At 37.5% G+C, this 72,089-nt stretch overlaps 10 non-coding genes across 10 annotated transcripts; all 10 read left to right on the plus strand.

Annotated features, from left to right (window-relative positions):
• The first annotated feature begins 18,907 nt into the window (after positions 1-18,907).
• Positions 18,908-18,990, plus strand: trnal-uaa (transfer RNA leucine (anticodon UAA)). The gene has a single exon. It is a non-coding gene; the product is annotated as a tRNA-Leu (tRNA).
• A 3,171-nt stretch (positions 18,991-22,161) lies between these two features.
• trnal-uaa (transfer RNA leucine (anticodon UAA)) lies at positions 22,162-22,244 on the plus strand. The gene has a single exon. It is a non-coding gene; the product is annotated as a tRNA-Leu (tRNA).
• A 2,153-nt stretch (positions 22,245-24,397) lies between these two features.
• On the plus strand, positions 24,398-24,480 carry trnal-uaa (transfer RNA leucine (anticodon UAA)). Its single transcript has one exon. It is a non-coding gene; the product is annotated as a tRNA-Leu (tRNA).
• Positions 24,481-26,932: 2,452 nt separating this feature from the next.
• Positions 26,933-27,015, plus strand: trnal-uaa (transfer RNA leucine (anticodon UAA)). Its single transcript has one exon. It is a non-coding gene; the product is annotated as a tRNA-Leu (tRNA).
• A 2,491-nt stretch (positions 27,016-29,506) lies between these two features.
• trnal-uaa (transfer RNA leucine (anticodon UAA)) lies at positions 29,507-29,589 on the plus strand. The gene has a single exon. It is a non-coding gene; the product is annotated as a tRNA-Leu (tRNA).
• A 1,048-nt stretch (positions 29,590-30,637) lies between these two features.
• On the plus strand, positions 30,638-30,720 carry trnal-uaa (transfer RNA leucine (anticodon UAA)). The gene has a single exon. It is a non-coding gene; the product is annotated as a tRNA-Leu (tRNA).
• Positions 30,721-31,260: 540 nt separating this feature from the next.
• trnal-uaa (transfer RNA leucine (anticodon UAA)) lies at positions 31,261-31,343 on the plus strand. Its single transcript has one exon. It is a non-coding gene; the product is annotated as a tRNA-Leu (tRNA).
• A 6,000-nt stretch (positions 31,344-37,343) lies between these two features.
• trnal-uaa (transfer RNA leucine (anticodon UAA)) lies at positions 37,344-37,426 on the plus strand. Its single transcript has one exon. It is a non-coding gene; the product is annotated as a tRNA-Leu (tRNA).
• A 3,166-nt stretch (positions 37,427-40,592) lies between these two features.
• Positions 40,593-40,675, plus strand: trnal-uaa (transfer RNA leucine (anticodon UAA)). The gene has a single exon. It is a non-coding gene; the product is annotated as a tRNA-Leu (tRNA).
• A 1,535-nt stretch (positions 40,676-42,210) lies between these two features.
• On the plus strand, positions 42,211-42,293 carry trnal-uaa (transfer RNA leucine (anticodon UAA)). Its single transcript has one exon. It is a non-coding gene; the product is annotated as a tRNA-Leu (tRNA).
• Positions 42,294-72,089: the final 29,796 nt, after the last annotated feature.

The raw sequence follows: 72,089 nt of genomic DNA on the forward strand, positions 1-72,089 counted from the left end.
TCTTAACCGCAGTCGCCTCTGATTGGCTAGGACTGTCTTTAAAACTTTCTTTAAATTGTCTTTAAACTTTAATTTAACAAAAAAAGCAGTTTAATTGAAGCAAGGTTATTACAACCTTTTACAAAAGCGAACGAAAAAACGAAAACTAAAAAAAAAACTAAAACTAACTGAAACTATATTGTGTACAAAACTAGCTAAAACTAACTACAATTATTATAGCAAAAACATCCTTCCTTTTCGTCTTTGTAAATGTAAATACATAAGCCTACAGTAAGCCTTTTGGAAGTAAACCTATTTACTTTGCGCTGCTTGGTTTTTGACCTGAACGGCACCTCAGCATCTGTAGTCCTGCTGCCATTGTCAAGATCAAGCCGGTTATACTCCAGTCATCCTTCCTTTTGCTCCCACGACAAAAACAACTATTGGATATGACAGAAACACTGTGACAATATTAAATATGGCCTGCACTGAGACTTAAAAGTATTAATTTAACCCATTTGTGCCCAATATTGGGTTTTATTTCTGTATTAGTAATCGCAATCGCCAACGAACCGTTCTTTTTAACCGGATCTTCTAAGTGAATCTTTTGAACCAGTTCACCAAATCAAACTGAATCATTTGAAACGATTTGCGACAAGCACTCATCCACAAACAACTTAGTTTTAACATGCCTGATACCACCTCTGACACGAAATAAACCAATTTCCGAGTTATTCAGTTATTAGAACAGTACAAAGAGATTGGATTTGAGAACCGGTGAACTGATAATACTGCACATGCATGATTCAGCAGATGGTGAACCGAACACAAACAGTAACTAACTTTGATTAAAATTTTTAGCAAATAAACACCCTTAATGTGTTTATGCCTTTATAAAGATTTTCATGTTAATATTTTCTTTTATTATCTCATTTAAGGAAATTCCTGAGATAAATAAGTTATATCTCTGAACTTTAATAATAAACCTATATAAAATGCTGCACTTCCCACCTCTTTTACTCAGCCGCAATAACTTCTGGAGCAAGTTCGGTGCTCAAGTCTGCATTGACTCATCCTCAATGTCAAGAACACATACTGGAACTTTCATGCGTCCTCCGTTCTTGAGTTTTGGAACTGAACTTTGCCGTTTGATAAAGATGTTATTTGAGAATGCAAGATTGCTGAAGAACGCATATTGAGAAACCTTCGATAGCTGACCACATATTTCTGGTATGTTCCGGTTCCGGTTCCCATTAAAGATTCAGATTTCCCATCACTACTTTATATCTAAGCTAAGAAACAGCCTTGCACACATATTTAACTTAAGGCAGCTATCTTGTGGGCTGTTGTATTTGAGTTTGAGATGATAATAGCGGTAGATGGCACTGTTCATGTGTTCTCTGAGTTTTTCATTCATTCATTTCAAGAGTTCACACTTAGCTGATGATTAATTATAAGCTTGTTTGGCATGCTGTCCCGGGAGAGAGCCCTGAGCTCATGAGATCCTCGAGCCCAGGACTCCCTCCCGTTGCAAAGCGGGAGGGGAGTTTGAGCTCAGGTAGATCTCGGGAACTCCCCTGCTGTAGCAAGTGAATGCTCTTGAAACTAATTACTAACTAGGAGCGTGTCTATGTTGACAATTTGGCTTGTTCAATTGGCTTAATTGCATGTTTTTGGGTGGTGGGAGGAAACCGGGGAACCCGGGGGAAACCCACGTGAGCACGGGGAGAAGTGCAAAACTCCGCACAGAAATGTCTGCTAGTTTTGGTAGAGCCAGGAACCAGAGACATTCTTGCTGTGAGGCGACAGTGCTAGGCACTGGGCCACCGTGTCACCCGTCTAAGAAGGAGGCGTAGGGGAGGAAGGGGGGACTCTTCAAAACGAAGATAGCAATGGAATAAACCCCAGGGTATTTATAGTAGTTTAGGAGTCATCTGATTGGATAGTAGTGAATTGGATAATGCGGGTCAGCTGCTAGCAATCATAAGCACGTGATCCTCTCGAAATTTGTTTATACATAAACTTCACTTCAAGAGTTCACACTTAGCTGATGATTAATTATAAGCTTGTTTGGCATGCTGTCCCGGGAGAGAGCCCTGAGCTCATGAGATCCTCGAGCCCAGGACTCCCTCCCGTTGCAAAGCGGGAGGGGAGTTTGAGCTCAGGTAGATCTCGGGAACTCCCCAAAAATGCCTTTGAATAGCTCGGGACAGCAGCCGCGTATTGAAGAGCCCCCCAAAAAGCAGGTGTAACAAGCCATATCCGGCTGCTGGATATAGCGTTGATAGCTTAGGAAGAGAAGCTTCTAAGGGAGCAGAGCAAAGTAGGCTGCTAGAGCTTAGGCGGGGTGGGGGCAGGGCTGGATAGACTCCGCGGGAGTCAAGGCTCAAATATATACACCCCTGCGGGGGTGGGAGCTGGGGTTAGTTTGCTCAAGCAAGAGTCGGGAAGATTTGGGCGGTGGAGACTCTTGCATGAGAGGGTGGGAGGTGGCCAGGGCCTGAACTCCGGCGGGAGTTGAAGCTCGTTTTAGTCGCCCCTGCGGGGGCTAGAGCTGAGGATTGAGGGCCTATGCGTAAGGAAGAACATAGCGAAAGAGTGACGCTGAAAGAAAGACAGTTAGCGGAGGACTCAACGCTGGAAAAGAATTGAGGAAATAGGAGGGTAAGGAGATAAGGGGGAAGATCAGAGAAGGGTAAAAGTAGCGGAAGCACTCACGCTGTAAGGAAGAAAGAAGGGGCAAATAATTGCCAGGCGGAGAATCTCAACGCCAGAAAGAAGAAAAGGAGAATATAGAAGTATATATGCATATATAAATATATATGAATATATATGGTTATTACATGGTAAGGGCCGGGCGTGGGTGGTGATTGACTCTTGCGAGAGTCGAAGCTCGGAGCGACCCCTGCGGGGGTCAGAGCTGCTGTGGGCATTTCCCCTGCTGAAGTCTGGGAAAGGGAGGGGGCGGTGGAGACTGCAGCAGGGGGTGGCCGGGGCGGGACTCTTGCGAGAGTCGAAGCTCGTTTTAGTCACTCCTGCGGGAGTTAGAGCTGAGGATTGATGGCCTATGAGAAAGGAAGAAAAGAGAGGGCGGAGGAACTCGACGCCAAAGGAAGAAAAGGAGAGAGGGGATAACCTGCGTGCGTGAGCATGCACGTGCGTCTATTCCTGTTTCGGCATGTGCATGCACATGCATCGGAACAGGTATACATCGGATGTATGCGTATAACATGCGCATACATACCATTTCTAATGGCCTGGGTGGGGCGGCGCAAATGGTGACTCTTGCGAGAGTCGAAGCTCAGCGCGACCCCTGCGGGGGTCAGAGCTATGGGGGGGGGGGGGGGGGCAGTAAGAGTCGGGAAGAGGGAGGGGGTAGTGCAGGCTCTTACTGGGGGTGGTAGTGAAGGGGTGGCCGGGGATGGGCTAGGGGTGACTCGCGAGAGTCGAATTCGGATTGGACCCCTGCGGGGGTCAGAGCATGGTGAGGGAAGGAGCATGGTAGGTTTGAAAGGAAAGTTAAGAGCATACATGCAACCTGCACAACATGTAATGCCCCTAGGCTCACATACTCATTGCTTGCACGTACATATGTATACTTAGACGTACGCCTGTACCCATATACATATCTGCGTGCAACATGCATGTATACGTGTGCAAACGCACGCTGTCTTTGCGCGAGCAATCACACACATTCCATGCGCACCCATACGCAAGCACACACACACACGTACTCCAGCCTACTTAGGGTCGAGCTCGTACCCCTAGTTGGAGTTTAGAATTTAGCTGATTAGGGCTAGCTGGGCTGTCTTGAGGTGGGATCGGCTGAGGCGAATGTAAGCTTTGAGGGCATCGGAGGACCAGCGGCCTAGGGTCTGGATTTGGTGTGGGGATAGACCTTTGTGAGCTGCTGTGGTGGCTGCGCCAATTCTAAATGAATGGCTGGAATACAATTCGGGGGAAAAGCCCGAAAGGCGAAGGACTTCTTTCAGATGTTTTTGAAACCAAAAACGGGTTACTGGACGGTTAGCGTCATCAGTAAAAAGTGGGGCATGTGGGTCGGACTCTTTTGCTCTCCTTGAATGGAGAAAGCTAGGAGAGTTTGGAATGGCTGAGTGGGGGAAAATATGTTAAATATGTAAATAAAATGCCCTTTGCTTATCTGATCTGTTTTGCTTTGCTTAATGAAAAAGGCGAGTGTTTCAGCATTCAGCAGTGTTAGATCAGATATAGTGGGGTGTATTGCGGGATTGAAATTGGATGTGACAGCCATTTCTGAATATGACTCAAGGGTCCTTGGTGCGACAGCGTAAAGGATCAGAGATATGGAAGTTTTATGGCAATATCATTTGTGAATAGAGTGGAACAGGTGTTGGATGCTGGTCTGCTTCCGGTACCAAGAGCCGAAATTTCTGGAAAAGAAAGTGAGAGAGAGAATCAGCAATTTGATTTTTGCAAACTGGAACATGTCTAGCAGTCATAATGAATTGCTTTTGGCTGCCGTCCAAACGAGGCGTCTTAGTAAGGGCATAATTGGAAGTGCGTGCAAGTGTCCTTTATTAATGCAATAAACGGTGGCTTTGTTGTCGCAATGAACGAGAATGCTAGAGGCGGACCATTCATCTCCCCATAAAAGCGCTGCTGCGACTATGGGGTAGAGTTCGAAAGCGCAGATGATTGCTGATTTCTGGGTAGACTGAGCATCTGCGGGCCACGTTGAAGTAAACCAGTGACCTTGGTAAAAGCCGCCGAACCCGACTGAGGGGGCAGGGTCAGTGAATAAATTAATATCCACCGGGGAAGAAATTAGGTCGCTATAGAAAAAGGAACAGCCGTTCCATTGCTTAAGGAAGGAGATCCATAGGCTGAGTTCATTGCGACTGGGTTTAGAAAGATATATGGCATCTTCTAAACCGGGGACCGAGGTGGAGAGCTGAAGGAGGTGAGTAATAAACGGGCGGCCTTGGGGAATTATGCGCATCGCGAAATTGAAATGCGCGAGAATAGATAGCAGTTCGCGTTTGGTGCATGATGGTTTCTCGAGGAAAATTTGAGATAAAGAGATTATACGGTCAATCTTTTCTTTGGGAAGGGATGCTTGAAATTTATTCAAATCTAAGTTGATGCCCAGAAATTCTATGGAAGTGCTGGGACCGGCTGTTTCTCCTCTGCGAGGGGGATGTCTAGATTTTCGAAAACCTTTGGGTGATCGATAGGTGTTTAGCTGGGGGTGAGAAGGTAGGGAAATAAGGAGAAAATCATTGAGGAGATGGATGATATGCGGGATTTCGTAGTTATTAGATAAAATCCAGCATAATGCTTCTTAAGCATATCAAAAATTTTAGGACTACTTTTGCAGCCGAAAGTTTATCGAACTGCAAAGTAAAATTGTGAGCGCCAATGAATGCCAAAAAGGTGCCAGAAGTCTGGGTGAATTGGCATGATTTTAAAGGCGGATGAAATGTCGATTTTTGCAAGCCAAGCATTGCGGCCGGCTAAACTGATGAGCGAAATTGCTTGGTCTATATCATGATAATTCAGCGAGTATTCGTCTGATGGAATGGTGCTGTTAATGCTAGGAATATAGAATTGTGAGGAGCGGAGACCAATAATCAAGGGTTTTTGCTAGAGAATTCTCAAGTCGCAATGTCAATAGGACTAATACACGAACGCTGAACAGTGGGGCAAGAATAGTACTATCATGAGTTTATTATCGATTCTTTTTGATTAACGAATTCACTGTTGCAGGTTCGGTAGTCGCAGATTGTAGATTGGAGCAGAATAAGGTTAAGGAAGGGAGAGCTGGAACGCCCGGGTTAGATCCTTGGGTTAGATCTGAAATCAGAAATCAGAAGTTAGTATCAGGGTGACAATGCAATTCAAGCAATTTGAGAAATATGGCATCGTGGATGTGAGCTATGTGAGTGGAAATGCATCCTTTATGTAGAGTGTGATTGTATTTGAAGAGCATATAAAATGTAATGGGTTGGATGAGGGTCAGGTTCTGCAGCCAAATGTCATGGTCTTTTTATTAATGCATGGTCTGATAGCTTGATGTCGCTACGTGCAAGGATGGTAGAGGTGAGCATTCATCCCCCCACAGAATGGCAACTGGATGGAGAGCTGAGGATAAGGGGTATGGTTTGTCTGGTGGTCCTGGAAGTGTTTATTGAAGATCCGTTGTCAGAAATGTCCTCCTATTCATAGCAGCCAATCAGGAAGTTGTTTGTTGCTGTTTCACATCCAACTGACTTGCCATTATAAGCTTACATAAGACACTAGTGTATGAATAAATGAGTCACTGGTCTAGTGTAATTGGACCCCAGTGCTCTGTGTATAATTTTTTTTTTTTTTTTTTTTTAATTTATTTATTTATTTATTTTTTATTTATTTATTTATTTATTTATTTATTTATTTTTTTTTTTCTAACATCAAACTCTGAACTCTATAAGACTTCAAGGGCGATGTCACCACTTAGTAAAACTGTGAATGGAATGTTAGTAATTGGCTTTACTTTAATCCATGAATGACATTTGTTGGTATCTTAACTTCATTCACAAGCTTGTCTGGTCCAAATTCATTCATAAGACTTGCAACAGAGTCAAGAGAGGGCAGGACCTTCTCCAGAGAGCTTATTGGGTGGTGACGCTTCTCCTTACAGCTATTGGCTTGAAGGAGAGCCAGTCAAGCGTGCCAAAGGTGAAAAAGCCCGGCGGCCATTTTGTTGATCAAGTTCACCATTGTTTATGGCTTGAGCTGTTGCTTGCTGAACATTCCGGCAAACAAGCTGTTAGATGTTATGGATCAGTGGACGGGCAAGAGGTGAGTATCTTTAGTTAAAATCATTGTTTACACTAGTCTTGTTATTCAAAAGATTTATAAATGTTTTAGTCTAAATGTTTGGTAAAGTTATTTTGCAAAGCTTCCCTTCATGTGCATAGCATGTGCACCGCTAGGAAAAAGGTAATGGTTCAGTTTCATTGCAATGGCTTTGGAGTTTTTGGCTGTCATTTGCTGGAGAATAGGGTTGAAGACACAGCGGATGCGTTGAAGTGGAAGGTTTGATGTTTGTTGAAGTCGTTGATGCAATTGTTGGAGTTGTTTTGAAGTAGTAGTTGTTGTTGCTGCAGTTGTTGTTGCTGCTGTAGATTGTAGCTTGTAAATTATAGCTAGTAGCTTGTAGATTATAGCTGGTAATTTGTAGATGGTAGCTGGTAGATTGTAGCTTGTAGGTGATAGCTGGTAGGTGATAGCTTGTAGATGCTTTGGTTGTCCATGCTGGTTTAGAGTAGGTTCTTCAACGGAGCTAGCTACGGTGAAGCTGCCTCTTCAAAACGAAGATAGCAATGGAATAAACCCCAGGGTATTTATAGTAGTTTAGGAGTCATCTGATTGGATAGTAGTGAATTGGATAATGCGGGTCAGCTGCTAGCAATCATAAGCACGTGATCCTCTCGAAATTTGTTTATACATAAACTTCACTTATTTTCTTGTCAGCTTAGTCCCTTTATTAATCTGGGGTCGCCACAGCGGAATGAACCGCCAACCTATCCAGCAAGTTTTTACGCAGCGAATGCCCTTCCAGCCCCAACCCATCTCTGGGAAACATCCACACACACACACTCATACACTACAGACAATTTAGCCTATCCAATTCACCTGTACCACATGTCTTTAAACCATGGGGGAAACCGGAGCACCCAGAGGAAACCCACGCGAAGGCAGGGAGAACATGCAAACTCCACACACAAACACCAACTGAGTCGAGGTTCGAATCAGCGACCTTCTTGCTGTGAGGCGACAGCACTACCTACTGCGCCACTGCCTCACCAATATGGTTGAGTTTTTGTTATACAATATTTATTCTGATGATGTTGAATCTTGCACCTAACAAATATTGTTATGTACAAAAAACAAAACCAACAAAAAACACTGAAACTAATAAAAACTAAAACTAAGCAATTTCAAAATATAAAAACTAGTAAATCTGCCTCTAAAAACTAATTAAAACGAACTGAATTTGAAAATAAAAAGTCAAAACTAAATAAAAACTAAAACTAAGGAATCATCTGAAACTATATAACCTTGAGTTGAAGGTAATGTTACTCTCTTAGCTATTTAGTTTATTCTTTTTATTTATTTATCAGTGTATATATCTGTTCCTCATCACAAAGGTTTTGTTAATTTTATTTGGCACAAATCTAATCCCACAATATTCCAGTTATGCTTGAGTGGAAGCTCGCGGTTTGCCTGATCAAAGTCAGACCCTTGTTTAATGTGAAAGGAATGGAGGAATTTGCTTATTGCGTAACTGTCACAACAAAAAGAGAAAGTGAGAAGGGAGGAAAGTGAACGAAGCCCTCGGGAGATGAAAATGGTGTAGGACAAGAGAAAAGATGTGAGACAACATTGATAGGGGCTTTATAAAATGGCTGAAGAACAGATGCGCGAAGTTATGTCAACACATTCATCACTGATTAATATCACTGCCATAACAAGAGCAAACGCTTCTCCTGACCACCACACAGTTCAAAGCTTGCAGCCTCAGCCTGACGTCAGCGCTTGTTCATTACAAGTTGTGGTTTAAACAATGGCATTGCTTTGAGAAAATTAGGGCTTAGTCTTGAGGAAAGTATATTCAATGTCACCCATGTATTGCGCATGGAAAAAAAAAATATATATATATATATTTATTATTTTTCTTAAATTGGTTTTATCAACGTATTGTCTCCTTACACTCCTTACAAATAAAAAAAGTAAAATAAGTTATTATAATATAATATAATATATTATACTGTATATTTTTAACATAATACACATACATACATACATACAATATACAAAATATATTAATTAATTAATTAATCTCAAAACAAAAACAACAACAGCAATAATAATAAGAAGATGAAGAATTACTAAAAAAGTTTACCAGTGGTACATGTTTCCACTTTTACTCTTATTTTACTTTAAAAAACAAATAACACAATGAGCAAAAGAGAAGAAAATATGATCATAAAAAATTATAAAAGACGCTGACAACTTTTTTTTTTAAAGAGTAGTCGTACAGGCAAACGTCAATAACAGGAGCAAACAAGTACATATGGGTGAAGCAAAAGAGAGTTCGGGTCACAGGCAAAGATATCGGTCCAGGTGGCAAACTAAACAAGGCAAGGCAAGGCAATGGCATCATAATGCCCAATAGCAGTTAAACAAAACTCAGTCCTGGTGTGTGTGTGTGTGTGTGTGTGTGTGTGTGTGTGTGTGTGTGTGTGTGTGTGTGTGTGTGTGTGTGCACGCGCCTCAACTAATCAGTTTTTAAAGTTCATGTAATCAGTTCATTATGATCCTCTGGCTGTGTGTGTAATTAATGTGAAAGAGGAACCGGTGTTCAAGGTGCATGCTGGGAGTTGTAGTTTGTAAATGTGGCAGGTGTGTAGTTCTCCAGCAATCCGCAATAGCTAGATCGCTGGTGAGTGTAACAATATGTATCTCCAAATTTAACATAAAATAAAATATAAAATAAACTAGGTAGAAATAACTGCCACAACCACCACCAAAACAACAACAACAACAACACTAATAATCAGGGCTTGACATTAACTTTTTCGATCACCAGCCACAGCAGCTAGATTTCCAACGTTACTAGCCACTATGCATTTTCACTAGCCACAATTTTGTTGTTGGGGAAAGATTTTTTATATGCTTAAATATGACTTTGACATGTTAAAATTACTTGATTTAGATTTTGTGTTATGTCCACATCCCCCTCATTCATTTCACATTTTGTGTGTCCTGTATGAGCAAAAAGGTGGTTTCATGGTTTCATAGTGTTGTATTACAATTAGTTTTTATTTCATATGACTTTTCAGAACTCAAAATTAGGGATTTACTAAATTTATCTCTGACCACACCAAACAACAATTATTTCTTAGCCACAAATTTTAAATGGGTCAAAACAAGCTTAATATAGCTGTATACTATACGTTTTATTTAACAAAACTTTTCTTTAAAAAAAAAAAAAAAAAAAAAAAAAAAAAAAAAAAAAAGAAAATCAATTGACTTTTAAAAATAATTATTGTCATTTATCAAAAATATGCAGTAATCAGTCCTCGCTAAAGGTCTCTTAGTTCACCCGTTAACTACACATAAATGGAGAGTTAATCTCAAATTAAAGCAATGTTGTTTATATATTATATTAACAAAAACCAAAAGCAAAAGCAAAAGAAAGCAGGGGAAAAACATACTGTGTGTGACAATGAAAGGATGATCACATGGTTAAGGCCAATTAATAATCTGTTCAAAGCGAAAGCAACTGGTGCTGCTTACAAAAAGACACATTTGGAGCTCTTGAAAGCAGCAAGATTGCAAGTGCATTAGCATAACTTTTTTTAACTATCTGAAAGAGAACCGTTCACAGTTGCGTTCCAGGCACGGTTGCTTCAAGCAAGGAAACAGTCACGCGCATCACATCAGCTGTTAGCGCCAGTAATTATCCTCTCATTTGGTATTCATCTGCTTTCTACTGCTTGTGCAAAAGCAAATTTTGTTGTTAATCGTGCTGTTTCTCGATTCTAAGATCACATTGGCCCGCATATTGGGTCATCCTTATAGTCGAAACCTGCTTTTAAGAATACCCTAATTTAAAAATTATTTTCAACCAGCCAAAGTGGCTAGTGGGAGTGACTGTTTAACTCGCCAAAGCTGAAATTTAAGCGCATTTGGCAGGTTGGAGGGTGTTAATGTTAAGCCCTGCTAATAATAATAATAATAATAATAATAATAATAATAATAATAATAATTTACTCATTTTAATTGAACTTAAAAATGTATTTACTTGAAATGCAAAACCTGAAAAAAAAGAACTATGGAATAAACAAACAACAACAACACCAGTGGTATATTTGGCCACTATTTTTTCAATCAAAATTCAACCTTCAAATAAAATAGAAATAATGAAAGACTCATGATGACAATAGCTTACTTAGAATATTTTGTAAAAGCTTTTTTTTCATTTTTGGATTTTCTGCAACAACAAAATAAGAAATGTAAATAAATTAACGATAAAAATGCATCATCAGAAACATAACATAAAATACCACATGACCCACGTTCTCCATTTTTCCTTACCTGAATAGACTTGATGGGAGCTTGTCAAGCCCGTACATGAGCTCTACGATAGCGATCAGATGTGCATCAAGATTCATCTTCATGCAATAAAGGAATTAAAATGAGAAAGAGCAGGAATTTGTGTGACGTGACCACCAAAATTAACAACAACAACAAAATAAAAAAACAACAACACTAGATTGAATTGTGACCTCCAGTGATGCACAGTATTTTTTAGCAATTTTAGTAGAAAGTATTTTGATTTCACTTTTCTATTTAAGCACATATTTTATGTATTTGTACTTTATAGGAATATTTGTATTTTAGGGAACTTCTACTATTATTCCACTACATTTCCTGAATAACGTCCGAGGCTCAGACACACTCTTCCAATTCAAAACTAGATTAAAGACCTATCTGTTTAGTAAAGCATACACTCAGTGCATCACTTAGCTGGTTTCCACACAGGTTTCTGCATCTCGTTTATATACATTATGAACAGCAGCTACGCTAATTATTCTCTTTATTCTCCATTTCCACCTGGGGATACTCATCCTGAGGCCCTCAGACTATGCAGAGTCACTGATTCGATTCAAGACCAGAGGCGAGATGATCCCAAGGTTTCCATATCCTGGACCGGGCTGTATCCGGAGCAGCTGCTGCGCTGGTCATGGAGGAGTGGAGAGCATGAGACTGATACCTGTGATGCCCCAGGGACAGACGAGTCGCTGAGGCCCAGCTTCCAGCCTCCGCCGCTGAGACTACAGCCCTGCACAAGACGGAGAAATTAAAATGGTGGTGCACAACTGAGTCTTGTTTCTCTCAAGGTTTTTTTTCTTTACTTTCACCAATTTGTAAAGTATTTTTCCCTCTCCGCTGTCGCCACTAGCTTGCATGATCAAAATGATTTGTACAGAGTGAATCACCAGTAAAAGATTAATTGATTGAAATGATCCGTTAAGAGTGAATCTCCAGTAAACAATTCACTGATTTAAATTATCTGTTCAGAGTGAGTCTCCATTAAACAGTCCACCGAGTCAAACAATCCATTAAGAGTGAGTCTCCAGTAAATTATTCACTGATTAAAATGATCTGTACCAAGTGAGTCTCTGGTAGAGTTCACTGATTCAAATTATCCTTTCAGAGCGAGTCTTCAGAAAATGATTCACTGATTCAAATAATCTGTTCAGAGTGAGTCTCTAGTCATCAGTTCACTGATTCAAATGATCCTTTCAGAGTGAGTGTCTAGTAAACAATTCACTGATTCAAATTATCTGTTCAGAGTAAGTCTTCAGTAAACAATTCACTGATTCAAATTATCTGTTCAGAGTGAGTCTCCAGTAAATAATTTATTGATTCAATGATCCATTACAAGTGAGTTTCCAAAAAAAAATGATTCACTGATTCAAATGATCTGTTTAAATCAAGTACTTTTATACTTTGAATCAAATAATAAAAGGTGGACTTTATAATTCTACTGGGGTAATTTTTATTAGAGTATCTGTACTGTTACTCAAGTGCCTAATATGTGCCACCACTGATGACCTCCAACCATCCCAATGCGAGATTTAGGCGATCAGATAATAAAATCAAGGTTTTGCTGATCTGGGTCAAGTTGGGTTAAGCAGAGCTGATATGAGGAGTATTATCAGAGCTGGAGTCTGTTATCATATGCTCTGTTTGAAACCACAAACAAACTGCAGGAGGAGGCCAAAGACAACAGAGAGAGAGGCAAGATGAAACGAGGAGACCTGACCAGATAAAAAACAACTGCAGGCGCTGCTGTGTTTGTCCTACAGGGGTCACGGACAAAGTTCAAAACTCTCAAAACACACAGTCCAGTGTGGAAACCATCCATCACATCACAGAGAGCATTTCTTACACATTCCACAGTATTGCAAAGGAGTATTCAGATGAGATGCTTAATCTCTAACATCACTCAAGCAGGAAGAGTTAAGCCAAAGTAAAATGAATGAATGAATGAATGAATGAATGAATGAATGAATGAATGAATGAAGTGAAGTTTCATAAACTAATTTCGAGAGGAGCACGTGATATGATTTGAGCACAGCTGGCCAATCATTTGTAATCAGTAATAATCCAATCCGAGTGATCCTAGCCTACTATAAATGGATCACTTTCTAACCTTTTTCCCTATCATAATTTCGGAAGAATCCCCCTTCCACCCCATCTCCTTCTTTTTCTCCCCTTTCTAAAAGGGGGAACTATCGAGACCTTCCTGATCTCGGATCCTCTGTGATATGCTTATTGACCGGGACAGCACTGCTATAATGCTAAGCATATCTAAGTGTGAACTCTTGAAAGGTTATTTATTTATTTATTCATTCATTTTCTTTTCAGCTTAGTCCATTTAATAATAAGTGGTCATCACAGGCTTGAGACCAGAACATAAAATTGATCAATATTGAAGAAGGTGGCCAATGCTTGGCAAATGGATGGAATTATGCATCACACATATAAAAAATAACAGACATATGGCATGCGTATATTTGGGAGCAGGTCAAATGGTATACGGCACAATGCAAAGAGCAGTATTGCCAGTATAGTGTACAATGCATCAGCATCTTTGCTTAGGAAATTAGTTGAAATAAAATGTCAGTCCAAAAACAAGAAATATGGAGCCTTCAGCACATCATCATTCTCAGTCTCAGTGCTGCAGGTGGAAATCCAGAGGAACTTTACAAATATAAAACACCTAAAGACTGTGTACTGGTGTTTACTAAGAGGGTAAACTGAGACTCTTCCAGTTAAAGAAGAACTGAAAAACTCTTGGGAGAATGAGTAAACTACAAATAATAGTAGTTTTGGATGGATTGTTTATGCAGAGGCCAAGAAAATAAGACAAACGACATTAAAATAAGTTCTACAGTGGCGATTCCTACAATACTTCATTGGCTGTTTTAGATTCCGGTAGCTGATCTGCAAGTGCTCTTTATAGTTAATGAAGAGGAAAGATGTCTGTCTAAAGATGTCAAAGTGGCTCAATACAGCATATGAGATACGAATACTCCAGTCTATAATGGCTGGTCAAAAACTCCAGACTCCTGTTACATGGCAGAAGCAGCATATATATGAAGAATTTATTTGCATAAACTGATGAATAAATTTTTGTTCATCATGTTTTATGTTGTACATTGAAGCTCTGTGACCCGGGAGGAGCTCGGAGTATAGCTGCTGCTCCTCCACATCGAGAGAAGTCAGCTGAGGTGGCTCAGGCATCTGTTTCGGATGCCTCCCGAACGCCTACCTATGGAGGTGTTCCAGGGATGTCTTACGGGGAGGAGGCCTCGGGGAAGACCCAGGACACGTTGGAGGGACTATGTCTCTCGGCTGGCCTGGGAACGCCTCGGGATCCCCCCGGAGGAGCTGGAGGAAGTGTCTGGGGAGAGGGAAGTCTGGGGTTGTCTCCTAATACTGCTGCCCCCGCGACCCGGCCCTTGAATGGCGGTAGAAAATGAATGAATGAATGATTTACGGAAGTTTTTACATTAAGTTTTGAAGATTTCAATTGAAGTAACTTTCTGTATGAAAATAATAAAATATTTAATCTAAAATTAAGGAGAAACAAAGATTTATGAATACCTCCTTGTGTACAGGAGTAGAGGTGAATGAGTTGGCAGGAAAGATTACTTTAACTTAAAGAAACTGTTGCTGTCCAACACTGTTTACCTCACCGAATCAGTTTGAAATTAATCAAATATGATTAATATTGATTGAAGGTTTGCGAAAAAATTTCATGCTCCCTTGTAAAAGTATTTCATAGTATTTTCAAAGTACAAAATGCAGTATTTTATTATAATACTTGCTTTGGTTGCTGTATTTTGTAGTTTATTTTGATACATATAAAATAGAGGTTTTTGGTATTTTATGTTAAAATACATTTACATTTATTTTGGCCCATCCCTGACAGGGAGAACATGGAAACTTAACATAAAACTGCCAACTGACCCTGCCAGGGCTCAAACCATCAACCTTCTTGCTGTGAGATGACAGTGCTAACCACTGAGCCACCGCGTTGCCCTGAATTTTGAACAATGATTAATAAGAATAATAAAGACAAGCATTGCTAATTCTTAGTTTATGTTAGTAAACACAATAACTGATGAAACCCTTAATGTAAAGTTATACTGAACAGATGGATAATCCGAAATGTAATATTATAAACAAAATCTTTCTATTTAACCACAAAAAGTAAGACAAATAAAATAAATATATATATAGTTCAGTAATATTTAAATAACTCAAAATATTAATTATTTTAAACATCATTCAAACACTTCGATTCAATAGAGAATGATTTAAAATATCATCAGAACAGCTGAATAAAGATAATCAATGATTAAAACCGCACATATGAATGAATCTCCATTATAACGTAAGAAATGTTCTCTAACCCTTGACCTTTTCCTTTAGTATTACGAACAGCGCCACAGCTTAACACAAAGACAGGAGGTGAGACGTATTGAACATAAATCAATCATTCATATAGTCCTCCAACATGAGGTCGGCAGAGGTCACGCTTCTCTCTCAGCCGTTTTAAATCCTCCAGCATTTATTGCAGCCCTTGTTTATGGTGGGACGACCAACCAGAATGCTGAGTTTGGAGATTGTTATGCTTGTGCAACCTGAGATTACACATACACACACACACACAGATCGTGATGTGGGAAAGGTCATTGTGCTGAGTGTGTGTGTGTGTGTGTGTGTGTGTGTGTGTGTGTGTGTGTGTGTGTGTGTGTGTGTGTGTGTGATACTGTGAGAGAGTTTAGTGTCTTTGCTATTCCTTCATGAAATATGGTCTCTTCCCCCACTGTGCTGGTCATTTATCAGCCTGGCACACCGTCCTGATGTACTGTTCATATTTATGTGCTGGCCGGCAGCCATTGACCGAGCGCAAGTAATGAACATCTGACCCTCCACAGACACACACACTTGTACAGCTATCTTTAAGGGGACTTCCCATAGACATAATGAGTTTTATCCTGTACAGACTGTAAATTCTATCCCCTTAATCCCAGCCCTCATATTAAATATTTTACATTTTCAGAACATTTAATTCTGTGTGATTTATGAGCCGTTTTCTTGGATTGAAATGTGCCAAAATGTCCCCACAAAGCCAAAATCTACAAGTATTGCTATACTTGTGGGGACATTTGGTCACAACATACAACATAAGTAATAAAAGGTACAAGCCATACACACAAATGTGCACACACACACACTCTGCTCACCACCACATCATCAGAAGGCATCAGTTGCTAAGTCATGCATCCATCACTGTTACTGCTAATACTTGAGGCTGAGAATTGTAAACAAGCCCTTAAAGGGATAGTTCAGCCAATACTTAAAGTCTTCTTTTAATTTACTCACCCTCAGGCCATCTAATATGTAGGTGAATTTTCATTCTTCAGTAGCACATTAAAGGGGATTTTTAGCTCAAGCAGTGAGCTGGAATGGCAATAATGAAATAAATTCATATATTCAAAAACAGATTCAAAAAAACACAAATCCAATTCATCAATTCAGAACAAGATCCAAAAATACACAAATCCACTTTGTGAATTAAAAACACGATCCAGAAACACACAAATCCAATTCATCAATTCAAAATATGAATAGAAAATACATAAATCCAATTCGCCAATTTAAAAAAACATTTTAAAATACACAAATCCAATGCGTTAATTTAAACAAGATTCAAAAATACACAAATCCAATTCATTAATTTAAAACACGATCCAAAAATACACAAATACAGTTTGTCAGTTTAAAGTATGAATCAAAAATACACAAATCCAATACGTGAATTCAAAACACCATTCAGGAATACACAAATCCAATTTGTCAATTGGAAAACAAATCGAAAATACACAAATCCAATTCATCAATTCAAATCCCGATTCAGAAACACACAAATCCAATTTGTTAATTCAAAACACGATCCAAAAATACAAGTATCCAATTCATCAATTCAAAATATGAATCAAAAATACATAAATCCAATTCGTCAATTCAAAATGCAAATCAAAAATACATAAATCCACTGTCAATTCAAAACACGATTCAAAAATACAAAAATCCAATTCGTTAATTCCAAACAAGGTCCAAAAATACACAAATCCAATTCATCAATTCAAAACACAATTCAAAAATACACAAATCTAATTCATTAATTCAAAACACAATTCAAAAATACACAAATCTAATTCATTAATTCAAAACACGATTCAATAATACACAAATCCAATTGGAAAACGAATTAAAAATACACTAATCCAATTTGTCAATTCGAAACACCATTCAAAAATACACAAATCCAATCTGTCAATTCAAAAGAGCATTTATTAACACACAAATCCAATTTGTCAATTGGTAAACAATTCGAAAATTCACAATTCCAATTTGTCAATTCGAAACACCATTCAAAAACACACAAATTCAATTCGTCAATTCAAAGCACGTATTAAAAATACACAAATCCAGTATGTCAATTCAAAACACCATTCAAAAATACACAAACCCAATTTTAACAGTTTGTGTTAACATCAGTGCATATATATATATATATATATATATATATATATATATATATATATATATATATATATATATATATATATATATATATATAGCTCACAGAAGCAATGATGTAGTGGACAAACCACCAACCAAGGGTATCAAATGTAGTGAAGTATGAATAATTCTTCATCAAGCAATGTGCAAAACAGCACAACCCCTCACATCCAAGCACAAAGATCTCTTTGTTGAGCACATATATATGGTTTATGCTTCTACCCGGAGCTTTTGACAGATATACTGGAGTGGCAATAATGAAAGGAGCTTTCTTTTAAATAGATTCAATCAATAAACTCGTACGTTCCAGAAAACATCATTGTTTACAGCTGTTTGGAGGAGAGCAATGAAGGCGAGTAAATGAAAAAGGCTTTAACTTGATTTATGAACCCAGAGGAGTTTATAAAATATACTGGGATTTGTCGGCCTTTACAGTAATTCCAGTCAAGACGCATGAGCAAGGACACAAGTCAAGCTGTTATTCCTCTGAAACAGATGTCCTTCAGTCCTAATCACACAATCACTGCTACACGACAAACCCCACATGAAGGACACTTAAGTGCACTACAATACACATTCTTCACTTTAGATAAAACGTTTTTCGTTTATTTCTTGCTTTAAAAAGATAGTTCACCCAAAACTGAAAATTCTGTCATCATTTAATCAGCCTCCACTCGTTTCAAACATGTGTGAACTTCTTTATGCTGTTGAACACGCGAGGAAGACATTTTGATGAAAGCTGGAAACACTGACTTCCAGAGTCAATAGTTACACGCTTTCAACCTTCATTCAAATATCTTCTGTTGTCTTTAACAGAAGAAATAAACTCATAAAGATTTAAAACAAGTGAGTAAATAGTGAGTAGATTTTTGGGTGAACTATCCCTTTAAATAGACACACTCACTGGAAAACAAGAGAGCTAATATTTGTCTCTGCGCTGAAATGGGAGTGAAAAGGAAATGGAGACCAAGATAGATTGAACACGAGAGCATGTTGAGATTGCAGTTCTTATCAGATCTTCAAGAAAGCCCTGGAATTCAGAGCCTTGAAAATGAGACAGACCTACCTCAGATAAACACGCAGAGATGACTGCAATGCATCCTGGGAGTCAGACACATCTGCTTGCAGCACATGGAGACAGCAGATTGTGACATTTGGCATCCGAAATAGGATATCAAGGAACATAAGTTTTATTATTTTTAAGTTACATATTTGGCATAATTGCTTAACCAGGATGGCCGAGTGGTTAAGGCGTTGGACTTAAGATCCAATGGATGAATATCCCCGTGGGTTCGAACCCCACTCCTGGTAGATTAATGCATAATCTGTAGGTTTTTTACCTTAGAGTAGTGGTTCTCAACTGGTTTGGCCATGGTAACCACATTTTTACATGGTCATCAAGCCGCGACCCAAATTTTTTAGGAACTATAATATAATTTTAGGAATTATGATTCATTCATATTTATTTGTTAACATGTTAAGTCATGACAGAAAAATCATAAGAAAATCACCAAGACTTACAAATAAACAATACTTTATCTCTGTCATTTAACAAATAAACAGTGGTTAGGGTAGGGAAAGGTTCAGCTACCATTAACTAAACTGAACGATTAATAAAACATTAACACTGATCTGGTAGAACAGAACAAACCAGCAAATTAAAGTAAAGTGATTAAAGTTATCATAACCCTTTTTATAATAATCGCCAGTTATTTGCTCTTCTGCTATTGTGTGGGCTTCTTGGCCTTTTTAAAATTTATTTATCTATTTTTATTGCTATTTTAGAACACAGAACAAGGGCAATGACAACATTATATTAACATCCAATCAAGTACAATATAAAAAGAAAATAAAAAAACAATTATTCAAAAAACAAAATTTAAGGCTTTAAAATAATTAACAGTTCTTTTTGCTATGGTATTGTTTAATTCTTTTATCGTGCTTAGGTAATGACTTATTCTTCTATTGTAAAGTGAGTAAAATTAGTTTTTTCACAGCCCATTTACATTTATGAATAAAAAAATTCCCCTATATAATAAGCAAATAAACAATATGCCACATCTTGAAGTCAAATGTTTTTATTTAACTTTTTTTGTTGTTGTAGTTGTTGTTTGTTTTGCTCTGAACAACGCAATCTCATGGCAATTCGTAACGTTTTGATTTAGTGGCTAATTTGTATGAATTTTTATGATCTACTTCGTACAGTTTTGTACGATTTGCTCATTACCTAATGATGGTTGGGGTTATGTGCCATGCCTCCTTTTTAAAATCGTAAATTTTTTTACATGACTGAAATCGTACGAATTAAACTGACAAAATGTAAAATACTTGCTGGATCAGAACTGTATTGAAAAAGGAAAAAAAAAAGACCCCCCCCCCAAAAAAAAAAAACAAAAAAAAAACCCCACCAGTTTCCACTACCATCACCAATTCCCATGTTTTAATTCTGATGCTAATTGTCACATCGTGACTTACAGCCTGCGGTTTCTCCCTCTCGCCAGGTCAGTTTTAACACCCCATTCGTCCAGCGCTGAGGCGGAGGTGTTTACTGTCTGCTCCAGGTGCTGTTTGGAGGGCCAGGGCCCAGGGAGAGCGAGGGGCCACCCTGGATAGCAAAAACAAACAGACCCCAGAGAGCCTGCTGTTTTGATAATGTCCATGATTAGCTCAGGTGCTGGGTTATGACCCTGCCAGACCGACAGGCCTGCCGGGGGCTGCGTGTGTTTTCCTTCTTCTCTGACAAGGAAAAGATGCAGCTGCTTTTATCGGGCCGGTTTCCTCTGACATAGAACTATTTAAATAAAATATTTTTATAACAAAGTTTTGGTCCAATACATGGCTATCTAGAATGAGAATATCTAGAATGTAAATATAGCACAAAAGTAAATAGTACAATAAAGTCAATAATTCCATAACTAACAGTTTTGTTTAGACACATTAATAATGTAAAGTAGTTTCAGTCATCTCCTGGCACAATATTTGTTGCATTTGCATCATGCTGTATAAAAACATGATTTGCTTTGCCCCAATGTCCTGGTAAACCGACATTACACCTCATTCACTAACTAACTACATCGAAAAATCAAAAATCCTTACCGTAAACTTGATTAAGAGTAGTGGTTTAAGAACTGCCAATAACAAAGGGTGACCAGGATGGCCAAGAGGTTAAGGCGTTGGACTTAAGATCCAATAAACAAATGTCCTCGTGGGTTTGAACCCCACTCCTGGTTCTATGTTGCTGCAATCCTGGTAAGAAAACCAGAATTTAGGTTGCAATAATGTACATGTAAACAGTGCCCTTACCAACATTAGAGTCTCTCAATTGATGTTAAAATTTGTTTTTATCCAGTCACCAATGGTTGCCAACTTAAAAGTGAGCCTACTCACTGAACACATGATTATAGTGAGAAAGTGCACGAAAACACTGTATTCAGGATTTGCTGTTTTGCCAAAGACACTGATTAGGATTGAAATCATTCTGGGCACCAATGCAAAAGTGATGTAGAGGGTGACAAAATAAAATATAAATGGTCTTGATAAAATCCGAAGACAAGTGGTCAGAAAAGATGCATTTGAATGCAGCAGGTGAAATCGGGGCCATTGTGGTTTTTGTCTGTGAAGGGAATAAAGTGTTGGAGAGTGACCAGTGGTTAAAAGTGCCCTAAAGTTCTCTGTTGAAGATTGAGAAATATCAATATCAAAAATATACTAAATTTAAACACATCTACAAGACAAAAACCATCATTATTGATGTTGCAAATGTTTGAGAAGGCAACCAAAAGCATATATTATTATTATATATTTTATTATTATTATTATGGCCGAGTGGTTAAGGCGTTGGACTTAAGATACAATGGAAAAACATCCTTTTGGGTTTGATCTCCACTCCTAGTAGGAAGAACTGAATTTTATATGCACTACTGTACATGAACAGCTGTCTTACAAAGCAAACTAGTCTCTTCATTGTTATTAAAATTGGCTTTCATCCAGTCACCAATAGTTACTAGCTTATAAGTGAGCCTACTCACTGAATACATGATCAATTGCACCTAAACATTGTTTTTCGAATTTGCATGTTTTTCCAAACACACTGATTTTGATTTAAATCATTCTGAACAGTCCAGCAAAAGTGATGTAGAGCATAACAAAATAACATGGAAATGGTCTTGATAACATCAGAAGACAAGTGGTCAGAAAAGATGCATTTGAATGTGTCAGGGGAAATAAGGGCCATGGTGGTTTTTGTCTGTGAAGGGAATCAAGTGTTGGAGAGTGACCATGCAGGATGGCTGAGAGGTTAAGTAAGTGCCTTAACTTACCCATTGAATACTAAGAGAGATTGATATCAAAATATACTGAATCTACAAGACAAAAACAAAACCAAAAACATTCTTGATGCCGCAAATGTTTGAGAAGCAACATACTGCATAGCATATATTATTTTATAAATTCATTATTAATACAGTTTTTTCCTGTAAAAGGACCAGGATGGCCGAGTGGTTAAGGCGTTGGACTTAAGATCCAATGGACAAATGTTCTCGTGGGTTCAAACCCCACTCCTGGTAGGAAGAACTCAATTTTAAATGCAGTAATGTACATATGAACAGTTGCCTTACTCACCAATTAGTCTCTCAGTTGCCATTTAAATGAAATTTCAATCCATTTACCAGTGGTTAGCAACTTATAAGTGAGCCTATTCACTGAACACATGATTATAGCGAGAAAGTGCACCAAAATATTGCATTCAGAATTTGCTGTTTTGCCAAACACTGATTAGGATTGAAATCATTCTGAGCACTACTGCAAAAGTGATGTAGAGCAGGACAAAATAAAATGGAAATGGTCTTGATAAAGTCAAATGATCAGAAAGTCTAACCGTACGTTCACACCGAAAGCGGCGAGAGCGTCCAAGGTCGCTCTGGCCGCCCTGGCGACAACGCTGACTGCCTTCAGCTCCGGCGGCGAGAGCGTCAAAACTCGCTACATTGATCTCATATTTAAAGGAGCCGTTGCAGCATATCAGTTACATTCCTGCATAAGGCATGTTTTTAGCGCGAAAATGTTGCGCACTTTTTTATCAAATTCATATAACAATGGAAGATCAAGTTGCGTGTGGTGTGGCTTTGCTCTATTTATCCAATATGTGTCCGTATGTCTGAAATATCCTGAAGCAGCAGTACTGTTTTGTACTGTCACATCGCGTGAGATTCCCGCTTTTTAAAGATAAATTTATATAACATTAATGAACATCAGTAACTCGCCAGTGACTTATTTAATGTATGTTCCTGTAAGAAAACATTGTAAATAATTGGAAATCAGGCGACCGCAATAATCAAACCCTTGGGAACAACTGTGGTCGGAACCAAAGTTCACAGGTCTGTGTTCCCTGAACTGCTATCAAGCGGTGGACGTCTTCATTCTGATTGCTTGCCGCCGAAACGCGTCATAGCTCATTACCATAAAGTTGACTTCATTTCAACTCTCCTCGACGCTCACGCCGGCGAAGACGCGCCGCGCTGCTCCTCGCCGCTTATCGTCGCCTATCGCCGCCGGCTCTCATTGAAAATGAATGACTTCCGGCTACTTTGACGCTCTCGCCGCTTTCGGTGTGAACGTACGGTAAGACAAGTGGTCAGAAAAGATGTATTTGAATGTGTCAGGTGAAATAGGGGCCATTGTGGTTTTTGTCTGTGAGGGGAATAAAGTGTTGGAGAGTGACCATGCAGGATGGCTGAGTGGTTAAGTCAGTGCCCTAAACTTCTTTGTTGAAGACTAAGATAGATCATTATCAAAAATCTACAAAATTTAAACACATCTACAAGACAAAAAAATATTGATGCCGCAAATGTTTGAGAAGGCAACTAAAAGCATCTATTATTATATCAATAAAAATCAATCATCTGATTTTAATAATACAGGTTTAGAATCAAATTTTGAATTAAAACAGGACGGTTGAGTGGTTAAGGTGTTGGACTCGAGATTCATTAGACAATTGTTCTTGTGGGTTCACACCCTACTCCTGTTAGGAAGAACTGAATGTAAAATACACTAACGGACATAAATAGTTGCCACAACAGCAAACTAGTTTCTCAATTGGTATTAACATTGGCAATCACCAATGAGTACCAGCTTATAAGTGAGCCTACTCACTGAACACATGATCATAGTGAGGAACTGCACCACAATGTTGTATTCAGAATTTGCTGTTTTGCCAATCATGCTTTTGATTATGACTGAAATCATAGTTCGTTTTCCTGCTCTCTCATAAGCCGTGCAACATGGTTTCATTCATTCAACAGTACCCGCATGCCATACTGAGAACCACTGCAAAAGTGATGTAGAGCATGACAAAATAAAAAGGAAATGGTCTTGATAAAGTCAGAACACAAGTGGTCAGAAAAGATGCGTTTGAATGCAGCAGGTAAACCAGGTTGAAACAGAGATATTGTGGTTTTGTTGTATCTGTGAATGAAATAAAGAGTTTGAAAGTGACCAAGATTGCAGAGTGGTATAGTCAGTGCCCTTAAGTTTTCTGTTGAAGACTAAGAGACATTGATATAAAAAATATAATGAATTCAAACACATCTACAAGGCAAAATGAATGATTGATGCAGCAAAGGTTTTGGGACTTAAAGCATCTATTATCTACAATACAAAGCAATCATCTGATTTGAATAAAGCAGGTTCAGAAACCAGTTTTGAAATAACAGTGAAACGAACCAGGATGGCCGAGTGGTTAAGGCGTTGGACTTAAGATCCAATGGACACATGTCCTCGTGGGTTCAAGCCCCACTCCTGGTAGGAAGAACTGAGTTTTAAATGCAGTAATGTAGTCTCTCAATAGGTATTAAAATGAGCTTTCATTCTGTCATCAATGGTTACTAGCTTATAAGCAAGCCTAGTCACTAAATACATGATCAGAGTGAGAAAGTGCACCAAAACCCGCGATACTTTTAGTGAATGGAACCAGGATGGCCGAGTGGTTAAGGCTTTGGATTTAAGAGCCAATGTATAAATGTCCTTGTGTGTTCAAACCCCTCTCCTTCTAAAATGAGGTCTTTGCTTGGTTTGTCACTTTGCTTGCAAACTTATATGTGACCGTGGACCACAAAACCAGTTATACGGGTGAGATTTATAAATCTTCAGGATAGGACAATATTTAAAATTAGAGGCTTTAAAAACATAAAAGCATAGACAAAATCACCTTTGAAGTGGTCAAATTAAGTTCATAGCAATACATTTGACTAGTTATATGTAAGTTTTGTAAATTTCACAATATTAAACTCACAAAATTGCGTCTGGAAGGGCATTTGTCGTATAAAGTCGCAAAGCAGTTGGTGGTTCATTCAACTGTGTCGACCCCTGATGAATCAGGGACTAAGCTTAAGGAAAGGCAGTGGGGAATTTTCCTAATTGAACATGAACTTTAATTAATTATCTAACGATTTTCGACATAAAAGGATAATTGATTTTTTGACTCATACAATGTATAGTTGACTACACTGTAAAAAATGGTCGTGAATTCAACGGTAAAAAACTGTAAAAATGCTACAGTCAAAATCCGTAACCTGGTTAACGGTATGTTTCCTTAATATATACGGTGAATAACCATAAATTGACTTTCCCAGAATTCCCTGTATGGAACGTCACTTTTTATACTTTTTGTTTACATTACTTTGGATGTTTTTAGTTGTTTCCCCATCAGTTATGTACATTAGAGATTTATGTTACATCTAATGTTGATAAACAATGTTTATTTCATGACTTTAATTTTTTGCGTGTTACCATACTGGTGTTTAGTAGCTGTGTGAATGACACTGAGCACCTTCTATATATTAACACACTTTTCTGCTCATGGGAAAAGTTGATTGTGATGAGCTTTGGTTCATTATGTAACTTCCTCATCACCTCCTGCATATGGGTGTGCTAACGTGTCTAACTGTGTAACAAAATCTGTGTGGATGTTGGTCATTCAAAATACAGACATATAACCTCTATAAATTAATGAAATACGTTAGTTTGCCACAAAATTAGAAATTACTTTTACGGTTTGTACCGTGTTTTTAACGGTAAAGTACTGGCAACCACAGCTGCCTTTTTTACCGTAAATTTTACTGCTTTATTTTTTACAATTTTTGACGCCCATATTGAGTTCATTCGATCGTTTGCCCACTTTTCTGTCTTAAACGAACAAAAGTACAAATTATGAAGAGTTCAGACAACCTTTTATACTTATATTTTATGTTCGGATTTATACAATCATATAAGATACATAATCATGCATTTGACTGAAGTGTTTGTCTGTTAAAGTGCATCTACTGTAACTTCTGTACATACAATTTAGAAAATGTTTATTTTAGCTAATTATTATTTTATGTCAGTTAGTTAATGAGTCTGTTGTTAGCTTCCTTCACTTTTAGTTCAATAAGTGTAAATATTTCTTTTTATTTCAGTAAACGAAAATGTATTTTGACCAATAGTTTTAATCTTTATTCTAGTTTTCATTAACAGAGTTTGCATTATCTTTTACTTGTTCCATGCAAATTCTTAAAGTATTTAGGTATCTTTAAAACATTCAACAAACATCTACTAAGAAAAAAAGGTGACGGATACATAAACAGCACGTGATATTTGATGAAAGAGTGAATTAATATACACACAAAACCACCCAAATCGCAAAATAATCACATGAGAGGCCGCTTCTGCTGGAGGGAATGTAATGTAATGTGTACCGACCACCCCCTGAAAGGAAAAAGAATGGTTAGAGTTTGTGCTCATAGACCAGCTGTGTAAATCTCTCACTGCTCTCCTCAGGGGGAGCGCAGACTCATTTTTAGAAACACTGCTATTCCAGTAACTTAAGAGGCATGTATCTGTAGAGAGATCAAGAAACAAAGACTACAGTAGAGCTCCATTCAAATCCCCATTCAACGCAGTCTGAAGCTCTCAGGTGGCCTAATATAGGTAAAGAGGTCGTTACGGAAACGAGGAGGCCACGCATATAAATAGCTTGTGTTATTGAGTCTCCAATAAACCAGTTCTCTACTCCCTCTTTTTCTCCATCTCAGTGTCATTTATCAGAATAGAACCTGTGTTATACTGATTCACAGCACCCTGCAGTAAAGCCAACCCTTTCCTCTTGACCTGTCAGGTACAACGAGCAAAAAGAAACCCAAAAAAAACTCATCAAGGAGTCATCAACAGTATGGTGACATGGATGAGCGGGCTTAAGATCAACAAGCAATAGAAAGTGACCAGGATGGCCGAGAGGTTAAGGTGTTGGACTTAAGATCCAATGGACAAATGTCCTCGTGGGTTCGAACCCCACACCTGGTAGAAAGGAATTGGGTTTTAAATGGAGTAACATACATTTAAACAGTTACCTTAACAACAATTAAGTAACTAAGTTGCTATTAAAATTACATATCATCCACTTGCCTACTCACTGAACACTTGAATATAGTAAGAAAGTGAGCCAAAACATTAAGTGAGTTCGACTTTATGCAGTGCTGCGCTGGTCAATCGAAATCTGTTATTAAAATATTAAAATAAACATTAAAATATTGCGAAAGAGTTTCGAGATCAGACAACTTATTCAGCCAGTGCAGCATCTGAAGAGCGACTGCAGGAGCAGACACCAATATTACACGATTGGCTGAGTTCACCGCATGACAACAACCACTTGTGTTTCAGGTTTATTATTGGACAAATTTTGATTCATGAATTTCAAAACAAACAATTAACTCTTCATACCCTCTCTATCTTGTATATATCATGCGTATTAAAAGACTACAATTATTATATTACTGCAATAAATATTTTAAATATTTTATTTTAAAACAATATTTACTCTATTCAGCTCCATGAATGATTTAAATGATATATTTCTAGTGAATAACCTAAATATCTACTCAAATAAGTCTTAAAGACTTGAAATAAAATAATTATCATCATTGATCCTGCCACCCTAAAGGTTTCTTAACAAATTAAGTTAAAGAACTATCTTATTTAATAATTATAAAATGATGTAAATGATGATAAAATAAAGATTTCTTTCCTGTCTAGATGTTTATGCACAAGTTTTAAAAGTGACATTGATGCTCTTTCTGGGAAACATCTATAGCTCACTTATTTTAGGAATGTCCTTTTGTTTAATCTTTTTGGATTAAAGTGCTTTTTTGAAAATGCTTTCATTATCCAAAATAATCTTAATTATTGTTTAAAACTCAATCGAAACACCTTGTTTTGGGTTTTACATTAATATATAGGCCTATTGGAAAGTTTTATATCTATAAACGTAAATAAATGTAAACCTCTTTTTATAATATTCAAACAAGAAGTAATAGCCTAAAGAGGGATGTTTGAACTTTACAATTTGTGCTTATTGCTTTGAACTTATAGGCCTATTCGTTTTTATGTTAATATTACCCTCTCGTTTCCCCTTATTTCTCCCATACTATATTTAATTCATAATTCCCTTATTGTTTAAAAATGAACTAACTAGAGACTGTATTCTGTTTGTACTGTAAATCTTTTGTTGTTATAAATAAAAAAGGATGATGATGCCATGTGATCCGTCATCATGACTGCCGAAACTTTGGGCCCCGAAGTGTCCGGCATTTTCAGCTTAATAGCTTTGCTTTCAACTCCGCCCCCACCTGCGCTCAGCTATTCTTGTTGTTTACCGGCTGCAGCCATGGTTCAAAACGAACGCGCCTATTGTATTCAGAGTTATAAAGTCACCTATAAACTAGTTTGCTTCTTCCTTTGACATTTGTCATTGACACTTCTCCCAGTGTCATTAATTGGAAAAGAGTCAGTGTACATTGATTCGCCGCACCCTGCAGTCAAGCCAACTCTTTACCTTTAACATGTCAGGTACGACAATCAAAAGAAAAATAACTCATCGAAATTAAGCACATGCTGGAAATCACTTTACTACAATATCAAAAAGTTATTTGCACCAAAAAACACATCTACAAGGAAAAAAATCATTATTGATGCCCAAATGTTTGGAAAGGCAACTTAATGCATATATCATTACAAAAACAGAACCAGAATGGCCGAGTGCTTAAGGTGTTGTACTTGAAGTCCAATGGACAATGGCTCCATGAGTTTGAACCCCACTCTTAGTAGGAACAAGTAAATTTTTTTTTTTTTTTTAATAATTATTTTTTCGGGGTTTTTTTTACCTTTATTTTTGATAGGACAGTAGAGAGTATTGACAGGAAAGCAGAGAGAGTGGAAGGATCGGCATAGGACCACGAGGCAGAATCGAACCCAGGTTGCCGCGAGCACCGAAGTGCATGTGTCGACACACTAACCACTACACCACTGGCGCCAACGGAACAAGTGAATTTTTAATGTACATGTGAACGGTTGCCTTACCAACAAATTAGTCTCTCAGTTGCTATTAAAATTAAGTTAACAAGGTCACCAACTTATAAATGAGGCTACTCACTGAACACGGGATCATAGTGAGAAAGTGCACCAAAACGTTGTATTCGGAATTATAGAGTCTCCAATAAACCAGTTTTCTTCTGCCTCTTTTAATCCAACCCAGTGTCATTTATCAGAAAAGAACCAGTGTTGTATTGATTCGCAGGTATGACGAACAAACCCCCCCCCAAAAATAACACATCAAAATGAAGCCCATGCTGGAAACCACTCTACAATATCAAGAAATCCTTCCAGCCAAAAACAAGACAATAAATCATTATTGTTGTCGCAAATGTTTGAGAAGGAAACTTAAAGCATTAATCATAAAAGCAGCCCACTCATCGGATTTTAATAATACAGGTTCACAAACTGGCTTTGACCTGACAGAACCAGGATGGCCGAGTGGTTAAGGCGTTGGACTTAAGATCCAATGGACATATGTCCTCGTGGGTTCGAACCCCACTCCTGGTAGGATGAACTGAGTTTTAAATGCAGTAATGTACATGAACAGTGAACAGTTGACGTACAAACAATTGAGTCTCTAATTTGCCCTTAAAATGAAATTTCATCCAGTGGCCTACACATGAATATAGTAAGAAACTATTATAGTAAGATTATAAGTAAGCAGCTCCTGCTGATGGAGTTATTTAGTCTCCAATAAACCAGTTCTCTTCTGCCTTTTTTTCCTCCAACCCAGTGTTATTTATAGGTAAAGAGTCAGTGTTATATTGATTTGTAGCACCCTGTGGCAAAGCCAATCCTTTACCTTTAACATGTCAGGTACGACAATCCAAAGAAAAAAAATAACATATCAAAATTAAGCACATGCTGGAAATCACTCTACTACAATATCAAGAAGTTATTCGCACCAAAAAAACACATCTACAGGGCAAAAAAATCATTATTAATGGCACAAATGTTTGGAAAGGCAACTTAAAGCATATATCATTACAAAAACAGAACCAGGATGGCCGAGTGCTTAATGTGTTGGACTTAAAGTCAAATGGACAAAGGACTCCATGAGTTTGAACCCCACTCTTAGTAGAAACAAGTGAGTTTTAAATGCACTAATGTACATGTGAACGGTTGCCTTACCAACAAATTAGTCTCTCGGTTGCTATTAAAATGAAGTCAACATGGTCACCAGTGGTTACCAACTTATAAATGAGGCTACTCACTGAACACATGATCATAGTGAGAAAGCGCACCAAACGTTGTATTCGGAATTATAGAGTCTCCACTAAACCAGTTTTCTTCTGCCTCTTTTAATCCAACCCAGTGTCATTTATCAGAAAAGAACCAGTGGTGTATTGATTCGCAGCACCCAGTGGTAAAAGCCAACCCTTTCCTCTTGACATGTCAGGTATGACAAACAAAAAAAAACAAACAAAAATACCACATCAAATTAAGCCCATGCTGGAAACCACTCTACAATATCAAGAAATTATTCCAGCCAAAAACAAGGCAATAAAAAAAAAGTTTGAGAACGGGACTTAAAGCATTATCTAGGCCTGACAGAACCAGGATGGCCGAGTGGTTAAGGCGTTGGACTTAAGATCCAATGGACAAATGTCCTCGTGGGTTCGAACCCCACTCCTGGTAGGAGGAACTGAGCTTTAAATGCACTAATATACATGTGAACAGTTGACGTACAAACAATGGAGTCTCTTATTTGCCCTTAAAATGAAATTTCATCCAGTGGCCTACACATGAATATAGTAAGAAATTATATAGTAAGATTATAAGTAAGCAGCTCCTGCTGATGGAGCTATTGAGTCTCCATTAAACCAGTTCTCTTCTGCCTTTTTTCCTCCAACCCAGTGTTATTTATAGGAAAAGAGTCAGTGTTATATTAATTTGCAGCACCCCGTGGCAAAGCCAACCCTTTACCTTTAACATGTCAGGTACGACAATCAACAGAAAAAAAATAACACATCGAAATTAAGCACATACTGATAATCCCTCTTCTACAATATCAAGAAATCAGTCATGCCAAAAAACACATCTACAAGGCAAAACATCATCATTGATGCCAACTTGGACAAGGCAACTTAAAGCATATATTATTATATCAATAAAAAATCATCATCTGGTTTTCATAATGCAGGTTTAGAAACTGGTTTTGAACGAATAGTGAACAGAACCAGGATGGCCGAGTGGTTAAGGCGTTGGACTTAAGATCCAATGGACAAATGTCCTCGTGGGTTCGAACCCCACTCCTGGTAGGAAATATAGAGTTTTAAATGCATTAATGTACATGTGATAAGTTACCTTACCAACCAATTAGTCTCTTAGTTGCCATTTAAATTAAGTTTCCTTCAGTCATCAATGGTAACCAACTAACAAGTGAGCCTACTCACTGAACACATGATCATAGTGAGAAGCTGCACCAAAACACCATATTCACGTATTATTGTATTTCAGAGTTATCGAGTCTCCAATAAACCAATTCTCTTCTGCCAATCCTCCACCCTCCCTGTGTCATTTATTGAAAAAGAACCAGTGCTATATTGATTCTCAGCACCCTGCGGTAAAGCCAACCCTTCCCCCTTGACCTGTCAGGTACGACGAACAAAAGTAACCTAAAAAATAACACATCGAAATTAAGCACATGCTGAGAATCACTCTTCTACAATATCAAGAAATCATTCGCCCCAAAAAGCCACTGTAATTACCAGACGAGAGCCCTCAGAGAAGATAATGACGGCTTGCTCTTCAAAGACCACTCTCTGGCCCCCCTTTTGCTGAGATCCAGCAGGGTTTTTGGGAGATGGACAGGTTGAGAGTGCTGCCCCTGCTGATGGAGAAGCTATGGAAAAGCAGGAACAATTGAACACTCATTAGCATGGCAAAGGTCTGCTCATTACAAGAGTCGCTCATTACAGAGCCGCTCTCAGATGAAAGAGCCGATCGGACTCAACATAAAGAGGTGTCCACTATTTTTTAAAAAAGGGGGTTAGAATTAGAAACAGAGGATAAACACCCCCATCTGTGAACCAAATGATTTGACATGTCTGGTCTGCCAGTGGATACCAAAGACATCAATAAGCACAAACCAGTCAACCAAAAAACAATATACATATATATATATATATATATATATATATATATATATATATATATATATATATATATATATATATATATATATATATATATATATTTGCTGTTTGTTCAAACTACTTATTTAAAATGAACTGAATCAACACAATTCTTGAGTTGTTAATCCAATTAAATTTGTAAAAACTAAGAAGTTTAAATTAATTCCTCCATGTTGCACTAACACAAATCAGTTGTGTGGAACCCCAAATTTTTTTCAGTGCACATCATCCTTGGAAATTCTCATAATATGCTAATGGTAAATAGTTTCTGGAGAAATAAAAGATATTCAGAAATAGACATAGATTAATATAAAAAATAATTGGCATAAACTAATTTTGATGACTGTTGCTTTGCATAAAATAAAATGGAAAGGAGTGCATTAATACAGATACCTCCTCAAAATGTTATTGGTTGATATAAAAAAAAAACAGGCAATAACTAGGAAATGGCTAATTGAGAATTGAGAGGGCATCTTACCAATCATAAATGATGATTGATAAATTTACAAAAGAAAAAAGTTTACAAAATGTTATCATGGAAGATGATTTTCACTTAATATTCTAATGATTTTGGCATAAAAGAAAGATCCATAATTTGACCCATACAATGTACCTGTAGTCCAAGGTCAAATATTAGGTGTAAATAGGAGCCTATTTGTCCATTAATTCCAACAAGTGAAAAATCAGCAATGCCTGTTTTTTTTCTTCTTTAAATGTTGAGTACCAGCATTAAGCTGTCACATTGAATTTGAGAGTTAAATATGAATAAATAACTAAATATATAGCAAAGTCCACAGCTGAATAACTTTTCTGTGGAAAATGTTTCAGTCTGTGGTCAGTCTATTGTTCATACATTGCAGTTTTAACCACTGTGATGTTGCGTTCCATAAAAATAAGTGGAAAATACCCTTTGTACTTGCCAAAAGTCAATTTGTACGCTCATCCAGTACTTGGCAAGTGTTGATTTTGGACCCTGCATGTGCACCATCAAAAACGCAGCAGTGATCTCCTTCCCCAAAGTCATTATCAGCTGTCAAGGTCTTACTTATGAGCTCTGAGCTCTCAGGAGACACTGGGATAAGTGTGCTGGTCAATGGGGGAGGTGAGGGCCGGTGGGGTCCCGCTCCTAAACGAGGGGCCGAGGAGGAACAGAGGAGATTCAGAGTGATGAAGGAGTCTTTGAAGAGATGGAGATGGAGAGATGATGGCTCTTTGAGGTCTGCCTGGGCACTGAAGGGCTTTTGTGTGGAAACCTCCTGCAAGAACAGTTCACGTTACTGCAGGACAATGGCTGGTTAAACTGCGCACAGAAAGAGGTTAATCCACAAAGAATAGGCCGGCGGCCGGTAAAGCTAGTGACACAGGGCCTGGAGAAAAGCATTAGTCAATAAAGCACTAATTAAAGTGTTTGCTTGGTGAGCCGTGCAGAAGGCGATCAAAGCAGAACGCCGTTGTGTCACAAATGGGGAAGATGCTTAAGGGGACGCGTTCACTCGGCATTAAGGAAGAATGGGAACACACACCGAGCAGCTGCACAACTATAAGGGAAAATTCTGTCATCGTTTACTCACCCTTTACTTTACTAGAAATCTGTTTCTTTCTTCTGTTAAACACAATAGATGATATTTTGTAAAAATGCTGGTAACAGGCACCCATTGACTTCAATATAATTTTCCCCCCTGCTATGGAAGTCCATGAGTGCCAGCAACCAGGATTCTTCAAAATATATTATTTTGTGTTCAACAGAAGAAATACACTCATAAAGGTTTAAAACCACATGTGTATGATTTTCACTTTTGTGTAAACGTTCCCTATAAGATACAATGGATGAAAAATAACTCCTGGTCATTTCCAGCAGGCACACAATGACGTTTATCTTTAGTTCTATTTTGGTTGTGACGTCAAGTGACCAAAATGTAACATCAGTTTGTTGTCTAATACTGGCGTCAGCTGACATCTAAGACCAACGTCATCTGGCATTTGGTTGGTATTAGGCTTGTTGCATTTACTAACTAAAATCTCACATCATTTTAGTACCACGATATAACTTCCATCCAACAATAAAGTCTAACATCAGTATAGGTTTATCTTTGGTAGGTTTTATGTTGTGTAATCACCTAACTACATTCATTCATTCATTCATTCATTTTCTTTTCGGCTTAGTCCCTTTATTACTCATATAGTTCCACACACTTAAGGCTGATTTATACTTCTGCGTCAAACACCGGCGTATGCTACGGCGCTGACGCATAGCCCATCGCCGTGGCCGTCGCCGTCACTGACGTGCACCTCTCAAAAATTGTAACTACACGTCGCAACAACGCGTAGCGCAAGCTCTGTGATTGGTCGGCTTGCTAGTGCCAACGAGTCTGGGCGGGATCGAGAGCCGCGCATCGGCGCGAGCGAATTTTTACAAGTGTGGAGTCCCGTGAAGGAGCTCCGGATGGAAAGTTTTGTTCTGTGTTTACCTAATGGTTAAAGTTGTTGCACGTCCGCCGGTTCCTGCCTCAAAATGAGCAAGTTTGAGTCACTTGTACATCCAGGAAGTGTTCAGAATAGCAAAACAGAAGCGAAGAAACTCGACACAGAGGAACATTTACACCTCACTGCCCACTAGCGTTTCGGAAGTGTTAATGCAGACCAACGGAGACAGCGCGCAGAAGTATAAATGCACAGCCACGCGCGTTGCCTGTGCCGTGAGTTGCGCCGGTCACTTGACGCAGAAGTATAAACCAGGTTTTAGAGCTGACCAGCCCATTTGGAGCTGGCTCCGACCTCCATTTATACCCTTTTCTGTCATGGTCGTGGTTAGGAAAAGGAGCGAGGACTCAGGTGCAGCTAATAATGGGTGTTTATTAATAATAAAATTAAAATAAAAGGCAAAAAAAAAACTACCCCGAGGGGGAAAACATTAACAAAACACACAAACTTGGTTGGGCTGGCAGGACAAGGCAAGGCAAGGCAAGACTGGAGCAGGAACACAGGGGGAGTGTAGACGACAAACTGGCACAGGACTGAAAACATGAGGGGATTATAAAGCAAAAGTAAATTGACAAACAGGTGAGCATGACAAACTAATAATGAGTTAACAAGGAGGGTGGGACTAGACAATAGACGGGAGAGCGCATGACACAGAGAGACAACACAAGCCATGCGCTCACATAAAACAGGACAAGAACATGCAGCCAATGAGAGAACTCATTAACCACATGTTCACGACAACTCAAGCACAACACTGAAGCACACCACAAAAGCACGTGACCACAATGTAAACACATAGCCACGTGCTTTAACAGATGCAAGACACGAGCACACGATGAATGAAAACTCACCGTGCGCTCACACACGCAGCGTGCATGCTTCATCCCAGCGCTGACCAAAACCGAAACCAACTAGACTGAGACGCGGGGAATGAAACACCACGCTGCAGACAGACAAAAACACAAACACGAGTACAAGAGCGCGCGTCCAAGGCATGCAAAGTCCGCGCAGCCGCATCAAGCGGGAGCGCACACACTCTGGGTACACCTCCCACGGCGCGCGCGCACACAGAGACAGAAACAAGTGCTCGACCCAAGAAAACTCGAGCCAAGCACAACAGAACTAGACATGAATAGTGTCCGAATTCTGCCACCAAAACAAGAATTTATAAGACCAGAGTGGCAGAACGCTGACATTTTTCCATACTGTAAAACAGTGAAAATAAATAAATGAAATAAATTAACTTATATTTTTCTAAAGAGTAGCTTTGACTTAATGAAAATGAGTTATGGTAACTCAAACTGATTACTTTTTAGCAGAACTCAAACAGAATGAGTTATGAATTCATTTTTTGTAGTAACACTAAAGCCTGGTTTATACTTCTGCATCAAGTGATCTGAGTGTCCCACGGCGCATGCAACGCGTGTAGCTGTGCATTCATACTTCTACGCGCTGTATCTGTTGATTTGCAATGACACTTCCGAAATGCCTAGTTGGCAGTGAGGTGTTTATGTTTTTCTGTGTCAAGTTTCTTCGCTGATGTTTTTTTTTTTTGCTCCCTTAATGTACAAGTGGTTCAAACTTGCTCATTTTGAGGCAGGAACTGGTGGACTTGCAACAACTATAACCATGAGGTAAACACAAAACAAAACTTTTCATCTAAAGCTCCATCACGGAACTATACACTTATAAACAGTCACTCCAACGGACTCGCCCGGCTCTCGGTTCTGCCCACACTCATCAGCAATTCCAAGCCGACCAATCACAGAGCTTGCACTATGCATCGTTGTGACGTGTAGTTACATTTTTTGAGAGGTGCACGTCAGCAAAACCGGTGGCGAGGGCTATGCGTCCACACGTACAGTAGTGTACACGTGCACTTGACGCAGTACTATAAATCAGCCTATAGTATACGTGAGCACTTGACGCAGAAGTATAAATGAGCCTTAATGCTAAAAGCAATGCCAAACCATTTGAGCATGTATAACTGTTTGGATTTGATTCATTCAATTAACTGAACTCATAATGATTTAATAACTGAACTTAAAATGTTTAAGTTACTAATGCTCAAAATGTTTAATGATATCAACACAAATAATATATAACTCTGTGTATAAAAGTACTCAAACTATTTGGTTTAAAAACTTAAATGGTTTGCCGCAATCAATTTCCTTAAACAGTTTAAGTTAACTTATCAGGTTTCACAGTGTACTTTTAAGGGGATTTAAGGGGATTTTCTATTATTTTGCAATTGATTTAGATACTACAGTTAATAATAATAATAATAATAATTTGTGTTACTCTGTGAAAATAAAGCAACAAAAAAGTTACAGTAAACAGTTTATCCTAAATGGGTTGCCTTACAGTATGTGCTTTCAAATGATGACTGGATCATCTAAGATGGATCTTACTGTAATACAAGATATATAAAGGGGTTTTAAGTGACCTGTTTAATAAATAGGCATTTTAGTAGAACATAGTTGTAAAGCAGGCATAGTTTTGAATGAAATACAACAACACTGTAGATGTGCTGATCAACAAATTGGCTACAGTCACAATGTAGGTGTGGTGATGATGAAACAAATAGGTTCCTCCAAGTATCTCTAACAGAGCCAGTTTGGAACAAAAAAAGCCCCTCTGATAACCAGGATGGCAGAGAGGTTAAGGTGTTGGACTTAAGATCCAATGGACGTATGTCCTCGTGGGTTCAAACCCCACTCCTGGTAGCATGTTGCCACAATTACAAGTCACTGTTATTTCCTAAAATATAAATAAATAAGAAATAAGCTTGTAGCATTAACCATTCTTAAAGACAGGGTGGTTAACCCTTCTTCTGATGAAAGCTGTACATATTTAAGATACAAAGATTGTCATATGGGTCAGTGTTGACCCAAAAGCTATACCATTATTACACCATAAAAACTGTAAGAGGACTTCAACACTCCATCTCTTCTGGTACATTTAACTGAATATATAGCCTTTACTGTAGTCAAAAGGAGCCTATGAAGAAAACAAAAGCACTGTCTATTATACACTGCTGGAGTGGTTAAGGTGTTGGACTTATTGACCTTATTCTAAAATGCGGAAGTGCGCCTGTTTTCGCGATTGTCTTAGAACTTCCGTTTCAGTCGCCTATGGGAGAAATGACAAGGAATAATAAACGGCAAAAAACGGTCAAACTACTTGCTCTACAAACAAATGTTTGCATGACTATACAGACCAAGTAGAATAATATAACAAGGAAATATCAGTTTGCAACATCAAACGGCGAAACGAGCAGTTTTTAATGTCTAAAAATGAAGGGAAGTGAATGAGACCGGAAGTCTCGTGCCAAAAAGATTGAAATGGCAGCGCCCGCTCGTCTGCAGAGAATAAGGTCAATAGGATCCGAAGGACAAATGACTTAGTGGGTTCAAACCTCACTCTTGGTAAACTTTTAAATGCATCAATGTGGTTAACACCAAAAGGGTTCTCGAAAGTCCTGTTTATGCCTACCAATCATGTCCATCCATTTAAAAGTGGTGGTACACCTACTCTTGCAAGTACAGTAGGTATCACTGCAGCAAGAAGACCTCCAAGTGGGAGGGATTTATGCCACAAGTAGGCTGGGTTTATGGTGGATGTAGGTGTAGAGGTTAATGAAACACAACAGGTTACTGTAAGGTTGAGTTTGGGGGTTGGGGTTGGGGTAGGTGTAGATACTCATCAAACACAATAGGCTGGACTCTGTGTCATGTATATGACATTAAATTAGGGATGGGAAGATTCATCGATATGTATCGATACGCGGTCATGCGCGTGCACGATGCGAGTGCATCGGTTGAGCAGCAGAGGATGAATGAAATTTTGGAAGCAAATCGAGATGCATCGGTTTTTGCGAGATGCATCGATTTTTCCGAGATACAGCTTATATTTTTAATATAGAATGTATTTTTTTATTTATTAACAAGTGTTGTCAACCTGTTTTTGGCGCATAATTTAATCGACCTACATAAAGTAAGCCTTAGCAACGGATTTGCGGATGTGTACACTTTCACTACAACTCAGTGTATCAGGTGTGCGGATGAAGCTAGTGGTGCGCCCTCAGAAAACGCGAGAAGCAAAACAAACATTTTAGTCCCCACTGAGTTTTAAATCTAAAGTATGGCAAGCAACATTATGGATTTAAGGATGGACGACATGACAGGACAGATGCAATTTGCAAAATGTGCCGCGCATCTGTAAAATACGCGGGCAGTATGACTAATCTGAAATCTCACTTAAAGCGGCGCCTCAGTGTTGTTGTGAAAGCATTTTCCAGTGTTCCTGCATCCCCGGCTTTCGCACTGCTTCAACCAGCTCCAAAAGTGGTGAGAAAAGTATTGCAAGTTTTTTTTCCGTGCGCAACAGTTCTGCTCGCTCTACTCCAATAACGAATGCTATTGCATTGTTCATCTGCAAAGATATTAAGCCTAGTGTCACGGAGAACGAAGGTTTTAAACACCTCTTCCTGTTTATTTTTATTTAATTATAATAATAATAATATTAATAATAATAATGATAAAAATAATGGGTGTCACGGTGTCACAGTGGGTAGTTTGACCACCTCACAGCAAGAAGATTGCTGGTTTGTTATATTTTTATTAGCCTGTTGTTTACAGTGACAGTGATGTTTCAAAGCAACATAACACTGCTAGTTCACGACCTTAAGTTTTGAATAATCAGTGGCAAAATATCTTTGTAAAACTTGTTTTCATAGTTGAAAAGTTAAATCACAATTCTTGTTGTGCAATGGTAAACCTTTATGTTGAAAGAGTGCAAATATATATATATATATATATATATATATATATATATATATATATATATATATATATATATATATATATATATATATATATATATATATATATATATATATATATTAATATATATTGCACTTATACATTCTGTTTATCTTGAAAATACTTAAATAATATGTGCTATATGTTCTAAAATGGCCCTCTACTGTAAACTGACACTCTGGCTCTGAGAGAAGAGCCAGTTTGTAAAAAAAGTCTTGGTTTTGCTTGGTTAAAAAATAATCAAACTCATTCAATGGCACAGCATCCTCTTTCACATCATCTCATAAACTTGATCTAATTAGTTAGTGCTGAAATATCGCATTGTATCGTGATATGGGTGTGAATCGTATCGTGTTGCATCGCAATGTCACAAATGTATCGCTAATATATCGGATCGTATTCTTTGTATCGAGATGTGTATCGGATCGGCATTATAGCTTAGATGCCCAACCCTACATTAAATATATCTGCTTTCCACATGAGTGTTTTATCCAAGATGGATCCTAATACAAGGTATTTATAGTGTTTTAAGCTCCCTCTTTAATAAACAAGTGCTTTAGTAAGACATTGCGAAAGTTTTGAATGAAATACAACAACAATGTAGGTGTGCTGATCAAGAAACTAATAGGTTCCTCCAAGTGCCTTTAAAAGAGCTTCATTCATTCATTTTCTTGTCGGCTTAGACCCTTTATTAATCCGGGGTCGCCACAGCAGAATGAACCGCCAACTTATCCAGTAAGTTTTTATGCAGCGGATGCCCTTCCAGCCCCAACCCATCTCTGGGAAACATTCACACACACATTCACACACACACTCATACACTATGGACAATTTAGCCCACCCAATTCACCTGTACTGCATGTCTTTGGACTGTGGGGGAAACCGGAGCACCCAGAGGAAACCCACTCGAAGGCAGGGAGAACATGCAAACTCCACATAGAAACGCCAACTGAGCCAAGGTTCAAACCAGCAACCCAGCAACCTTCTTGCTGTGAGGCGACGGCACTACTTACTGCGCCACTGCCTCACCCTAAAAGAGCTTATATAGAACACAAAAGCTTGTCTATTAACCAGGATGGCCGAGAGGTTAAGGCGTTGGACTTAAGATCCAATGGACAAATGTCCTCGTGGGTTCGATCCCCACTCCTGGTAGTATGTTGCTGCAATTAAAAGTGACTGTTACTTCCTTAAAAAAAAAAAGAAAAGAAAAAGATATAAGTAAACCTAAAACAGGGGTGTCCAAACTCAGTCCTGGAATGGCCGGTGTCCTGCACACACCTCCCTAAAACTTTCTAGTATACCTAGAAAGAGCTTGATTAGCTGGTTCAGTTGTGTTTAATTAGGGTTGGAACTAAAATATGCAGGACACCGGCCCTCCAGGACTGAGTTTGGACACCCCTGACCTAAAAGAAATAAGCTTGCAGCATTAACCATCCTTAAAAATAGAATGACAGGGTGGTTAACCCATCTGCTGTGCACATTTAAGATATAATGATTGTCTTATGGGTCAGTGTTAATCCAAAAGCTATACAATTAATAAACCATAAAAACTACAGGAACCAGGATGACTGAGTGGTTAAAGTGTTTGACTTAAGGTCCAATTGACAAATGTCCTCGTTGGTTCAATCCCCACTCCTGGTAAACCTTTAAATTGCATCAATGTGATTACCATCAAAAGAATTCCCGAAAGTCCTGTTCACACCTGCCAATCACATCCATCCATTTAAACCTGGTGGTACACCTACTGTACTCTTGCAAGTAGGTAAAGATGCACCTCGGAGACCTCCAAGCGGGAGGGAGCACGCCAAAAGTAGGCTGGGTTTAGATTTGGTCTAGATGTAGATTTAGATGAAACACCACAGGTTACTGTGAGGTTGAGTTTAGGGTTAGGTGTAGCTGGCGACATTTATAAAACACAATAGGTTGGACTCTGTGTCATGTACAAAACATAAAAACTCCAGGAGGTTTGTACAGTCCACTTAGAGATTTTCCATACTCTTGAGATTGATTTAGAGAGTACTGTTAAAAATTGTGTCACTTTAATAATTGTGAAAATAAATGTAAAAGTAAATCAAAGTCATAAAAGAAAACAGTTTATCCAAAGCAAGTTGACTTTTATACAGTACCTACTGTATATCTGCTCTCCACATGATTGTTTCATCCAATGGGCAATGCGTTGGCTCAGTGGTTAGCACTGTCATCTCACAGCAAGAAGGTTGCTGGTTCAAGTCCTGGCTGGATCAGTTGGTGTTTCTCTGTGGAGTTTGCATGCGTTTGCTCCAGTGTTTGCTCCAGTTTCTCTGTGGTGTATGTGTGTGTATGGATGTTTCCTAGTACTGAGTTGCAGCTGGAAGGATATCTGCTGTGTAAAACCTATGCTGGATAAAATATTGGTTCATTTCAATGGGGTGACCCCTGATAAAAAAAGGGAATACACCAAAGGAAAATGAATGAATGAAGGTTTCATGCCGGATGGATCCTAATACAACGTATATATAGTGTTTTTTGTACCTGCTAAATTAACAAGTGCTTTAGAAAGACATTGTGATAGTTTTGATTGAAATACAACAACACTGTTGGTGTGGTGATCAACAAATACAGTCACTCTGTAGCTGTGGTGATCAAGAAACTAACAGGCTAAGTACCTCTGAAGGAGCCTATTAAAAAAACAAAAGCAGCTGACTCTAACCAGGATGGCCGAGAGGTTAAGGCGTTGGACTTAAGATCCAATGGACATATGTCCTCGTGGGTTCGAACCCCACTCCTGGTAGTATGTTGCTGCAATTAAAAGTGAATATTATTTCCTTAAAAAACTAAATGAAGTGTGGTTGTAGCATCAAGGATGACAGGGTAGTTGCAACTCAACAGAAGGGTTTTCTGAGTTAAGGGTCAAAAATGACCCCTTGATCATGATAACAGCAGGAATAAAACCCTAAATTAATTTTATTTTAAGTTTGATGGCTTTTTCTAAAATGAACCCAACATTAGTATAAAAATTAACCATTTTCTATTTTCATGAAGGCTGTACATGTTTAAGACACAATGATTGTCCTACGAGTCAAAGTTGATCCACCAGCTATACCATTTTTCTACTATAAAAACTACAGGAGGACTCCAGCACTCCATCTCTACAGGTATATTTAACATTTGAAAACAGTATTTACCCTTTACTTTAGTTAAAATGAGTTTTAACTAAAGAAAACAAAAGCATCTACTTCTAACCAGCATGGCTGAGTGGTTAAGGCGTTGGGCTTAAGATCCACTGGGCAAATGTCCTCATGGGTTCAAAAACCATTCCTGGTAGGTTGTTGCTATACTTAAAAGTGATTGTTTTCTGAAAAAAACAAGATTATTTTACACCACAAAATGTACAAGAGCACTCCTGAACTCCATGTACATCAAGCATTAGAACATATACCCTTTACTTTAGTCAAAAACAAGTGATGCCCACCGATTAAACTGATGAAATACAACACACTGGCGAGGAAAAACCTAGACATTGACACAGTTTACGCTGAAGATGAGATTATTTCTTTGTGCAAAATAGATTTGACAATTGAAATAGACAAGGGTCAAGCGAAAAACAGATTTCTAAGACCACATAAGGGTAAGGGTGTTGACGTTAAAGTTTGACAAAAAAAATGTCCTTGTGAGTTGATTCCTTATGGATTTCTGAAACCTTAAGATGTTTAGGCAAGCCTACAAATCAGAGTTTCTCACACAGGAGACAGAATACTAGAAGAAAATCACATCAAATATTCACATGCCGGTGTGCCGAGGTCATTTTAATAACCAGATGTTTGTTTTTCCTCAGAAACCTCTTACCCTGCCCTCCTATGTGTACAATGGCTGTGTGTTTCTGACGAAATGGGTCTCGTCTCACATGAGCACTCCATTCTATGAGTGCTAATAAGAAGCATGTCAGTAGGGACGCCTGCTGTTTCGGAAAGTGAGAGGAAGTGAGTCTGATGACTGACAGGTTGTATATAGATGCTATCCACACCTTCTAGCGCACAGAGTAAGAGCTGATCTCTCCGTCGCTATGGCAGCCCTGCAATATTAAACCAGCAGAAACCATGGTTACTGACTTATGTGTGCTTACCATCCCTGCAAGACTGGAGCCGATTTAATGAATGCACTCTTTTTGCTGTTTTACAATGCATTCAGAGGCAATTTCAAGTGATTTGCACGTAATCAAATATGCATGGACTTTTCTTAAATACAGTGCATCAGGAAAGTATTCATCGTGCTTTACTTTTTCCACATTTGTTTATGTTATAGCCTTATTACAAAATGAATTAAAGTAATTTATTTCCTCCTAATTCTACACACAATATCCCATAATGACAATGTATTTTTTTTATTGTTACAAATATATTAAAAATGAAAAACCTGAAAAATCACATGTACATAAGTATTCACAGCCTTTGCCGTGAAGCTCTAAATTGAGTTCAGGTACATTCTGTTTCCACTGATCATTCTTAAGATGTTTCAGTAGCTTCATTGGAGTTACCTGTAGTAAATTCAGTATTGATTGGGCATTATTTGAAAAGGCATACACCTGTCTAAGGTCTCAGGATTGACAGTGCATGTCAAAGCACAAACCAAGCCAATAATACTGTAGCTACAAAAAGCTCCATATATGTGATTTCATTAGTATACAAAGCACATTTGAATGATGCCCAATGGTTGGAGCATTATGACTCTATACACGACCCAGCACAGTACCAGTGACCAGGATGGCTGAGAGGTTAAGAAGTTGGACTGGTAAATCAATGAAAGTTTTAAATGAAGTTATGATACACAGCAATTATCTCATCAGCAAACTAGTATTTAACAGCTGTTTCTAAGTGCATGAGCCAGAAGCAAAGTCTTTTGAAAATCATGAAGTAACCAGGATGGTCAAGTGGGTAAGACACTGAAAATTCATCCATCTTTTTAAAACCCACTTCTAGTTGGGCAGTATCCTGATTAAAGGGATAGTTCATCCAAAAATGATAATTTTGTCATCATTAGTTTCTTCTGTTGAACACAAAAAAGGTATTTTGAAAAATGTTGGAAACCTGTAACTATTGACTTCCATAGTATTTGTTTGAAGCATTCTATATTGATGCCAATAGTTACTCAAAAACTCAAAGATTTGGAACCAATTGAGGGAGATTAATAGTGAGATCATTGTTATTTTTGGTTGAACTATCCCTTCAAGTAGAATAAAATAATGTTATTTGGCAAGAAGATTCTTTAGAGTGTGTTAGAAGTAAATAAAAAAAAAAAAGAATAAAAACATGGATATGGTTTGTTAGTTTAGATGGTGTAGTAACAGCAATGACCACAAGGGACTAACTGAGCTATGAATTGAGTCAAACCTAAACCCATTGACACTGAAACACATTGCCAAAACAATTGCTCTCTATTATTAACCAGGATGGTCGAGTGGTTAAGGCGTTGGACTTGAAATCCAATGGATGAATGTGCTAATGGGTTCAAACCCCACTACTGGTAGGTTGTTGCTACACTTAAGAAAGTAGTGATGACTATTTCCCATAAATTATCATGAAGATTGTGTATAAAGAAACAATAAGGTTATAGCATTATCCAACCGTAACTCATTGACTTTAAAACGCTGTAAATACAATTAAAAATAATGACATATGAAGTTTTGTTTGCACTAAATGCATTTGATTCAGATAAACCAAATGTAATGAACAAAGCCATCGCACTCGGATGCAAAACGATTCCCCATGCTTTTCATTTCTAGCAAGCATATTGTAAAATCATACAGCGGTTTGTTGCCAGGCAATCGCTCTGAGTGGCATGTCCTTACAGCTCAAATGGATGGTTTTAACAGTGTCTAGATAATAATGCAGGTTTATTTTTCCTCTGCCTTGACTGCCCACCTCTCCTGAGAAAAAACATTGCGATTTAAATGCATTACAAATAGATTCACATTTGCACAGCTTTGATCAACCAATTAGTGACATAATGCATAATAATTTACATTAATTCTGTTCATTGTAAGGAATAAGATCCTATCCATATTTAAAGATATATGAAATTATTGTTCTTAAAGGTTTAAACCCAGGGCCTGGTTTTATAAAAGTAATCCACAAGGATTTTGAATAAGGGATTGGATCATATTTTGAAAATGGGTTTATCAAAAGAAAAAACAGATTACATAATCGGATTAGATCCATTATGATATAATCCAATCTTGATTTTGATCCAGATCAAACCTTTAGTTTGGGTTTTTCAGACCTTTTTAGTAGGATGTGGATCACTTTGATCCAAAAAATCAGGATTAAACTGATCATATCAGAAGGGTGGATTCAGCGTGAATTTCATGCCCAAAATGTAATGAAAACTTAAAAGTATGAAATAATACTATATTTGGGTCATGCAGTATCTTACAAGATGTCCTATTTATTCATAAGGTTTTAATTGGATTTGTTCATCCGTCAGGCTACAGTGATTAGGTAGACTTAAATGTATTCAGCCTTTCAGTATAGGCCTACAGCAAAGGCGAAAGAGTTTGGCCTCATAAAATAATCCCACAAACAGCTGTCAAAATTGACCAAAAACAATACATTTTATTCTGTCACTAATTGATATACGATAGAAATATTTTTCTTTTCAGAATATTTAATAGTGATGCATGCAATAATTACAGAATAAACAAACAAACAAACAAAAATGCAAAGAATGGCAATGACTGATTTTTGAAATCACTTTCAACAATTGCAGAAAGAGACCGAAAGGGCAGAAGCACAGCTTCATCTGGCAGAGGAACAACTGACTTGGACAAAACTGCAGCAAACCAAGGCCAGACTTGAGATCCGCCTCCTAAAGGCTACACTCATACAAGCTGGTCTCTCCTCATCAGATGAGGAAGACTGAAACTATTGTGGAGGTTTTGACATTTAATTCTTTTCTTTTTTTTAATTCAATACATCTATATTTGTAACTTGTTATAAATATCCTCAATGTACAGTGTTTGTGTTGCAGGTCTCAGATGAGTGGACTGCTGGAAGAGGATGGAGTGGGGTTTTTCTAGTTTTAGTTTTTTTTTTTTTTTAAATGTGTGTGTTTTCAATTCAAATAAAAATAAAGTTATATTGACCCCACACTGGCTATTCTACTCATTGCTCTTTCCATATCTATAGTTCTACACAGTGATTTCCCATCCTGTTTGAGCACTGGTTATATACTGTAGATTTAGTGATCTGAAAAGTTCCTATCCAGATCAGATTGATCCAATCCGATGTTGCTTTGAAAAACTGGCTCAAAAAGTAAGCTGGATTACATGATCACGGATCACAAAAACAAGATTACTAAATCCGGATCAATTTCAAACTGTTTAAACCTTTTGAAAAACTGGGCCCTGGGCTTTGTATTGCTTCATTTTTTGAGCCCATGGTATTTTGTGGCACCAGGCAAACTCTGCAGATCAAAATAGCAAATTCCCTTTTGCATTATACAGCATGTATATATTGCATAACATGCTAAATTATCGAAATATGAAATCAATCTGCATACTATATTAAACTGGACCTTCTTAGCATTTCCAATTAGTTCAAAGAATACTCATGGACTTACTATATTTGTCAAAATCATACAATACAATGACCTCAACTGGAAGTTATGATTTGTAATGAGCTTCTGTTTTCCTCTGCACCAGCTTCAATTGCCTTTTTTTTTTGTGGTCAGACACATCTGTCTCATTACTAAGCCCCATATATAAACTCTGGTCGTGGCTGGATTGCAGTGGAGCATCCATAAATTAGGAAAACCTGAGCATGCCCTGGTTGCGGAATCACCAATAAAGTTGACTTCCCTTTGGTTGTGTGGTGCTGAACAGCAGGACAGGCCTGGCTTTTCTCACCCTGCCTTCCTATCTGACAACAAATAAACAGCCAGAGGTCTTTAATGTGCCATACAGATGACACCTCCGATCTCTCCCTTCACAAAGACTTCAGGAAGCTTTGGGCGTCAAGACAAATATTATGGCAGTGGAGCTTCATTTGGCGTGTGTCTGAGGCTTGAGTCTTTCCTTCAAACCCGAGCGCGAGCTGAAGGAGGAGTGTGGAGGTGAAAACACAAAGAGGAGCCATCTGTCTGATGGAGAACTCTACATTTGGTCAGACGGGCACTTTAATGAAGTGCCGTGATTCAATATTTTACAATTTAGTATTCAGCTTAAAATGGAATGTAAAAGGCTTAAATAATAAACGCAGGGTTGCACACAATACATTCATGGTGTCCCAATACAAACTGAATTTCGTTCAATACTAAAAAAAATGTTGTTTCCCCACAAAAAAAATCACCAGAATTGTTTTGTTTAAGCTTATTTTAAATAAGTAGTTTGAACATGCAGCAAAATATTTTTTGTGTGTGTGTAGGTTTACTACCCAGCAGGCACACAACGTCATGAAACGTTAATGTTAGGTTAGAATTAGGTCGTGATGTCGGGTAACCAAAATTCAATGTCTAGCTAGCGTCTAACGACAACGTTACTTTGATATCCATTAACAACATCAAATGACGTTGATATTTGGCTGATTATAGGTTGTGTTAGTGAGTGACTAAAATCCAACGTCAAGCCAACATCTTAAACCAACATCATATTGACGTCAAATACTGACATTTATTAGTCAGGTATGGGAACCAAAATCCAATATCTGATTGACGTCATAGTGGTAACTTCCACACGTCAAACTGGTTGAGTTTAGGCTGTTTTGGTAAGTGACCAAAATCTAACGTCAAGCCAACATCTTAAACCAACATCATATTGATGTCAATACTGAGGTATATTCGTCAGGTATGGCAAGCGAAATCCAACGTCTGATAGAGGTCATAGTGGTAATGTCCACACAACATCAAGCTGTAACATCATTAGACGTTGATATTTGGTTGATTTTAGGTTGGACACTGACGTCGGCCTGATGTTGGGTTCTGATGTCAACCCATTTTCATTTCCAAATAAAATACCCACAATGTTGGGGTGCAACGTCAATCTGACGTCATGTTGACATCCTTTGCCTGCTGGCTAGTACAGTGTCCAAAGAGCTTAACTTGCTGCAGTTTAAGAAAACATATGCAATTACAAAAAACACCAGCAAATTAAGAAAAGATCTTCATCTGTTTGACAGCACACGTGTTGCAAATCTTCGCAATGCATGTAAATATAAAACAAACGCAGTGCATTTTTCCACAATGCAAACAAACAATCAAAATGTGCTGCATTTTCTCACAACACAAACAAAGTACAATATACCTGCATTTTCTCACGACACATGCAAAAAGAACACAACACAACAGAACTGTTTCAAGTGGATCCTAAAACATGACGGACATCGCTGTGCCGTGACTATTGCTCAGTGAAGTTGCAGGAGATCTTTGACAGGTGAGTTTTTTTGTTTGTTTATTTTAACATCCTGATTCCCTTGTCTTTTCCATTTTATTAGCCTAAATAACCATAACCTAAATAGTCGGGTGTGTCACGTTTTAGGGTCCCCTTCAAACATTTCCGTTGTTTTCCATGGTATTTGAAAGTGTGAATAATTGCAGGCGATTTCATAATTTGTTTGTGTTGTAAAAAGATGCAGCTAATTTTTTTTAAACGTGCATGAGTAGTGAGGATTTTCAGTATGTGTGCTGTCAAACAAATAAAGAACTTTTTTAATTTGCTGGTATTACTTGTAATTGCATGTGTTTTCTTAAACTGCAGCATGTTAAGCTCTCTCGGCAGCAGAAGGGAAGGCATGTTACGCCCTATTCACACGGGGCTTCAGCGTCAATGCTTGACAGAGGGCATGTCTAAAGTTAGGGCTGATGGGATCGTCATAGCAGCGTTAGCCAATGAAATTAGTCCGCAGTAGGCCACTGTCTGAGCTTGTGCATTTGCATACAGAGATCTGATTGTCTGACGCATCCGTCAGTCCTAACTTCTGCAGCGAGCAACGCCTCTAAAGCGGCGCAGACAGATCCAAATTTTTTAAAAATTAAGAACTGCTTTTGTTCCAGTCAACAAAAAAAAAAGTACTTTCTCCAGAAGTTAAAATTTTTAAGAAATACTGTGAAAATTTCCATCACTTGGGAAATAATTGAAAAATAAAATAAAATAAATACATTTACAAGAGTGCTAATAATTTTGCATTCAACTGTAAATTCCTTTGAATTTAAAATTCATGTCCATACAATAAAATATTAATCAATATATAATTTTAATCTGCCATCAACTGACTATGAAATTGATAGATAATCTGGTAACTAAACATGTTAATCTAACGTTTCCAGAAATCATGAGCATGACTTTAAGGTGGGCTCATTTGATTTTGGCCAGTAAACAAGCATCGAGTAACCATGCTGACCACCAGAACAACCAACTTGCAATACACTAACAACCGCTCTAGAAATGGTTATTAGCCAAGTCAACTGACTGCAACAATCAATAATCATGGGTAGTTTTGCATGGAAAAATACCTCTTACACTTTATATAGTTTTAAATTTGCCAAAAAAATAATGCATCAATTTCCACTTGGAAATAGAGCAACAAAGTAAACCAAATAAATACAATACAATAAAGCACATAAAATAATAAAAGCAACAAGTGATTTTGCAACACCGTCCTCCACCAACTGTATAAGGAAATTTCATTCATTTCACATAAACTTCAAACGCGAAACTCATGCAAATCCACATTTTTACAATCCCTTCTATAGCAAGCAATGCTTTACAATGCAAATACATTTGAGCAATATCATTCACCCACAACAGTTCCTCAGTGTTGTTATGCAGAAGAGGTCTATTCTTTGCTTTATCTAGCCAGCAGGTATATCTTCAAACCTGATTAACACCTTGACCAATTAGGCGGATAAATTTGCCAAAACATTTGCCTCCCCACAAGGCGCTGTAAAATGAGATCACACCCAAACTAATTATAAACAAGTCCCCCAAGTGCCCTAATCAGATATCGGCTCGGCAGCACACTTCATCTTGCGCAGGAAATGGAATTAATCTATAAGGATCTCCATGACTCAGACTTCATTAGATTGCGCCATGCTTTTCCAGTCTCCGAAATTAGACCTGTCATTTAAACCGAGACCTACGTTTATTAGGAGCCAGCCTGTCTCATCAGTGCAATTGAAAAAACATGGTCTGCAGGACTCTGAGAAAAGCATCAGATCCGCTGCCATTGGCCTGGGAGACAGACGTGGAGCCGGGAAAGAGAGGATTAGCATGTGGCGTAGTCTCTGACCACCTCATTTCCTTCCCCGGAGCGATCTCTGTCTTCATCTCTCGCCTGAAGCTACAGCATACGCATGCTATCGCCTGCCATCTTTATGTCTCTGTGTGTCAGAGCTTTGTGTTTCACACAGTACTCCACCCTACACTGTCAAAAAATGCTGGGTTCCACACTAGTCCTTCATGCTGTCCCAACACAAATTGATTAAGTTAACTTAATTGTTTTTGCAAATTTAAGGGGATTGAACATAAAACAATTATGTTGTCCCACCAAAAAAAAAAAAAAAGAATTGTCTTGATTCAGCTCATTAGCTTGTGACTCATGTTTTTATTAATATTATCAATATTATGATGTGACATATTGTCTTACAATACAAAAATCTGGTAATAAACTGCTAGTAGACTTTTCTTTTTATTTATATTATTATTATTATAAATAATAATAATAATTATTTATTTATTACTTTTGATGTTGAAATGTTTGAAAAAAGAGCTTTAATGAACATTTTTAATAGTTTGATGTGATTGACCTATGTGTCTGCTTTGGTGTTATCTATTAGCGCCAGTTTACTTTTTTATGATTACTATTATTATATTATAATTATTATAATTATTTATATATGCTTTTAAATTGCATTGTATATATGTATATATATGTATATATATGTATATATATATATATATATATATATATATATATATATATATATATATATATATATATATATATATGTATGTATATATATATATATATATATATATATATATATATATATATATATATATATATATATATATATATATATATATATATATATAAATTAATTAATTTATTTATTTATTAATTTATTTATTTTGTATTTAAATTGCATTGTGGGACCTTGGTCCTTTCTCTGACAACTTTTAATGTTGAAATGTTTGAAAATAGCTTAATGTGATACAAAAACCTAGTGATAAACTGTAATAATATTATTATATTATAATATTATAATATAATTATTTATTTATTTATGCTTTGGGTCTTTCCTCTGACAAAAAAAGAGAATTTTTAGGGACATTTTTAGTATTGTCTGTTTTGGTATTGTAAATTCTGATACAAAAACCTGGTAATAAACGGCCTGTACTTTTTTTATTTTGTCTTCTTTCTCATCTTATTTATTTATGCTTTTTTATTTGCATTGTGGGACTTTCATCTTTCCTCCAACAACATTTGATTTTGAAATGTTTGAAAAAGAGCTTTTATGTACATTTTTAATAGTTTGATGTGATATATGGTCTGCTTTGGGGCTGTATATTATGATACAAAAACCTGGTAATGAACAGTCAGTACTTTTTTGTAATTATATATACAGACTTGATTATCTCTATATCATTTATAATACAATACATTATTTCAAACCACTAAACCTTTAGTAAGAGTCCCTTTGATAAAATGCAATTTTGAATTTTTGAAAGTTGAATTTTCATTGCCAAAAGTCGACAGGTCAGACCACAATGGAATTTACATACATAAATAAACAGAAAAAAAACAGTAAATTATGCAATATTACAGTGTGTCCCTGTAAAAAACGGGAATATTCTGGCAGCTAAAGCTTTAAAAAAAGAAAAGTAAAATAATTGTCCTGTAAAAAGCAGGACTCTTCCGCCAGCTATAGTGCTCCAATAACACAATAAAGAAATAAATTCAATAATAAAATTTAAAAAAAAAATTGCCATCCTTTAAAAATACAGTGAATTTCTGTCATGTGGAAAACAACTTTACTCTAAAAAAATTACAAATTGCATTTACTAAATTTTACTAAGACAGCTTATTGCAAACTATTTATATGGGCTGAATATAAACATTTAATTTGATTAAATTCAGCCCATATAAATTGTGGCATATGGTATAACTTTAGTTTAGGTCTCAATTCATGCCATTTACAACTGGCTTATTACCTGCCAATTATTAAGAAATTAACTGTATATTGGTAGCTATAAAGTATGATTTATTCAGCATTCCTAATACCAACAAATACCTAAACACTAACTTACTAACTGTTATTAAACAGCTAATTAGTAGTGTTAGTTAATGGTTTGTTGATATTGTGATTTGTGACCTAAACTAAAGTGTAACCTAATTTTATTTTCAAAAAAGCAATACTACTTTTAAAACTGTTAACAGATTTACAATAACATCAACAGTATAACAAATAGTTAAGAAGTAATCTTCTTTTAAAACTTGACTTTGTTACATGAATTATAAGAGGTTGATGAATGACATCTGAACACACCGATCTCTCGTTCTGGCTAACGGCCAGTGCTGTTTTAGAATGATTTACGGTAGAAGGCCTCATTTCTTCTGACTCAGTAAGTATTTTGAGGCACAAGGCGAACTTGATAATACCATTAATCATCATGTGTTGTGTAAGCCGCTGGTTTTGGTAAAGGCCAAATAGAGACATGTATATGAGCTCTAGAGATCAGAATAGCACACTTCCTTTTGTAGTATGTGCAGCATGTATATTTTGCATAGCATGCAAAATTATGGAAGTATGAAATCAAAGATGGTTACATAAAGCCATACTGTACAGTATCAAACTGGAATTGATTAACATTTCTAATTATATTCATGGAAAGACCTATTATATTTTGCCAAATGTGTGAATTATACAAAAAAGTGCACATTTCTGACAAGGCAATACACTTAATTGGAAGTTATATAGTTTGCAGAGTTCTTCTGGTCTTATTATCTTATTATCATTCATTCGGCTTAGTCCCTATTTTAATCAGGGGTTGCCACAGCGGAACGAACCACCATCTTATCCAGCATACGTTTTACACAACGCCCTTTCAGCTAAAACACAGTGCACACTCCATACACACTCATTCACACACATACACTATGGATAATTTAGTCTATTCAATTCACCTATAGCACATGTCTTTGGACTTGTGGGGGAAACTGGAGCATCCGGAGGAAACTCACGCCAACACGGGGAGAACATGCAAACTCCACACAGAAATGCTGACTGACCCAGCCATGACTCAAACCAGTGACCTTCTTCCTGTGAGGCGACAGTGTTAATCACTGAGCCACCATGCCACCTCTTACTTTTAAATCATGTAAAAATGTACATTTATTCCCAACAATCCAACACACCATGTGATATGGTCATGATATCAATTTGATGGTCAAAATGTTGGCCAAATTTGGAATTGCAAACTAGTATGGTTTATAATATTCACCTATGAAATATGAACTAGTTTGATGGGTTTATATTATATGGACAAGGCACAAATAGGAAAACTATGCAAGGAAGACCTCACCAACTGAAATGTGCCATATATAACATACAGTGCATCCGGAAAGTATTCATAGCGCATATTCCAAAATGGATTAAATTCATTTATTTCCTCAAAATTCTACACACGATACCCCATAATGACAATGTGAAAAAGAAATGAAATTGTTGCAAATTTATTACAAATAAAAAACCTGAAAAATCACATGTACAGAAGTATTTACAGCCTTTGCTCAATACTTGGTTGATGCACCTCTTGCAGCAATTACAGCTCAAGTCTTTTTGAATATGATGCCACAAGCTTGGCACACCTGTCTTTGTGAATTTTTGCCCGCTCCTCTTTGCTGTACCTCTCAACCTCTACCACATGTCTTTGAACTATGGGGAAAACCAGAGCACCCGGAGAAAACCCACACAAATGGGGAGAACATGCAAACTCAGAAATGCCAACTGACCCAGCCAGTGCTCGAACCAGCAACCTTCTTGATGTGAAACAATTGTGCTACACACTGCGCCACTGTGTTGCCCCTGTAAACTTGTTCCCTTAAAAAGTATGAAGTAATTGAACTATGTGCAAAAAATTCAAAAAAATAATGGTTCCAAGTTACAACCGATTTACTCGCTTTTTTTGAAAAAGGCAACTTGTCAACTTGTTAGTAGGGTTGGGTACCGAAACCTTTAAAACTGGTATGCACCGGATGAAATCAACATATGAGTTTCGGAGCCTAATTTCGGTGCTGCAACAAGAACGTAAAGCAGGTCGCACACCAGAAGCGCTGCTCGGGGATACCCAGCGCCATGCATTTTAGAATTCGCAAGTCAGCGGCTGTCCTCTGCGCCCAGCCACGACTCATGACTGTTCATATTTCTGCAATGCCACAGAGCGCCATCTAAGCGCCAATAGTTTCATTTTAAATAACATGCCAATGTGCACATCTGGGGCCTCATGTATCAACGCTGCGTACGCACAAAAACTTTGCGTACGCCAGGTTTCACACTCAGAATCGCTCACGTTTGGATTTACTAACAATGAACTGAACGTGGGAATGTGCGCAGCTTCACGGCAGCTTTCTGGCAGGCGTACGCACATTTTTTGTGCGTGTCTGTTTTATTTCCATTGGCGACTCCTAGAGGCAGTTGTGTTAAATTCCTCTCTACAAAGTGTCTGAGCCTTGCAATGGCAGCTGTATGAGGCGGGTTCAGCAGGTATATAAGGTTTCCATACCATACATTTGACCAGCTAAACATTAAAGCACAATTTGCAGCAGTCGCCTGTTTTCCCAATGTAATCTGAGCGATCTACCGCACGCACATTGCTATAAAGACACTATCTGAAGATGAATTTGCATGCGTGAATCAGAAACATTTCCATTCAATAAATGTGCAAATAAAATATGATGCTTATTGATATGAACTTATTGATGATTCCTACTTGTCTTTCTCGTGATAAATAGTTGGCAAAATCTGATATGTAGCAGGGGAAAAAACAAGAAAGAGTTCATCAGACGCTGGATTCGAGCCGCATTCATGCTCGAACGTATCAATTTATGATCACAAGCGTCTTACGAGCGCGTCACTGAGACTGTTAAGCGTCATGCAACATTTTACAGATATAAACCACACTATTTCTTTTTTTTTTAATGCACTCAGTGCGATGTTCAGACCCAACTGTGTTGACCGCATCAGCTAAACTCTCCCCACTCTATTTTTTTCTTTTGTTGTTAATTCCGGAGAACAAACTGCCTCCGAAAGCAGCACCTCCAATTCACATTCTGTTCAAAGTTTCTCTTTTTGCTTGCTTTTGCCATTGCTTTTTCGTTGGGTTTTGCCATTAGCATAGTCATTAGCATATTCATACGGGGGAGGAGGCAGGGAGGGGTTTTGTGCTCGTGCATGTTGCGCTCAGTTTCACGTTCATTCAGATGTACAAAAGAATATGCGTGAGATTCGGCGTACGCAGTGTTTTATACATCTGAAATTTTTTCTGCGTACGCACATTTACAGCTTTGTGCGTACGCAATGTTTTAGTAAGATTTCCACGCAAGTCTTCGTACATGAGGCCCCTGGTGTGTGATACTATCAACTGTCATGTGCGCGCTGTCTAGTGGCTTTGAGCGGCGCATCCGCTGTGTGACGCTCTTAAGAAGCATAAAGGGGTGCGTTAAAGGCCCACAAAAGTAAGCGTTGTGTCACACCATCTCCAAATGTTTAATTGTAAACAGCTTTGAGGGATACGGATGTCAGCGATGTCAGGCGTTTGTTATTGTAGCTTATAGAAGGCGAAGCGCGCAGTACGGCGCATGCGGCGAGAAACTCACTTAACGAGACTCACTTCATCAACACGCATGATCGCGTTCAGCTAATTTGCTTAAACTAAACATTCTACGGTATGGCTATATTTTACAAGCAAGGATTCTGAAACACCAACATGCAGCAGATGTTTTACTAAAGTTGCGTGTAACGGGGGAAACACGTCAAACTTATGAAATGTGAGGGCTCATGGAATCAACTTAAAGCTGAGGAATGGACTGTCTTTAACAGGTTGTGACATTATCTGGCATATTATCCGAGTATGTTTACATGGACACCAATACTCTGATTTTAATATGATTAAGACAATACTCTGATCAAGAGTCTACTACGTAAACAGTCATTTTTGATCATCTTAAAGGACCACAGACACAAACTGCAGAGGAAACATTTATAGGCTGGTGACGCAATGACGTTGATGGATCTATGTGCTATAACATGTAACTGGGAATCAGGAATGTAACATTCAAAAATCAACTCATGTAAACACCTGAATCATATTATTGTCTTATTCAGATTAAGGCAAATCATTAGATCACTGATGTCCATGTAAAAGTAGTCACAATCCCCAAACCTAGAAAAAAAGGTGTTCCCTGATTTTGATGACAGTCTTTCCACAGGTTAGTAGTAAGCTAATGTAATGTTAATAGCATAATGCAAATCTTGCATTCATGCTAACAAACAAATGATCAAAAGAAATATATTAATGCTACTCAAATAAATAAAATATGAATTGATGTTTACTTTAAACTTATTATAAATATATTTATATTGTTAAATTATAATGATAAATAAATAAATATATATATATATATATATATATATATATATATATATATATATATATATATATATATATATATATATATATATATATATATATATATATATTTATTTATTTTATTATTTTTATTTTTTTTGTCGAGTAATTTCTTGGCTAAAAAGTATTGGTTCAGGCACCATTTTGGCACCGGTACCGTATTAAAAGTATCAATTTAGCACCGGTATCGAAAAACACCAAAACGACACCCAACCCTACTTTTAAGTAAGCAAGTTAACTATCTTTTTATAGGATAAAGTAACAAATTTTAAAGTAACTTTTAACAGTTTTTTACAGTGTATGATGCAAAGCTGAATCAGTTTCATTTTATATCACTGCAGTCTCAGGTGTCACATGATACAAATCTGAAATCTTTTTAATATGTTGATTTGCTATAAAAGAAACATTTAATATGATCAAAATTAAGTATAAATTCATATTTTTGTTCATTCTTTTATTTTCATTCAGCTCGGTCCCTTATTTAGAGGTCGCCACAGTGGAATGAACCACCAACTATTCCAGCATACACAGCAGATGGCCTTCCAGCAGCAACCCAGTACTGGGTAATATATTTTTGTGAATACGATTTTTTCAGGACTCTTTGATAAATAAATAATTGTGTTCGAACGTTTGTAAGTGTAAACTGCATTTAATTAAACGCAACATTTTATGCACAAATACTTTTCCAGTGACTCGCTCAGCTCATGTTTCGCATATAAGGCCTATAGCCAGTGTGATTTATTTTCGGGAGGCTTCTGGAAATGCATATCCCTGCTCAATCTCTGAACCCTGTGGCCTGAGACGGAGGGGAACTCACGAAATATGAATTAGATTGATGGATTTAAAATTACAGGGATTAGGTGCAAATAAGAAACCTCGCTCGGTCTGCTTTAGCTTCCCCCAGTCTGTTAAATCACTTGAATTAGTCTCTATTGACGTCCGTTTAGCCTGTTTCATGCTGTGGAAAAAGCATGCTTGACTTGCAGCGTGCCATGCAGCAGTGGGTACAACAAATTAAGACCGGCTTCCTCTCCCAGTCAGCCCACTTTCCCAACATGAGGCTTTTCCCTGCTGTAAAACTGCTTGGTCAGCTCTAATTTTGTAAATTGACCCGTGGCTCTGATCAGCAGTAGAGGACAAAAGTATGTTTATTTTTTTGTATCTTTACTTAAAATAAAAGTATTTGTATTTTAGAAAACTTTTACTATTACTTCACTACATTCCTAAACAAGAAATTTTACTTCTTTTTACACTACATTTCCTGAATGAAGCTAAGTAGAGAGGTATTTTGAAGGGGAGAAATTGTTGCTTGCTTAGAGACGAGATACAAGTGTTTAAATCATGAACAAGCTGAATTTAATCAGCTATCCTGTTCAATTGGTCCACAAATTGCACTCAGGAATGAATATGTGACTCAAATATTCTGTTCAGAGTGAGTCTCCAGTAAATGATTCACTAATTAAATGTTCTGTTTAGAGTGAATCAGCAGTAAATGATTTACTGATTCAAAGGGTATGTTTGGAGGAAATCTACAGTAATTGATTCACTGATTCAAATGATCTGTTCAAAGTAAGCCCCCAGTAAATGATTCACTGATTTAAATGTTTTGTTTAGAGTAAATCTGCAGTAAATGACTCACTGATTCAAATGATCTGTTCGGAGTGTACAATAAATGATTCACTGATTTAAATGTTCTGCTTGGAATGAATCTGCAGTAAATGACTCACTGATTCAAATGATCTGTTCAGAGTAAGCCTCCAGTAAACAATTCACTGATTTAAATGTTTTGTTTAGAGTAAATCTGCAGTAAATGACTCACTGATTCAAATGATCTGTTCGGAGTGTACAATAAATGATTCACTGATTTAAATGTTCTGTTTGGAATGAATCTGCATCAAAGGATTCACTGATTTAAATGATTTGTTCAGAGTGAGTCTCCAGTAAATGATTCACTGATTTAAATGTTCTGTTCAGAGTGAGTCTCCAGCAAATGATTCACTGATTTAAATATTCTGTTCAGAGTGAGTCTCCAGTAAATGATTCACTGATTTAAATGATTTGTTCAGAGTGAGTCTCCAGTAAATGATTCACGGATTTAAATATTTTGTTCAGAGTGAGTCTCAAGTCAATTATTCCCTGATTAAAATGATCTGTTCAGTGACACTCGAGTAAATGATCGATTTAATCAAATGAACGGTTCAGAGTTTGTCTTCAGTAAACGATTCACTGATTCAAATATTCTGTTCAGAATGAGTCTTCAGTAAATGATTCATTGATATAAATGATCTGTTTGGATTGAGTTTCCAGAAAAGAATCCACTGATTCAAATGATCTGTTCAGAGTGAATCTCCAGTAAATGATTCACTGAGAAGTGCCTAATAGAGTGAAGAAGAATGTATTGTCCTGTGGGACGTGACGTTTCGTTCCACTATGTCCACATGACACTAAAACTCAACTTGACTTGATACATTTTTCTACAAGTGTACACCGGCTCTTCTCTGTAACCCCTCTGACCCCCTGCCTGGCCTTACTTCCAGCATTCCTGCTGAGCTTCTGGTTTCCAGGGCAAACGCAGACAGCATGGATGACTGCTACCATCTAGTCATCTTTTGTCCTTTCAGTTGATGAGATAATAGCAAGGCCGGTCACCTTGCTTCAGAAACACACCGGGAGTTGCACTGATTGGCGACAGCTTGTGCATGCTTAAACACAGCTGGCAGAGGACATCGCTCACTGTCACAGCCATGGCAAAACTCAGCAAGATGAAATATGGCCTGCTCAGAATCAGTCTCAATCACTCTTCCTTCGGAAAGAGATAACCTTGAGCCTTAAAGGGATGGTTCATCCCAAAAAAGAGAAAGAAAATAAGTTTTGTCATCAATTATTCACCCTCATATCATTTCAAACACTGAGAATGTTTGGTTTTCAGAGTTTCTGCAGGTCAAGTTAAACTTAAGACCTTTAAGACATTTTTAAAGAGCCCCTATTTTGCATTATAAAAGGTCTGGGTGGTTTGGGGGTCTCTAATTAATATGCATGCAAGGTCTAAAAACACTTTCATTGTCTTATAATATGCAATGATTTTTACCTAATTATTCCAACGACTCCTATATGAATCGTTCAGCAATTCATTTGTTCCCAATCCCCTCCTTAGCAGGAAGCTAATCTGCGCTGATTGGACCGATGACCCAGTCTGTTGTGATTGGTCGACTGGGTTCAGCGTGAGACAGAAAGAAATGCCCAACACGGGTACAGTGTGAGGTAGCAGAAAGTATGAGAGCCTAATGCAGGAATGCATTAAAGCAATGCAGTTAAACACCAGCATAACACTCTACTCTTAACCTTAACCCCAAGTAATAACAGCCACACACATTCAGTATTGATCCACACAGTGCCAAAAGTTGAACATATTTTGAAAACTGACTGTGCTGCGTATGTAAGGAACAGCTGATGGTGGCCATAGAAATAAACAGCAGAGGATCACTAGCTCAGAAACGCATTTAAATTGGCAAATAAAAAAGCACGCATCACGTTTTCAACGTGGTTTTGGACGCAATATGTGAACAGCCCCATACAGATTTAACCTGAGAGATACAGTACAAGCACTGATCTATAATAGATACATGGTTACAAGCCATACGAGGCCATTAGAACTTATAACACACAATCAAACACATATTTTACAAACTACACAAAACAAGACTACAATTTTAATTACACTTACATTTTACGATCCGGTGGAAGAAGAAAACTGGTCGGTATGAACTGAAAAAATTACTGACAAAGTCCCTGTCAAAGTCTGTCAAAGTCCCATAGTCACTGCTACTCCTTCAAAACGGCCGACAAATCCCAGGTTGCAGTGTAGGTTATTGTATCAATCGTCAGAAAAATGACAGGAACAAACACAGCACACAGTTGGCTATACTGTGGTGTTGTTGTAAAAAAGGAACTTTAACCCTTTTTTTGGTCGATACCAATAACCGATAACTCTTCAGACTTAGAGGCGATAGCCGATATGTATAGGCCGATAATTTCAAAATGTTAAATTTTTATACAGCAGACTTCATAAAAGATTGAACTGCTCTTATGAACTGAATAGTCTCAAAGCAAAAAAGCAATGATTTCAAAATTGCAAGGGGATTATATAGACCTATATTCACATACATAAACCAATATTTTACATATATCAGCATGCAAAAAAAAAAAAAAATTCCTTTTCTTCAAAGCAAATTAACTTGCATCTGACTGTCGCATAAAATTAATAGGTTAAATAACAAAATTGGATTCAATCCACAAGCAAGTTAAATATATTTTAAATAAGATGAAAATGAAAGAGCTAAGGACTGAAGCCAGCTCAAATGTTCTTGAATAAAACGTGTTACAGTTATGTACATATGTACAAATATGTCATGTCCGAAAAAGCCTTTTTTAGAGGTGTTTTGACAGTTTAGAGTCACCGTACAAGCGAAAAGCTACATACAGAATATACTCCTTTAGAAAATGCGGCATGAATTCATGCTATTTGGCGTTTTAGATTCTTTTGAACACATGTAGCTGCTGCTTGTCAATCAGACAACGCTTCTGTGTTCGTTTTTGCTGTCAATCGTGGGGAAAATTATCGATGACAAGTTTATGATAAACGGCTGTGAGTTTCACTCAACTACGTCATCGAGCTCAGATGATTTTATGACAAACACAGAGCATAAAATAAAGACAGAATGAGCGGTGAGTTGAGAGCCCGTATGCTGTATTCTGTGACCGGCGCACATAGGCACTCCCCCGTTTATCTGAGAAGGCTGTCAGATCAATATGTTTGTGCGCGCGCAGTGACAACTCTCACACACGCTCGTTATAATCAATATGAATATTCCGATCAAACTGAATACAATTTTACATTAACAACACATGGCAAGCAACGTGTTGATAATAACAAATAATCATATTAGATTAAAAACAGCCCAACAACTTGTTGTTGATAAGGAACATGGTTACTTACTGAGTTATTAACGCACAGCAATGCCACATGAACAAAAAACGGACTTTGAAAGAATAAACAGAGTGAGTAGAGCTCCATTATAGTGCACTGGGCAAGTCTAAACATGTTCCGCCCATGGGATGCGTGAGGCAGGCAGGTCTGTATGTAATTTATCGGCTTAAAGATATCGGCCTAATTTAGACATCGGATCGATAACGATAATGTTAAAAATAGCATTTATAGGCCGATAACAATATGGCCGCCGATATATCGTGCATCCTTACTTTATATATATATATATATATATATATATATATATATATATATATATATATATATATATATATATATATATATATATATATATTATAATTGAATACATCAAATTACAAAATTATAATTTAATAATAAATGATTGATAGAACTGACAGATGTCATTGTGGTAGCGTCCACACAACATCAAGCTGTAACATCATTAGATGTTGATACTTGGTATATTTCAGGTTGGACATTAGCGTTGGCCTGACGTTGGGTTCTGATGTCAATCTGACTTTCATTTTCAAACAAAATGCAACATTTCCATAATAAGGGTTTACAACTCCAATCTGACATCATCCTATGCCTGCTGGGTTTATATGAAGAATAGATTTAATTCTTATTTGTATTAACATTTAAAGCAATGGCTAAATTAAATGTGTTCATTATTAAAAAAAAGTGGTTATATCTGGCTTTAATTAACTTGATTTATATAGATTTGCTTTACCATGCCTAAATGACCTTTTTAAAAATTTTTTGGTATTTTAATAAAAAAACAAATATTTCTCTGATATCATTTAATATATATGAGTAATGTAATACAAACAATTTAACAGGCATTTAATTCACAGTGTTTAGAGTTATAGCTTTAGAATCACAAATTCATTGAAAATATCTTATTGTGTCTCACTGTATGTTGTACTATGACTTACATTTTTAAATTTAATTTTTTAATCACAAAAGTTGCCAAATCTGCTTATAAAACATGATTTTTGCCTTCTTTTATTGTTAAATTATGATGAAATTACACGTTGTGGGATGTGGACTTTTTGGCTATAAATTTAAAAACTTGAGAAGCAATTTTGTTTGCATTTATGATGACTTTTTTTTTTTGAAATGCGTTCATGATGTGTTAGTCATTACATCCTATAACTAAAAATACTATTAAACATCTTCTCTATTTGCTTTACAGATTCAGAATAGTTTCAATTTAACATTTATTGATAATGCATATTGAGCTTGCTTTGGCCTTGTTTTTGTAGCTTTGCTTGCGTAATTATCTTGCTATAGTTGCCAACACAGTTTTTTTCACCCTCATGTTCTTCTAAGCCTGTATGAACAAACCTGTTTTGTCCATGTTTTGTCCACACCTATGAACGTCAATGGGTCCAAAACAACACTAAAGTCTACTGACGTTCACTATATGTGACCCTGGACCACAAAATCAGTCGTACATTGAACGGGTATATGGGTCAAAATAATTGAGCTTTATTTTATGCCAAAACTAATTACAATATTAATTAAAGATCACATGCCATTGATATATTGGGTAAATTTCCTATTTTGAATATATCAAAACTTACTTTTGGATTAGTAATATGCATTGCTAAGTACTTGAATTTGACAAGTTTTTTTCAAAACAACGATGAAACGTCAGATTCAAGAACATTTCTAGAAAGCAGGTAAAAGTAAAAGTAAAAAATAAATAAATAAACAAGTAAATAACAGGGTGAATCAGCACCTCCAAGTCCAAGGCCATGGTGCTCCACCGGAAAAAGGTGGTTTGCCATCTCCAGCTTGGAGGAAAGTCCTTACCCCCGGTGGAGGAGTTTAAGTATCTGGGGGTTTTGTTCACAAGTGAGGGAAGGATGGACCATAAGATTGACAGGCGGATTGGTGCAGCGGCAGCAGTAATGCGATCGATGTACCGGTCCGTTGTGGTGAAGAAGGAGCTGAGCCGAAAGGCAAAGCTCTCGATTTACCGGTCAATCTACGTTCCTACTCTCACCTATGGTCATGAGCTTTGGATCATGACCGAAAGGACAAGATCTCGGATACAAGCGGCCGAAATGAGTCTCCTTCGAAAGGTGGCTGGGCGCACTCTTATGGATAGGGTGAGGAGCTCTGACACCCGGGAGGAGCTCGGAGTAGAGTCACTGGGGTTCTGGGGTTCTCTCCTAAGACAGCTGCCCCCGCGACCCGGCCCCGGAAAAGCGGCAGAAGATAAATGAATGATGAATGAATGAATGAATAACGGTGAGAATATGGTAAAAATCAGTCTGCCGTAAGGGCTTTTCTTTTCTGAATTGATTTTGAAAACACTGTTGGTTGGGTTTAGGGAGGGGGCGGACAGGTCAATTGGTGCTTTTTAAAACACTATTGGTTGAGTTTAGGGAAGGAGGAGGGAGGGGTGATGAGTCAGTCGACAGCAGACTCTGGTGGATTTATCGGATTTGGCATTCGGGAGAGAAATTTGAGACCTCAAAAGGCATACACAACAGTGGATTCGAGAAAACAAAAACGTCAAATAACGTAGCTCTTGGGACGTATTTTGCTCTCTCCAGAAATGTATATAGGGATACGTAATCAGAATGCGCCTGGGTTGGATATTTTTCACAGTGTATACTAATAAAACATACATCAATGCAAAGCTAATTTATTCACTATAAAACTGTAGTTTAAACAACATCAAAAAATACATCCAAAAATCAAAAATGCAATCATTTTGATGTCAAACCTTTGACATCCATTTGACATCCACATAATGATGCACTTGACCAACAACATTAAGACACAAAAGATTTAAAGTTAATACAAAAGTTAATATATTATAATTAATATACAAGTTTCATTCATCCAAAAGATTCAATTCTAAATAACAAATTTACTCTGGATTTTGTATCCCTTCAATGCAGGTAAACTGCCTTGATGTCAAAACGACATCAAATTGACATCTATTATTGGCATCTTAAAACAATTACAGAATTGTCCTGCAATCCATTTTTCATCATGCTTTAGGACGTCAATGTAATGTTATGTGAAGTAATATAGAGTATTTATCGTGTATGGCCATACACCAAAATCGCTTCACAATCCCGGTGAGGGAGTTCGGCTGGTAGGGTTCTCACCACACCACCACCAATGTGCAAGATCCCCTTGGATGATGTGATCAGCCACATGACAACAGCGCCAGTGTGCTCACTACTCACCAACTATTGGAGGAGTGGAGAAACAGTGATAGAGCCAATTCGGTGCATGGCGATGATTAGGAGGCCATGATTGCTAAGGGCCAAGGGAGGGAATTTTTCCAGGCCACCAGAGTTACACCCCTACTCTGTACGAGAAGTGCCATGGGATTTTTAATGATCACAGAGAGTCAGTACCTCGGTGTGCCCTTCATAATACTAGGGCATTAGGACCCACACAGACCGCTGGTTGAGCACCCTTTGCTGGCCTCACCAACACCACTTCCAACAGCAACCTAGTTTTCCCATGTCATCTCCCATCCAGGTACTGACCAGGCTCAGTCCTGTTAGTTTCAGTAAGTAAAATTTATTGGGCTGCAGGGTCATATGGCTGTGGTTAGATGCCAGTTAGATGTCATTTTGAGCTCAATATTGTCAACTGACATTAAATCTATTAGCATTTTTATGTGTATTTTTTACATGCCATATACTTTTGACATCAAAGTGCTCACTGGGTGGATTTTGAAGGAGGTCTATATATGATTGTCATAATGTGATGCTCATATTTCTCTGCCGTTCTCATCTGTACCTGCATGCTCATCCACGTCTTGGCTCCATCTCCTTCCACTGAGGCGGCAGACCATCACACCATTGATTGATTATTTGTGACGTTGAGCGATGATACATTCCGTTTACTCATCAGCTCTCGGCACGCTATAAACAACCAAAGAGACAATGTCAGTGAGTCATATTTCTATCATTTTTATTCTGTGCCAAATGCAACTGATAGCCTTGTATCGTGCGTCGGTGACATGCCACGGCTTGCCTCGACTGCCAAACGCAGACGTTCCTAATTAACTTCCAGTCGACGGAACATGAAAGTTTCAGGGTGCATTTCACCAGCAGCACATGCAACCCAACGAGGGGTGGATAAATTGGCTGTGGGCCGCTTTTTTACCCCATGCTCCTCTCAGGAGGCCTGTGGAGACAGGTAAGCCTGTGTTACCATCTGGGCTCCTACAGTAAGAATGAGCCTCCGTTCTTTTTTAATGACACCTTCTAATTGGGCGGCTTTCTTTCAGGGTGGTCAGGAGGGAATTCGGTTTGCTGGAAAATTCAGTTAGACGGCCAAGATTGTGTTTGCTATACAAGCCAGAGATCTTGAAATATTAGATCCGTGGTGCAAATCAACAAATGTCATGTAGTGATTTGTATTTCAAAGACCTGACTTAGGGCTGTGTGATATTGGAAGAAACTGACATAGCGGTACTTTTTTCTTTGATACATGTGGGATATTGAGTACAACTTCACCAGATGACTGGAATAGTTCTATTTGGAAATAATTCATGATTTTATACTGATTGTGATGATTTTGTAGAGGAGTTCTTCTGCATAAAATACAACAAACCAAACACAAGTGTTGATAAATACAGTAAAGCAAAAATGTAAGTGAAATAAAGAGTTTTCTAGGAGTCTAGCAATATTCAGGTACACAAATTGAATAATCAAATGTCAAAAAACAGTTTTGACATTCAATCTTTTTTCCATTCCATGTTAATGAATTCACTGCAAAGGGAAGTTAAAAACATTCATTCATTCATTTTCTTTTTGGCTTAGTCCCTTCATTTATCCGGGGTCGCCACTGCAGGATTAACCGACAACTTATCCAGCATGTTTTTACGCAGCAGATGCCCTTCCAGCCGCAACCCACCCCTGGGAAATGTTCATTCACTCTCATACACTACAGACAATTTAGCCTACTCAATTCACCTGTACTACATGTCTTTAGACTTGTGGGGGAAACTAGAGCACCCCAGTACATGGGGAGAACATAGAAACTCCACACAGAAATGTCCCACTGACCCAGTCGAGGTTCGAACCAGCGGCCATCTTGCTGTGAGGCAACAGCAGTACTTACTGCACCACCATGTTGCCAAGTTAAAAAGAATAAATTAAAAAAAAAGGAAGCTAGCATTTTTTCTAACTTGGTGTTTTTGCTGTTTTCAACTATTTTTCAATTAGCCAAGTTTTATTTTCTAAAACATTCCTGAAAATTAAATGCATGTCTTTGGACTGTGGGGGAAACGGAATTATTTCAGTAACTTTATGATTAAACTTTAAAATGACTCTACAAATCATCAGTGTTTTTATCTGTGGCTCCTGGTTAAATATAATCGATACTCTTTCTCTCTCTCTCTTTATTATATATATATTAATTAATTCACAGCCAACTACGCCACCACACCACCACGTTGAAAGTTAAAAAGAATAAATTGAAAAAAAAAAGAAGCTACAGTAGCATCTCTCTAACTTGGTATTTCTTCTATGTTTTCCAGTCCTTCCCAATTAGTTGTGATATTTTTACTTGAGAAGATCCAAAGTTTTATTTTCTAAAACATTCATGAAAATTAAAGTTTTTTTACGACTCTAAAACAACAAGATGTTTTAGTGAGTTCAAAAAAATAAACTTGCTGTGAAACAAGTAGTTTTTTCCCTGTGGCAATTTTTCTTTCTTTTTAGCAAAATATAATATAATGAGATAATTAGGTTAAGATAAATAAGACAATTAAAGAACTATAAATCAAGATAAATACAACAAGATAATTATTTTGTTTTTCAGAAAACAACACTGAATATCTTTAATATTTCAAGCTTTCCAATAGAACCATCATGAATTAAATATTTTAGGTAGAATTATTATTGCTTTCACAATGTTATAGTATTTTAATTTTATGAAAATTAGTATTTTCTCATTAAATTATTCATTTTCCTTCGGCTTTGTCTCAATTTCAGAGGTTACCATAGTGGAATGAATCGGCAACTATTCCGGCATATGTTTTACACAGCAGATGTTCTTCCTGCAGTAACCCTGTACTGGGAAACACCCACAAACACTGATTTACACACATACACTAAGGCTAATTTAGTTCATCCAATTCTATAGCGCATATCTTTGTACTGTGGGTGGAAACCAGAGCACCCAGAGGAAATCCACACCAACATGGGGAGAACATGCAAACTCCACACAGAAACGTCGACTGGCCTAGGCGGGATATGGACCTGTGACCTTCTTACTGTCACAGAGCCACAAAATATAATTTAAATAAACATATTTTGATTAATCATTTTCACCAATGTAAAAAAAGACAATAATATTACAATAAAAAATTCAGTTTTTCTTATTAATTTATTCATTAAATTAATTAATTTATTAAACTTATTAATTTAAGTTTATTCTCTGCAAAACATGTTAAGCACATTGTATTGTTTACAACATTGATAATAATGAGAAGCATTCACGGATTGCAAAATCATCATATATAGATGAATTCATGATGCTAAAGGTTAAATTTTAAAAAAATAATCAATTAGCATTGATTGATTAGATTTAGGTTGCCAGAGTCTAAGGACAATGTTATTTTGACATCCAATAATATAGCTGATATTTTGTTGATTTTAGGTTGTGTTATAAATTTACCAAAATCCAACGTCATACTGACGTCAAATATTGACATTTATTCATCAGGTATGGCAACCAAAATTTAACATCTAATAGATGTCATATTGGAAACATCCGCACAACGTCAAGCTGTAACATCATTAGACGTTGGACTTTGACTTTAGCTGGACAATAACACCATTTTCATTTCCAACAAAAATGCAAAATCCCACGACGTCAATCTGACGTCATGTTGACCTCCTGTGCCTGCTGGGTATACATACAAGTCAGAATTATTAGCCCCCCTGAATTATTAGCCCCCACTGTTCATTTTTTCCCTAATTTCTGTTTAACGGAGAAAATATTTTTTTCCAACACATTTCTAAACATAATAGTTTTAATAACTCATTTCTAACTGATTTGTTTTATTTTTGCTATGATGACAGTGAATAATATTTGACTATATATTTTTCAAGACACTTCTATACAGCTTAAAGTGACATTTCAAGTTTTAACTAGGTTAATTAGGTTAACTAGGCAGATTAGGGTAATTAGGCAAGTTATTGTATAACAATGGTTTGTTCTGTAGACTATCGAAAAAATAAAGCTTAAAGGGGCTAATAACTTTGACCTAAAAATGATGTTTAAAAAATTAAAAACTGCTTTTATCCTAGTCGAAATAAAACAAATAAGTCTTTCTCCAGAAGTAAAAATATTATCAGACATACTGTGAAAAATTCCTTGCTCTGTTAAACATCATTTGGGTAATATAAAAAAAATAATATTAAAATTCAAAGCGGGGCTAATAATTACTACTTCGACTGTTTATATAATCAACAAAATTCTTGAGGGTTTTTGTGGGATAACGTTTTTTATGTTCAAATTTGTAAAAACAATTACATTAACCTAATTGATTTGTATAGAGACCACATAAAGGAATTGTGTGTATTTTTTACAGTGTACATACATATTTAGCTTATATTTCATCAAATAAATGCAATCATATGCATAATAAACTTCAAACAATCCTTCCAACCCCAAAGCAGAAAGAAAAACATGGTATATATGGTACATCATTATAGTATTTTGTATCATACATGCATTTATGGAACTTCCAACAGGACATATATCTGAGTGAAATAAAAAACACACAGCAATGTACTAAAAACCACGTAGAAAACCACATCAAATGCAAAGCAACACCAACCAATTTTGTGGGATTTGGATGCGCAAACACACAAATTATACAGTTCATGTTACAGCAAAGAGAGAGAAAAATACTATAGTTTGGATAGCATAACACGAACAGGGCGCAGGATTAAGCAAAACAGTAGTTGATTTTAATATATTACAGCAGTGGACATGCAGAATCAACCTACAATCAGGTCAGCTCCAGGCGACCTTTCTGTGACCTCCGAAATCAACTTCTGGGAAATTACCCGTCAAGGGGGAGGGTGTGTGTGTGTGTTTGTGCTGTCTTTGAGTGGCATGCCACTTTAAAAACACTACTTACGTTAAAATTGTTCTCCAAATAATTACATGCAACCGCAGATTTAATGAGTAATTAAACTGAGGGTTGAAAACAGATCATTTAAACTACTTTGACTAAGCGGGAAGATGAAGAAAGTGAGTCTCAGATTGGAAAACAGGTGAACTGATAACCTCAGGGATTAACATTCAAAGCTCACGGTGCATCCTCTGGGTGACACACACACATGCACACATCGTGACCGCTCATGAACTCACCTATGAGCTGCTGGGGATCAGTTTTTTACACATCAGGTTGCCTGTAACTTTTCCGTCTCGGTTTTGTTAGCATGTAGCCATCCGTGTTGCTCCCGCCCTTGCGTTTGTGTTGCTCTGGGTCAGCTGTCATGTAACCCTGGGGAGATGCGAGAGAGTCAAAAACAACAGCTACAGCATGATGCAGGAATACGAATGATTTAGTGTTTATCCACAACTGGAAGATGCATAGATGTGTTTTTTTGGTCACGCTTTAAAATAAGGTTTCATTAGTTAATAACATGAATATTACTTGTAACGCATTTATTAATCATAGTTCAATATTTACTAATGCAATATTAGATAATACACACAAACTAACAATGAACAACTTTATTACCATTAATTAGGCTTAACTAACATGAACAAATACAGCAATAAATGCATTGTTCCTTGTTTGTTAGTAAATGTATTATTAATGTACTGTATTATTAGTGTACATTAACTAATACAACCTTGTTTTAAAGTGTTAGCATTGTTTTTTACACAATCCTGCAAACAAAAAGTATTAAAATGTTGTGAAGAGCAGATTAAACCCACTTTAGATTGAACCAAACTGATTTCCTATTATGCTTAGGTAGCATAGACCAGGGGTTCCCAAACTTTTCAGCCCGCGACCCCCAAAATAAAAATGCCAGTGACTCGCGACCCCCAATATCCTCTGAGGTGGTTATAAATACAGAAACCTTGCATGCAATGACGCAGACACACCAATTAAAGTTGTGTCAGTGCTTTAAATGTGCCAGAAAGTATAACCTGATGTTATAAAATCAAAATGCATCTGACGCTATTGCTGCCTTTAATATAATGTAATTACCCTAGGGGTCACAATCCAATAGAACTAGTAACTATAAGCTACTATAGTAACTATATAGTATATAGTAACTATAAACGACTATTTTTATTTTCAGTATAGTTATGGATAAAATATGTTAATTCTTATGGTTTAATAAAAATAAATAGATTTTTGGAAATCACCAGGCGACCCCCCTTCATTGCCCCGCGACCCCTCGGGGGGTCCCGACCCCCACTTTGAGAACCACTGGCATAGATGAACAATAGTGCAAAATTTAAAGAGATAGTTCACCCAAAAATTAAAATGACCTCATTATTTACTTTCCCTCATGTGGTTTTAAACATGTGAGTTTATTTTTCTCTGCTGAACACAAAAGATATTTTGAAGAATGCTGGTTTCTGGCACTTATTGACGTCTGTATTTCCACAGAAGGAGGACATAGCGTAGGACTGAGTAAGTAAACAGTTTGTCATTGTTGTAGTAAACAAATGAAATGTCAAACAGGTAAAGTCTTTTATCGTGCAGAATGAAAGCAGTGGAGCCGTCATGGAGTGAACTGGCGACTGATGACGGAGATAAGACACACATGATCGGGAGACACACAACCAGGAGGGATACACAATAGGAAAAGAAACGGAGATGCTAAGGGCCTACTCACACTATGCTATCCGTACCGTGCCCAGGCCCGTTTCCCGCA

This window comes from Danio rerio, chromosome 17, assembly GCF_049306965.1.
Source record: "Danio rerio strain Tuebingen ecotype United States chromosome 17, GRCz12tu, whole genome shotgun sequence".
Taxonomy (NCBI): Eukaryota; Metazoa; Chordata; class Actinopteri; order Cypriniformes; family Danionidae; genus Danio; species Danio rerio.